Raw genomic sequence first — 70,785 nt, 5'->3', positions numbered from 1 at the left:
CTCAGCGTCCCGTATGGTCCCCCAAGCCAGGAGCATATTCTGAGCACATAGCCAGGAGTAACCCCTGAGTGTCACCCAGTGTGGCCCCAAAACAAAAACAAAAACAAAAAAAGAAAGAAAGAAATAGTACAGCATGTAAGGTTCTGGCCTGGATTCAATCTCCAGCAACCCCGAAACTCAGTAGGAGTGACGCATGAGTGCAAAGCCAGGAGTAAACCCTGAGCATGATTGGTATGGCCCAAAACCAGAAAAAGAAAATGATGTCAACATGGAGTCACCAAAACCTATGTTTATTTAATAATTTGTCATTGTCATTGTCAGAAGTTTTGTTTGGGTTTTTATTTGTTTTTGTACTATTACTTCAGCCCCAATAGCTACTTAATTTTGATGTTCAAATGGTCTCAGATGTGGCCAGGGTCTGCTGTGCTTTCTGACACATCTCCCTTTAGCACTTTTTGAACACTGCTACTTGATGGTACAAAAGGTTCCAGACCTACTAGATACTTTCCCTACCCCAGCCCTCAAGTCAACCATTATCCCAGAGGCTCTCTCTAGAGAAACTGGGTGCTGACACACTCTGTGCTACATAGGTACTACTGCTCAGGGGCTCTTCCTGTGGACAGAGCTGTTAAGACCTATTCCCTGAAAGTATGGCACATTAAGATTCATGCCTATGCTTATCTCTGTTTGTCCAAAGCCCTGAGTTTACACTCAAGTCTTTAATGCCTGTCCAACTCCATAGTCTCCTCTAGCCTTTCCATGTCCATGCACTCATTCTTCTCTCTGCTTGTGCAGGACCTGGATCTCATTATCCCAAAGAGATGTATTTATTTGTTCTATCTTCTTTGCCACTATGTCATGACCTTTTCAGTTGCCATCCCTGCTTTGTCTCAGATTCCACACATTACCTCCAACAAAACTGGAAAAGAAAAGAGGGAGAGGGGGCTGGCGAGGTGGAGCTAAAGGTAAGGTGTCTGCCTTGCAAGCGCTAGCCAAGGAAGGACCGCGGTTCGATTCCCCGGCGTCCCATATGGTCCCCCCAAGCCAGGGGCGATTCCTGAGCACTTAGCCAGGAGTAACCCCTGAGCATCAACATAGTTGTGGCCCAAAAAACAAACAAACAAAAAAAAAAACCAAAAAAAAAAAAAAAAGAGGGAGAGGTAAATTGTGTTTCTATTGTCTTCTGAGCCATGAATACATTCACTGAGTACAAAAACTAAAACCAAGGAAAGGGCCGGAGCAGTGGCACAAGCAGTAGGGCATTTGCCTTGCATACAATAACCTAGAATGGACCATGGTTCAACCCCCCACCCCAGCATCCCATATGGTCCCCCAAGCCAGGAGCTATTTCTGAATGCATAGCCAGGAGTAACTCCTGATTGTCACCGAGTGTGCCCACCCCCCAAAAAAGATATGTTCACATACACAAGCTTCTATGCAAATATTTTGTGGATGCAGAGGTGGGCTTAGAGTCAAAAATCATCTGTCTAATAAGCATGCTGCTATAAGTATGATCCCCAGGGCCATGCTGCATGTACAGGTACAATTCTGGCAGTTCTTCCCAGTCTGGGATCCCTGGATAATGAGGAATATCTGATGTAGCCCAGCTCAGTGTGCAGTAGCATCACCACAGCTAAAGGGTCCCTGACAACCACCCCCCAGTGTGCATGCAGGCACAGACCACAAACACAATGAAAGGAAGAGGGCATCAGCCAAGCATGACTGAAGCATTCTTCACATACCTTCCTTACCTGCCACTAGACATTGCAGATTTTTCTGTCATCACACAAGTAAAAGTGACTTGTCCTTTTTACTGACTACATATTATTCCTGGGCATGTTTTCTTCTTCCATCAGTTCATGGAAAACAGACAGATTGTGTCTACAGTCCTATTGGGCTAAACAAGGCTACAATAAATAACCCCGACTGCTTTCACTTTCCAGGGGGTCCAGACATCCTCAGAGCACATTGGCTTTGGTGTGAACGTCTGTGTATGTGTCTAATGAGTGAGTGCCAGGCACTCCCCTGGCACTTTCTAAGATGGTAGTTTCTAGAGGAGCTGGAGCTGTCCTGCTTTGTTATGGCCTGGCCCATGCTGGGGCCCACTGGACCATAGCTGGCTCTCACTGGCTATTTGCACAGTAAATGATGAAGTGCTATCTGCGAGCAGCTCAAGCTCCATCTTTGGGATTCAGTCCCTTCCAGTCAATCCTCCTGTCCTCCCCAAGAAGAAGAAGAGATAGCCCAAGGTCCAGAGAGGGAGCACAGTAGATCCGCTGTCACACAGCTCACCCTTCTGTCTTCAGGGTCACTTCTCCCTATATGAGGCTCCATCTTCCAGCCCCAGGAAGACCCCTCACCTGGCCTTTCCTGGTCCTGTCTGATTTCTTTCCTGGTCACCTCACCTTTCCTGGTCCTGTCTGATTCATCCCAGCCTCACCCCCAGCCACAGGCGCCTACTCCCCACCTTCAGCCACCACCAGAGGACAGGACCCAGGAGAGGCGCTGTCATTTCCATACAGCTGTCCCTGGGAGCCAGGCCCTGCCTGAGCCCCCCCCATTTTTCCTAAAAAGGCTGAATTGTATTGGCCATTTGGGGGGCAACTCTGAGCCCAGATCGGGCTGCCTAGGCAGGGCCTGGCTATGCTATTATCCTACATTATCTCACTCCCCTGCTCCTGAAAAGAACCAGTGACTGCTCAGGGGCCCCTCAGCCCTCCCCTGCCTGCTCCTGTCTTTTACACTTAATTACCTCACTCATTACCCCAAAGCCTGCAGAGGCTGGACCACAACTGGGGCGTGAGTAATCCCCGCATCACACACCCAGCCAGCAGGCTCGGCAAGGAGCAAATTGCTCACACAGCCCATAAATAAAGGAAGAGGGCCGGCTCCGGCCTGCTCAGCCCAAGGGCCTCCATGGCGTCTGCTAGCAAAGCTTGGCTCTTGCCCAGGTTTCCCACTTGGCCTTGGTGAGATGGTCTCCACCTCCCCCAGCCCACATGGTGACCTTGAACTTCCCCAGGCCACGGACCTCACAGTTGAGTGCCACCAACAGATGGGTGGCAGGGCGATGGCCCTCCCTCTCCTCACAGCCAGGGGGACTTTCCAGTCTGTCTTCCAAGCTTCCTGTGTGACCCCTCTGGTCATCTCCCACCACCAAAGTCCCTCTGAGTGCTCTGCCTATCCCCTGTGCCCTCTTTCTCCACAGCATCTGGACATGCTCTTCCTGCTTCCAGTACTGTACGTTCTTCCTTAGCACCAGAGATCTTAATATTTCCTATTCCTTTGAGAGATTACCTCTTTAGAGGAGGCTTCGGTGACTCTTCCATGCTAAGGGAACTGCATCCTTGGACTTGTGTCTTTTTTGTTTGTTTGTTTTGGGGGCCATACTCAGCAGTGCTCAGGGGTTACTCCTGGCTCTGCGCTCAGGGCAGAGAGATCAGGGGACTATGCCGAGAATCAAATGTTGGTAGGCCATGTGCAAAGCAAACGTGATACCTGCTGTGCTCACTCCAGCCCAGGGCTTGTGTCTTTTGAAGGAAGGACTGGATCTTATCTATCTTCCCATGCCAGATGCCCAGCCCAGTTCCTAGCACATTGTAAGTGAGTGAATGAATGAATACACAGAGGAAAGAGGCACGCATGGCATGCTGGAGATGCAGGACAAAGGAACTGAAACCTCATGTCCCCTCTTCCCTCTTATGTTCCAGGCTCCTAGAGCCAAGGTGTGTAAGCTCTTTAGGAGAAATGAGAACTGTGTCCTCTATGATTAAAACTTATGAGAGGCCAGAGAGATAGTACAGTGTGTAGGAGCATTACCTCCTATGTGGCCAACCAAAGTTTGAAACCTGGCACCACATATGGTCTCCTGACCCCCACAAGCAGTGATCCCTGACTATAGAGCCAGGGATAAGCTCTGAGCAGTACCAAGTGTGCCCCCCCCAAAAAAACAACAGTGACAACAATCTTTCTTCCAACCTCAAGCTTCTTCCTTTGCCTCATATTAGGAAATACCAACTTCTCGCCACACTTGAGAGATAGTCCAGAAATGAATTTGCCAGCACAACTTTTCCTCCAGCAACTGAAAGTTTTCATCTATCTCCATCTCTTGCTAAGCTGGTGATGCAGTGGGCTTCTCCTGATGGTGCAGTGAACTCCATCCAACACTCCTGCTCCCCTTCCAGATCCATGACACAGAGAGACTTTAAGAAGATATTAAGTGAGTCTCTGAAAATGGCAGGGCCAATTCCTGCAACCTCAGAGTCTTTGTAGCTCCAGGGAGGTTATCTGCCAATGCCTGGGGTCCCTGGCTCAAATGATGCTTTTAAAATTTTAAATAAAATACAGCATGTCACAAAGAAAACTAATGACATTAGAAACAGCTATCAAAATATTAAAAACAAATTTGTATCACAGCATTGCACAGGCTTTAATGGTCACATGTTATAACAGAAGATTTAGTTAAAACACATGGCTGTTATGACTTGAAAATCAAGATCAGTATGAATAAAATTTCAAGATAACTGGGATATCTGTAAGGTGGTAAGAAAATATCTATGGTTGAAGCTGGAGTTTGAGAAAGTAGGTTGTTAGCCTTGTACATGACAAACCTAGCTTTGATCTCTAGTGGTCCTCCCAAGTACCACCACGAGTGATACCTGAGTGCAGAGCCAGGAGTAACTTCTGAGCATTGCTGAGTGTAGCTGAAAACAACAAGAAAAAAACTGTGGTTAATTTTAGTGGAAAATTAATAATCCTGCAGATTCTACTATCTTCTGTGGTCGATACTGGAGATGTGTGTGTGTGTGTGTGTGTGTGTGTGTGTGTGTGTGTGTGTGTGTGTGTGTTGGGAGAGGTGTCTTGGAGTCACCTTGCAGTGATTGGGGCTACTCTAAGTTCTTTGGTTAGGACTTGCTCACACTAATGCTAAGGGAGTTGTGGATACTGGGGATAAAGCCGGAGCCTGCCATTTGCAAAGCATGTGGTCAGCCCTTTAGAAGATTTAGCTCTGGTTGCCTGCATTTGTCATTGAAGGAATGACACACTTCAGATAGAGGGGAGTAAAGATAAAGCTGTAATACTTTGGGGGGGTCAGAGAGATGCACAATAGGTAGGGTAGTGCTTGCCTTGCACACGGCCAACCCAGATTCATACCCCAGCATCCCACCCCATCCCCAAGCACTGCCAGGGGTAATTCCTGAATCAGAGCTATGAGTGACCCATAAGCATTGCCAGATGTGCCCCCCCCCAAAAAAAAGTGAAACAAATAAAAACTATAATATTTTCCCTAGATGAGTTAATACTGGACCTCCTGCATCTGTCCATGGATCATAGGTTAGGAACACCTGTGGGAGGAAATGACAAGTGCATTAGGAATATACCAGCATTTCTCTAGCTGTATCTTGGCAGACATCATTAATCAATCACAGCTGTCTTTCCTGCGGCCCAAGCACAGTTCCAGAATCTATCTCAACACTCTGCTCCAGGCGACTGCTACCAGCCAAAGTGGGCTCTTGGATTATAATCAACTTGCTATTCCTGGAGGCCGGGAAGTGGGGGTGGGGGAGCCAGAACATTTGGACCATGAGTTTGAGGAGGGAGAAGGAGTTGTAAAATGAGGGTTAGCAGCAATAAAAGAGCCCCAGAAGCAAAGCAAACACTCATGGATGGTAAACATGTCACCAAGAAGTTTCAAAAATGTCTGGTTGTCTTAGTATAAGTCCAATTTCTAGAACAAATAAGGAGATTGTTCCTCTCTGCTGAGTTTGGCTCATATATTTCTGGGTGCTCCTTTTCTGTTTGGGACCGTTACTATCAAAAGAACAGGAGAAAGCTTGTGCAGGCTTTGAGGAGATCACTAGGCTAGGTTGATGGGTGAAAACCACCTCTGTTGCCACCTTTTTATCTGAATCATGGATACATATCAGGGTTTTGAATCACACTGTGCTGAAAGCTGGGGACACAAATGTGCACAGCCCCAGAACCCTCTCATCCTTGGGGGATAAGGACAATAAAAACTCCTAAACATTTGCAAACCCTCCAAAGGGTCTGAGTAGCCAGAAGAAAGGGATCAAAGAGGTCCCACCCAATGTGAGAGGATGTGGAGTTCTCATATCAGGACAGAAGTTTGCTCTGCCAGAGAAGATGCTGGGCCACAGACATGTTCAATCTCCAAGAGGGACCAAAACTGGGACTGGAGGCTTCATATAGAGCTAATAAAAGCCCCCTATTGTGCCAAAGTTCTGGCTTTGAGGACACTTCACTACTAACATTGATGCTGCTAACCAACTCAGATGGATACTGCCATCTTGATCACTGTGGCCTTTGGACATTGAATGTAAAGGTGGCCACTGTGTAACCAAATAAGTCATGTCACATGACCACCCGCAGCTACAGAGGAAGCAGAGAAGCAGTATGGAGCCAGCTACTAACTAGAGAGGGAGATTCAGATGGCAGAAGAAAGAGAGAAAAGAGATGAAAAGGAAGGAAGGGAAAGGGAGGGGAGGGGAGGAGAGGGAAAGAAAGGAAAAGGGAAAAAAGAAAAGAAAAGGAGACAGAGCACTAACACAGCACATAGGGCTGTTTTGCATGCAGCCAATTGGGCTGGATCCCTGGCATCCCATATGGTACCCTGAGTCTTTCAGGAGTGATTTATGAGTACAAAGCCAGGAATAACCCCTAAGTGCTGCTGGGTATGACCAAGAAAAAATCTTAAAGAAATGAAAAAGGAAGAAAAGAGAAGAAGAAAGAAAGAACAAAAAGAAAGGAAAGAAAGAAAGAAGAAAGAAAGAAAGAAAGAAAGAAGAAAGAAAGAAAGAAAGGAAAGAAAGAAAGAAAGAAAGAAAGAAAGAAGAAAGAAAGAAAGAAAGAAAGAAAGAAAGAAAGAAGAAAGAAAGAAAGAAGAAGGAAAGAAAGAAGAAAGAAAAGAAAGAAAAAAGAAAGAAAGAAAGAAAGAAGAAAAGAAAGAAAAGAAAGAAAGAAAGAAGAAAAAGAAGAAAGAAAGAAAGAAAGAAAGAGAAAGAAAGAAGAAAGAAAGAAAGAAGAAGAAAGAAAGAAAGAAAGAAAGAAAGAAGAAAGAAGAAAGAAGAAAGAAGAAAGAAAGAAAAAGAAAGAAAAGAAAGAAGAAAGAAAGAAAGAAAAAGAAAGAAAGAAAAGAAAGAAAGAAAGAAAGAGAAGAAGAAGAAAGAAAGAAAAGAGAAGAAAGAGAGACAAAGGGAGGGAGGGAGGGAGGGAGGAAGGAAGCATAGTGGTAGGGTGCTTGCCTTGCATGCGGCTGGCCCAGAACAAACCTGGGTTCGATCCCCAGTCGTCCCATATGGTCCCCCAAGCCAGGTGTGATTTCTGAGCACATAGCCAGGAGTAAACCCTGAGCCAGGTTCAATTTCACCGGGTGTGGCCAAAAAAAAAAAAAAAAAAGATGCAACTGAAATGAATTTGAACCCAGATCATAGACCATGCGGGCCTTTAAGCCCTCTGATACCCTGCCCCTCTGCTGCCAGGCACAGCCAGATGATAGTTGGGAAGGAGGACACTGGAACTTGTGGGTACTCTCTCTTGACTCTCTCCTTCCCCCCAGTTCAGGGTCAGGTCCAGGGCACTATCGCCAGCTCCTGTCTCCATACACCCGGGCACCTCCCAGATTTCTCCAGAATCTGATGGGTCCCAGCTGGCACAGGAGCTGGGTCGGGGAACAGGAGACAAGGTTGGGTGTGCTGAGAGGGGCTGATTCCTCTGTGCCAGGAGCCCTGGGAGCCTGGGAATGCCAACTCTGCATCTCTCACAGCTGCCCCAGCATCTGCCAAGATGGTTTTGGGCTCTGCAGGAGGGAAGAGAAGGAGGCAGAAGAGTCCACGATGGGGTAAAGAAATCACCCTTATCTGGAAGTGCACAAAGGGATCAGTACCATAGTACAGTGTTTGCTTTGTACACAGCCCACCTGGATTTGATCCCTGGCACTTCATAGGAGGCCCTTCCAGTGAGTATCTTTCCAGGAGTGATTCCTGATCCAACACTCTGGGTGTTGCTCCAGAGCAAGCAAACAAACAAACAAACAGAAGATCAGAGAGGTAGTGACTTGCTCAAAGTAACACAGTTAGAAGAGGTGGATCTGGGATTGGAAGTGATATGGACCCAAAGTTGGAATTCTCTGTCGCTGGTCTCTTACAAATGGGGTCTTCTCCCTACTCTACCCCTCCCCATGCTAGGAAGGGGCCTGGTGCAAGTTTGGGGACCAGCCCAGAGCCTGGTGACATGCTCTCTGCCAGTCCTTTCTAGAAGTTTCTGAGAATTGCTCAAGGTGGTAACTTAGGGCAGGTGTAGCTTGTGAGAAACATCTCAGCTTTGAAGGAAAGAGATACCGTAATAGGGGTGGCATTGCCTGTCACTACCCCCCCCCTGTACAGGCCAGTCTAGGAGGGTTGTTACATGGCAGTGACTAGAGCAAACTCCCCAATACCTCCTTGAGAAGTTTTCAGCACTGGGGAAGCAGGGCCAGGGGCCCCATAAGGAGTCCCGCTTCCCACTGTTGGTGCCTTTGGAGCTTCAAAGAGAGGAGTTTGCAGCTCTGGAGCAGGACTTTGACCCTGGAGAGTCTAGTTTGAATCCTGATGCCTCATGGATCTCCTTGTCCCTACACCTCACTGAGCCTCAGTTTCCTTGTCAGTAAAAGGGGTGGCAGTGTGCTCCATCTTACAGGTAACAATGGCAACTAGGAAAGATCACCCACATAAGAGGGTGTGCTGGGCTGCTGGCACTAGCAAGTGCCCAGTCATGTCAGACAGTGGGGCCGTGAAACATGCTCCTTCCCCGCACCCTGGGTTGCAGCTGGCGAGCCAGGAAGAGGCAGCTGGCGAGCCAGGATGAGGTGTCGGCCAGGCAAAGAGGAGGCATATTGCTGGGGCTGGGGAACAGCATATGCATAGGCCTGGAGGCTGCTACAGGTTTTGCAGGAACAGGATAGACCTTATGGAGGATCTGAGACCCTGCCTCAAAAAAAATCCTAAATTCTGCTGGGCCTAAAGGTCCTAGACTGAAAAAGGAAAGAGGGAAGTGGGCGTTTTGGGCGCGGGGTTGTAGCAAATCCTAGCCCACACCCACACTCCCTTGTAGCCAGCAATTGTCCGAGGCAGAACTGAATCTCCCTACTCAGATGCCTGAGGAGCCTGGAACCAATTCTTTGGCCTCTCTGGGCTCAGTCTCCTTCTCTGTAAAATGGGACTGGCACCCTGTGCAAGGGACAGGAGAGGGAGCAGAGGAAATGTCTGCAAAGTGCATCCATCAGGCCTTGGCGTGCAGCCCAGAGCTGAAAGTATTCATTAAATGGAGAGAGAAAAACGGGCAGCCGCGGAGGAGGTGGCTGCCACGGAGCTCTCCATGGCTGTGGGTACTGAGGCCAGAGCACCTTCTCAGCCTGTACCCATGTTTGAGCCTCACCTCCCTGCATCCCAAAAGCCTGGCCAATGCTAGAACCTAGGAGAACTTTGCCCTGTAGTTTCTCTCTCTCTCTCTCTCTCTCTCTCCTCTCTCTCTCTCTCTCTCTCTCTCTCTCTCTCTCTCTCTCTCTCTCTCTCTCTCTCACACACACACACACACACACACACACACACACACACACACACACTGGGTTATCCTGATGTGCTTAAAAAAGTGATTTACTCTGTCTTCCTTCCCCTGCCCTGCACCCAGTTCCTTGGACCTCTTGTCCTTTGCAGAGACCTTACCCCAGGAGAGAGCATACACTTCTGCTTCCCTTTGCAGGTCAACTTCCTAAAGAATTCAAATGACAGGAAACAACATGGATGAGAGCCCCAAGGCCACACTGCGTGTCCTTGGGTGAGTGGGTGCTGTGAGTCACTCCCCCAAGCACACAGCCTGTCCTTTCACCTTCCTGTGGCTCTGGGAGGAGGCCTGGCAAAAAAGATGCCAGCAGAGAACCAGCAGAGAAGAGGGAGAAGGCTGCCTGGGAACACTCCCCAACAGCCTTGCACCGGTGCATTTGTGGCCATGCACTTTTCTCTTTGGAATGCGTACAGGATTCCATTTCGAGCTCTGTGCGGCAGTTTGGGATGGCAGGGCACAGGCCCATTGGACAGATGAGAATGCAGGAGGCCAGAAGCAGGAACAGAGGGAGCAGAGGCGGTGCTGAAATAGGGCTCCTGGCTCCTCTCTCACACTCTGGAGAGAAGCCTGCAAGTGAGACCCATGCCCTACCCTCTGTTTATAGGTGTCAGAGTGAAGCTCAGAGCAGCCCCGTCAGTCCCCCAGGGTCACAAGCAGACACTGGAAATGAGCCATATGGGTAGGACAGGTCAAAATACAGAGAAGAGCAGAAGAAATGGGGGAGGACTGGCCCATAACCCACATGAGTGAGGGGAGCTTTCTGGATAGGACCAACCCCACCCCACCTCCAGGGTTCTCTGCACAGACAGAGACTACCTAACCTCAAGCCTGTTTTTCACTCGAGTTATAGGCCTTTCTCCCCTGCCATTATGTTGAAGCTTAGAAGAGAGATGAGTAAGTAAAAATAGTCAATAAAAATATTTTATAAAGTAAGTAAAAATAGTCAATATTGGGGACTAGAGAGAGTGTACAGGCATCGAAGCTCATGCCTTGCATACCACCAATCCCAGTTCAATCCCCAACACCACATAAATTCCCCCAAGCACCACCATGGATCATTCCTGACACAGTCAGGAATAGCACCTGAGCATGACATCACAATATGCAGCACAAAAAAGAACAAATATAGTCAACATTTATCAAGTCAAGTTACTGTGAACCAGGCAGGCCCTGCTCTAAGCTCTTTAGAGTTCTATCACCATTCAATCCTCACAGTGACCTTGTGAAACAGACCCTATTAATATCCCCATTTAACAGATAAGGAAACCAAAGCACAGAGGATCATTCACCTGGGAAATAGCAGGGCATGAATTCATCTGAAAACAGACTGACTTCAAATCATGTTGATCTAAAGCCTCTGACTAAGGCCTGCTTATTTCTGTGAAAGGTAAGTCTAAGTAACAGGGCCAAGCCCCCAGAAATGGTGCTGATACAATAGTTATTATCATTGATGAGGAACTTTGCTACCCTCAGCGTGATCAGAAGAATGAATATCCTGGATTGGAAAGATAGCACAGCAAGTAGGATGCTTGCCTTGCACATGGCCAACCTAGGTTTGATCCCCAGCATTCCATATGGTTCTCCAAGCACTACTAGGAGGAATTCCTGAGTGCAGAGTCAGGAGTAACCCCTGAACATCACTGGATGTGATCCAAAGAACAAAAAGAAAAAGAACGAATATCCTGACACAGTTTGCAAAGCTTTATCGTGTCTTTTTTTTTTTTTTTTTTGGTTTTTGGGCCACACCCAGCGGTGCTCAGGGGTTACTCCTGGCTGTCTGCTCAGAAATAGCTCCTGGCAGGCACGGGGGACCATATGGGACACCGGGATTCGAACCAACCACCTTTGCTTCTGGATCGGCTGCTTGCAAGGCAAACGCCGCTGTGCTATCTCTCCGGGTCCTATAATTTCTTCTTTTTAGAAGTAGAGAATAGTTAGCAAGTACTCAAGATATATATTGAATAAAAATAATTTATGGAATAATTATTTTATAAATAATGAATGAAAAAATCAATTGAAAATTAATAGGGGCAGACAACATTAACGAGAAGAGAGGAAGGAAGGAAGGAAGGAAGGAAGGAAGGAAGGAAGGAAGGAAGGAAGGAAGGAAGGAAGGAAGGAAGGAAGGAAGGAAGGAAGGAAGGAAGGAAGGAAGGAAGGAAGGCATAAAGCAAAGTGGGGAGACTAATAGTCTTACCATCCTCCTGTACTACTTTTCTGTGTTTGTTTTATTTTTGTTCCTAGTTGTGAACATGCTGTGAGAGACTTTTGGATTCTGTCATCTTCACAACAAAATTCTCTAAGCTTTCCTCCATCTGATTTTTTTCAATGGCTACGAAATATGGCATCAAGCAGATGGCTTCCTCACAGCCCCATGTCCATTTTCTCCAGAGGCCTGATTTCAGTCTCTGATGTTGCGCCCAACATCCCTGAGAACCAAGATCTCATGTGACTAGACTCAGAGACGTGAGTTCCCAAGAGTAAATGTCTGGAGCCAGAAAGTGAGTTCTGGGGAGACTTGGGGAAGAAAAGCCCATTCTGGCGGTGCTCACTATGAAACCATACCAGCCACCATAACCTTCACCTCTATAGGTATTTTTTTAACTTCATCATCTAGACTGAAGCTTTCTTCTCTGGTTAAGGTGCCCACACTGCATCTAGACAGTTGAAGCTACTTGGCCTCTTCTGAGGGGTCTCCACCTGTCTGCACAGAGCACAATTATTCTTCATCCTGCCTGGTGAGAAGACCTGAGGTGGCAGTGTCCAGTCCCAGTTCTGCCCTCAAAGCATTATGATGTCTGTGAGGCCTCTATATCTGTGATGCTCTAGACTGTGTTACTGCCATTAGGCAGGCAGTGAGTTTATGGGCAGCCATCTATCTATGTCAGCTCACTTCACAATACCTAGGGCCCAGCCCAAATTCAAAAACTAGGATGACAAATTTTTACTATCAACTCTTTTTCTACATGAGCAGCAAAACAAATGGTTTCCCAAACCTGTCTTGCTCTTGCCTTGCATGCAGTCTATCCAGGATCAATTCCCAATATCCTATTTAGTCCCCAAAACACCACCAGGAGTAATTCTGAGTGCAGAGTCAGGAGTAAGCCCTGGTTTTGCCAGATGTGGCTACAAAACAAAATAAAAACATAAATAGATTCATCTTTTAAGACTTGAATTACTCCCCCGCAGTCATTGATTTCTCCACCATTTCCTAGTGTTCTAGCCTACCAAAGGCCCCAAAGCATCTTCTTCCCTTTCTTGCTCTTCCCTACAGAAAGAATCTTTAGACCTAAAAAGTCTCTGTATGAAAGTTCTACCCAAGTTCATTCTCAGGCTAATGCCTCCACCCAGATGTCACCTCTTCAAGAGACCCAGATGGCCACACCATCTAGAGACTGGACCATACCTCTACATCACCTCACCCTGATACCTGTCCCTCGCAACACCAACCATCTAAAAGCGTCCTGTGAGCATCTAAGGGTTCCTTGGTCTGTGTCTGTTCACTGTCCCTAAAATGTCAGCTCAAGAAAGCAAGAGCTATATGGGCTACTGTGAATCCTCAGAAACTTAAACATGTAGTAAGTGGGTCCTGGGTTGCTCCCTCATAATTGCACATGAGAACCTACATAGAGTGGGCCCCAACTATCCATTGGATACCATGTCATGCCAAACCCTTTCCAAGCACTCTGAAGGTCCCCTGCATATCCTTCACTTAAAACAATCTTGCCCATTTCATATATGGGAAAAGTGAGGCATGGAGCAGTTGAAGAACCTTCCCAAGATGCAGCCATGCATCCTACTACATACTGGAGCATAGCATAAAGTCCTGTCCTCATGGAGTTCTGGGGCTAATGCGCCAGCTGGCCTGGGCCATAGTGCAGGAAGCCAGGGGCACTTCCCATGGGAGAGCAGGATCCTGAGGACTAGAAGCAAGCGCATGTGGCTAGAATAGCAACTAGCAAGCTGGGCCATGTGTATGTGTGTGTGTGTGTGTGAGGGGTCACCTCAAATCTTGGTGACAGTGGTGGAAAAAAAGTGCCAGGGTACACAAATGTAAGGTCATACAAGTAGACAGGTGTGGGCCTTTCTAGATCATGCCTTAGCAAAATAAAAATGCTGCCTTAGCAAAATTCACAGTTCAGTTTTTATTCGGAAGTCTTCCAGACACACCTCAAAGACGGGAGCCCTTGATCCCCAACAATGGCCAACCAGGGTCGCAGAAAATTTCTGCTGAGTCATCACGAGCCCTTGGACTCCTTCTGTCCTTTCTGGGTCTCAGCCTCCTAAGCAGTACTGAGTGACCCCATCCCTAAGCCCACCCGGCCCCCCGCAGCCCATGAGCAGAACACACGGTGGGGACCAATGAGATCCCGGCATTCCTGGAGTCTGCTCCGGGACTCTCCAGCAGCCACCGCACTCTGCTGAGGCCAGCCCCCCTCCGTGGCACTGGGCCAAGTGGCCGGTGGGCAGGGAGCTGATCTCCTGCTCCCGGAGGTTTGGCTGGGAGGGGGCGGGATGCGCAGATATCCTCCTGGAAACAAAGGGGCTGACCTGCAGAGTTCCAGCGGGAGCCCCGCTCCCCCGCCCTCCCCCTTCTCCCGGCTCGGTCCACGTGTCTCTATTGTCTGCTCCCCGCTTCAGGGAAAGACAGCCTCGGAAGTGTCAAAAGCACCCCCCCACCCCAGCAGCAGGGAAATTAATTACCGGACCATTTTCACTTCCTCTTGCAGCTCCCGCCTGAGCCAGGCACCGGAACAGTGACGGAGTGGGCCGGGCATGGGGACCTGCACCCCACTGGCCAGCTCTGGGAGAAGAAAGTTGAACCCCAGACCCAATAGGTGGCTTCCACGGTGGGCAGCCAAAGAGAGAGGGAGAGGGGAGAGAGGGGGAAGATTCCCTCTAGTTAAAGCGAGTGTCCACACCCGCTACCCAGACATGGGGTACAGAGGCAGGACTGCAGGCTGAAGAGGTGGGGAGGGTCTCAGCTGTGGAGCTCACACTCTTTTTTCCTCGCACCCCCTTCCCTGATCCCATGTGCGTGAGCCCCCGCTTCTTCCTCCACCTCACACTTTTCTTTGCCTGTCTTTGCACCCCTGGGGGTCTTTGTGTGTGTGTGTGTGTGTGTGTGTGTGTGTGTGTGTGTGTGTGTGTGTGTGTGTGGTTACTTCTCTCCATCTCTGTCTTCTTTCTCTGCTTCTCTCTAGTGTCTTTTTGTGCTGATCTCGGGCTCTCTGCTTCTATTTCTACCTCTCTCTCTCTCTCTCTCTCTCTCTCTCTCTCTCTCTCTCTCTCTCTCTCTCTCTCTCTCTCTCTGTCTCTCTCTCTCTCTCCTCCCTCTTCCGTCCTCCTCCTCCTCCTCCTCCTCCTCTTTTCTCCATCTCTCTCTCTGAGCCATTCTCGCCCTCACTTTCTCCCCTCCTGCCCGCCCCGCTCGCTCTCTCCTAGCTCTCTCCTCGCTCTCTCCTCGCTCGCTCGCTCCCTGCGCCGGGCCTGCCCCCACCTCCTCCGCCGGTGCTGGGGGGCCGTGTGCGGAGCGGAGCGATTGTCCTGGGGGACGTTTGATGGATTAGAGCGCCGAACAGTTCCATTGCTCGGGGACCACCTGATCTCCTCCAGCCTGCGTCCCATATAAAGCCGGCAGCCCGAGTGCCGAGCACAGCGCCCGCCTGCAAGCCCGCAAGCCCGCAAGCCCGTCCGAGCGCCGGAGCCCGAGGCCGAGCCGAGCCGAGCCGAGCCGGGCCGGGCCGGGCCGGGCCGGGCCGCCCAAGCAAGCAAGCAGCCACCGGGGCCGCCGCCGCCCGCGCCCGCCGCCCGCCGGGAGCTGTCCAGTGCTGAAAGCCGCGCTTCGCCCCCCGCGCCCGCACCGGGGCCCCCGCCCAGCCCCGAGCCATGCCGCGCTCCTTCCTGGTCAAGAAGATCAAAGGCGACGGCTTCCAGTGCAGCGGGGTGCCGGCCCCCACCTACCACCCCTTGGAGACCGCCTACGTGCTGCCCGGCACCCGGGGGCCCCCCGGGGACGATGGTGAGTGAGCGAGCGAGTGCCTGAGTGGGAGCCGGCCGGGGGCCCCGGTGGAAGCGGTGGAGGTGGAAGACGGGGCCGAGGGCGAGGACGAGCCGAGTGGGGAGGCACCCACGGGGGCCCTGCGGGGGGTTGGGGTGGTGGCTGCGACTGGGGCTCGGAGTGGAGTGGGGGGTCGCTACAAAGGGAAAGTGGCCGCGTCTCCTCCTCCCTGTGCCAAGCCCCCAGACTTTGAAAGTTGTGGCCCCGAAAAGGGGGCAGGAACTAGAAGCGCCCGTGAAGGGAGACTCAGGGGGTGCACAGACAGTGGGGAGAGAAGGGGTCGCCTCCCAGATGGAGATGGGGACCACCCTGCTGGGGAAGGGGAGTGTAGTGGGCAGGGGGACTCTGATTCCCCCCAAGCTGCACGTCCTGACGGTGCCAGACAAGTGTTCTTGGTCCGCTATCTCTCCGCAACTCTTTTGTTACCCTCATCCACATGACTGACTCAAGGCTGGGCCTGTCCGGGGACCGGGAGGGAAGGGGGCTTTTTAGGTCTAGGAGGGTTTTACCCCAAACTGGTGCCTGGTCGTTTCGTTTTCCACCACCTTGCCCCAACGTCTCAGCCACCTCTTGGGCCAGCCCACCCCATCCCCTGCCTCTCTGTCAGTTCCTTGCCCCCCCCCAGTACCCCATCTCTTATCTCTTCTCAGAGCAAGTTTCTGCAGACAGCAGGGTTTGGAAGGGAGTGGGCTCTGGCGGGCTCCCAAGGGAATCCTCTGCGGAGGTGGTGGGGAAAACATCCCTGACCCCTTGGGTGGGTCCCACCTTCGTGAGTGGGGTCACAGAAAGGGTCTTATCTTATGGCCCCCGGCAGAGCCCATGCCCGGAGAAGAGGCGTCCCCTTGGCAGGAGGAAATGTGACATAGCATGTGGCATCAGCATTGAGGGGGGTGTGTGTGTGTGTGTGTGTGTGTGTGTGTGTGTGTGTGTGTGTGTGTGTGTGTGTGTGTAAATGAGACGATGGGAAGAAAAGAGGAGAGAAGAAAGGGCTAAGGAGGCCTGGGGAGCAGGGATACCTGGCGCCCCGGAGGGCAGCTGCTCCTCCCTCTTGGCTTCTAAGCACTTCACCCACATTCCGTCACTCTTCCAAAGGTAGCAAGAGGGAGCCCGGTAAAGGGCTTTCTGACCTCATCAAGGTCAAAGAAGTAGGGGAGAGTTACAGCCCCTTGGATCCTTGGTCCCTCCAGATCCCCAGCAGGACCCAAGCTCCTTCTTCTATGCCCAAGTGTCCCCTATCCAACTGTCCTCTTGTACTGACCTCAAGGGCTTTGGGGGTTGAAGATTGAAAGAAGCCCAGAAACATGACTGGGCTTGGCTGAGAGCTGGCAGGGCTGGGAGTGGACTGAGAAGGTGCCAGGCTGGGGAGTGGGAGCTGGGGCAGAAACAGCTTCTAGCTTGGAGTGTGGAGCCACTGGGGAACCCTACCCCTAGGAACCCCCCAGGCCTATCCTAGGGCCAGGCGGAGGAGTCCAGCCAGGGAGGGCGTCCTCTTGAGCAGCCTGAACTGCAGGCAGTTCCATAGACAGGCAGGACTTTCTTGCCTTGAATTCAGCCCAAAAATGCTGAGTGAAGCAAAGTCAGAGCAAAGCCATCAATGGAGACTTGCCTGTGGATATTCCACTGGGTCTGACCACCCAGGATCCACCACCTCACTTTGGCTCTTGCCCCCAGAGTTCCATCCTAGCTGCCCAACCTTGGGGGAATCCTGCACACCTGAGAACCTGCTCTCTGTCCTTCAGTTTCATGAGGTCTGGGCCATATACTTCTGGCTCACTGTGTGACCTTGAGCTAAAGGGCTGCTCTTCTCCAATCTCCCGCCTCCCCAGAGGCAAAAAAAAAAAAAAAAAAAAAAAAAAGTTGAGATGGAAGGAGCTAAGAATCCTTCCAACTTTGACAAGCTCAGCTTCTATGAAGGCCAAGTATGGCTTAGGCGACACTGGAGACTGCCTGGGGGTGGGGAGAGGGAGTGTCAAGCAGAATGCAGGAGACCACTAGCAGGTTTCTGTAGCTGGCTGGTCACCCCCAGCACTGACTAAGGGGGGAGGCACCTGTCCTGGCTTCCAGCTCTGCAGTCTATGCCTTGCTAAGAGCTGGCGGGCCTGCCCCGGCTGTCTGCAGGAGTTCATTAGTGCTGGAGATCAGGCCCAGAAATACCTGGTGTACCCGTCCAGATTTCAGGGGCCCCTTCCATTCCCTGAGTGTGGTCAGGCTAGGAGGTGAGGACGCCCCTCACCCCGCTGTTGAGTAGGGGGATTGGGGGTCCTTGGAGAGCCTTAGCTCCTAGTGGCCCGTTGTCTCCACTCTGCTGGAAATAACCTTGCTGAGCATTTGAGGGAAGTGTGAAAAATTGCTGAGCCGACGTTTTTTTTTTTTTCCTCTCCCAGCGTGTGTAAGTGTGCTGGGTAAACAAGGAGAAAGAGAGGAGGGGGGAGGTGAGGGGAGGGAGGGAAGCTGGGAGAGAGGCTGGGAGGAAGGGGGGGAGGGCCTGGAACTGCAGATAGTTCCAGTTATTAGAAAGATCCTCTTACAAGCGAGTCCTGTGGGCAGTGGCTGCTGGGTCAGGGGAGGCTGGAGTGGGGGACCTCTGGGGGCTCAGAGTCAAATGTGGAGGTTAGGGCGATCACGGGCTCCTGACTGAGGAAGGTGCAGGACCCCAAGTTGACACAGCTCAGGAAATGCCTGGAGAGGCAGAATTCCTGGAGGACTCCTTCTACACACATTCACACACAATAATATGCTCATATACATGTGCTTATTGTAGCTGAGCTTATCTTATTGTACATGAGCTTATCTTAGCTCATGCACTAAGACAAGCATGCTCACACATATGTACTTATACCCATGGACTATATGTACAATCTCACACATACATGCTCTCACACAGGCTCACACGCTTGCATACTCGCTCACGCTCTCACACTTTCACATATATGCTCTCACATGTTTACACATACATGCACTCACACTCTTTCACACATATACTCACGCACTCACCCACACATATGAGTACTCACACAGACTTTTACCATGCACACATTTACATGTAACACACACACACACTTTCCTTTCAGCCTGTTCAGCCTCTGTGGGGAGGCTGTAGCAGGTCCTGGGCTCCATCTCCGTGCACCCCAAAGACCCCCTTCACAGGGAAGGAAGCCCTCTGTTGGGAAGCCCTGGGTCTCCTTGCAGAAGGGCCCGCAGTTCTCCTGAAGCCTCCTCTGTGCCTGAGGCCTCTTCTCTGCATTCTCTCCCTGCTCCTCTATGGTTTGTGGCCTATGCGCAGCTTCCCCTTCCTCTGGTCTCCCATGGGTGACCCTGAGTGCAGACTCAGCCCTGCTCAGGCGCCTGCTCTCGGCCTCCTACCTCCTCTACCACCAAGCCCTGGCCTTGCTATAGGGTACTGGGACTTTTCCAGTCCTGGGGAGAGTCTGCTGCTAAGACCTCTTGACCTCCAGGACAATGCTCCCTCACCCTCTAGCTCTGAGCTGTAGTTGGGGGCCCCATTTCATTCCATCTGCCCCCACTTTGTCCTGCCCCATACCTCAGAGCGCCTTCTGTGAATCGACAGAGAAGGGATCGATGCAGCTCCAGTAACACAGCCGCTGGCCCTGGTTGCTACATTAATCCCTTGGCAGAACCAGCTCTTGTGCCCACCCGTGGGTTCCTTGACCACATAATGTCCTAGTGCCTTCCCCTCTCTCTGCTGATGTCAAAGAGTCACTCGGGGCCATGTGGTAAGACTGACCGACAGTCTCCAACTGTCCCACATCCAGAAAGCACCCAGGCCCAGGAATGTGGGAAGGCTGCCCACATTGACTGATGGAGCTCAGAAAAGGCTGGGGACAAGTCCACAAGCACACAGCCCACCTTGGTCTCCTCTAATCACCCCTTCCCATGGCATCTTGGTCTTGGTCCAGGTCAAAGTCAGAGGTCTAGGTTCCTGGGCTGCGTGTTTCCTTTAAGTCTAGAACCAGATCAAAGGTCGAAGTCCAAGGTCAATGACCACGGTTCTTGTGTGGAGCAAGATTTAGGGCAAATCCACATCTAAGTCCAGATTTTAATGTTCAGGCTTGGGTTTCAATCAATGCATAAGATTCAGAATCAAGACCCAAGCCCAATCTTTATTGAAGGTAATGTCTATGTCCACCCAACATCAGCCTTTTCTGTGACCTCTGATCAGTCTTTCCCAGGCTGGGCCTTGCTTTTCCCTCTCTTAAAGTTGAACAGTGGAGCTTCATAGTTGGGCTCAGACCTTAGAATTTCCAAGAAATGTCAGATTCCCTGAGAATGACTCCACAGAAGTGAGAACAAATAGGACCCATGTAGAAGAGAGAACTTGGGACCCCAGGAGCAAACCCCCTCCCAGCCAGGAGTCACAAGGGACTTAGTGGCCCTGTAGTAACAGGGAGAGTTGGAGAGAGGACCAAGTTCCTGCACCAGTGCCATCACCCAGTGCCCCAGAGGTATCCCTAACTTCCTGTTGCAGAGCACAGTGGAGCAGAAGAGATGAGAGTCAGAAAGGGCCTAGAATGTCCCCAAGGTGACACAAGCATAAATGATGGACCCCGTTAGGCCTCCCTAACAGAGAGGTGTTTCATCCACATATTCCAGCTTTGAAGTCCCAGGCTAGGGAGACAGGGGGAGAAATGGATGAAAAAGTCGAGGCTGCACCCACCCCCCCCCAGGGCTCTTGGCCATCTGCCCAGCCCTGGTCTTCCTTTCAGAGGCGAGTCTGGCCACTCACTTCCCACCCATGGATCCGCAGGAATTGGAAAAAGACTCTTTAGGGGGAAAATTGGGAAGCAGAGAAAGCAGGAGCCTTGAAGAAAAGGGGGGAATTGGGTGATACCCCCAGAGGAGACCCCCAATTCTACTCTTCCCCATTCTAATTTTCACCCCCCACAGAAAGCGCTTTCCTGTTGATTCCTACAAAACCATGGACCTCCCTGTAGGCCTCCAGAAACTGGGTCACCGGCAGGAAAAGCCAGAATATGGCGAATTGTGGGGTGCATGGTGGGGACCTCATCTCAGAGACACTCCCCTGGTTCAGCCACTGGATGTCAGACCCCTGTCCTACAGTCAGACCTCATTCTGCTCCCCAGCTTATCTTCCCCCGGGGAACCCCTGGGGGGCAGGTGCACAGCTGCCAGGCCCTCAGAGGAGGTGGGTGTCGTTTCTGGTCCAGCGCCCAGGGAACCACTCACAAAGATGCTGTAATGAGAGGAGGGGGAGGCACCAGCCCCTCTGCCCGGGCGCTGCGAGCAGACAGGAGAAACTATTTTTATCCTGCTTTGCTGCTGACAGACCTGGCTTTCTGCTCAGCTGGCTGGAGCTGCTTCTCGAGGCCCGAGGCCCTGGCACAGCAAGCAGCAGCTCTAAATAGACCAGGCAGCAGCCTCTGCACCCCCTGCCCACCCCCCAGGCAGGGCTGACCCCCGCTGGGAATCGGGTCCACCATGGCCCCTCTCCTGTCCAACCCCAGACAGGGTGGGAGGACTGGGAAGACAGGGAAGGAGGACTGAGGCTGAATTCCCATGAGGAGTTGGGAGCAGGGGAACTCTTCAATTCTGGGAGGGGAGAAGGAAAGGAGCAAGGAGGCAGGAGTCTGTATATGAACCTGCCTTGGGACCAGAGTGGCTAGCTGGGGAGGCCTGTGGGGCCTCTGCTCCTATAGAGTGAGGGCATAGAAAGAAAAGCCTGTCACCCGGCCTGAGTCAATGCACACACTGCACCCATAGGAGCCCCACTCACGCACTCCTCCCCCAGAAGCTGCCTGAGACATGGTACAGGCATTGCCTTTACTTATTACTGTGACTTGCCAAAGTTTACAAAGAGTCGAAGCACTCTCCTGATCAGCTTTTTTCCACATCCATCACCTCAGCAGTGCCTCAGACAGACCACCTGGGGTGGGGGGATCTGAAAAAAGTACCAACCTTGCCTCCAGCAATGGCAAATCTTCCTGCTCTGAGTTGCTTCCTGGCTTACTGTATGTCTGGAGGCAAAAACCAGGCTTTGGAGGGTTACCAGCCTAACGGTTCCTGCAGTGACCTTGGGCAAATCCTTGGGCCTCTGGGCTTGGTGCAGTGCCTAGCGTGGCAGGGAAGGGCAGTGAGGGTTTGGAGGGAACCAGAAACCTGTGTAGCAGCAGTAACAGTCTTCTGAAGAATCCCCACCACACCTCAGGAACTGGGGAGTGGGACAGATGGGACCATGTTTGCAGAGGACTTGGCACCTTGATTCCCCTCAAATTCCCTTCCCAACATTCCTTTGGGTATAGGATTTTTTATTTTTAAATTCAATCTCAGCATTTCAGTCTAGACTTTAGAGCAGGGTACGTGCAAAGTCCTTAGCTGACAGAACCATATCTGCCATCCCCCAAGATTTCTAGGCCTTCCCTGCTGCCTGTGTGGCAAGGGAGCTTTTGGTTATTAGCCTTCATGTGGCCTAAAGGGGCTGCTTAATTCTCCCAAGGTCACAGAGCCAGGACCAGGGCACAAAAGCCAGAATGAGCTCCAAATCTCTTCTGAGTCCCTTTCTTTCCTACCTCTATCGGGACCCAAACATAAAAGCAGAGGCTGGAAAAATAGTACAGTGGGTAGGACATTTGTTTTACATGTGGTTGACCCCTGATTCAATCCCCAGCACTCCAAGAATAATTTCTGAGTGTAGAGCCAGGAGTAAGCCAAGCTTACCTGGTGTGGCAAAAACAAACCAACCAACCATAAAACAAAGCTTTGTCTCACCTGTCACCCAGCGAGCTCAGCCTTCCATAGTCCCCTGTCGGGTAGGGATGGAGACCACAGTCATGAGGCCACCACAGTTTCAACTGGGTTGACAGTGATCTAAGGCAGCGTTTCTTAACCTATTTCCCACTATAACCTCCTTCTGACCTCTTTCCTTCCTGTGTTCACATGTACATTCTCCCCTCCTACTACTCTGTCCCTTAGTCTCATGCCATGCCCCTCCCCATCCTTTACACAATTTTCATCTGTGGTTCCTTGGAATATCTGAATGTGGGGGGGGGGGGTGTCCCAGGATATGGCACTGATTGAGAGCTACTAACCTAGAATATTCCCAAGATTGAGGTCCAGAGAGGTGAGGTAACTCGCCCAAAGGAACACCACAGCCTGGGAGACCTGTATGTGTGTCCCACCCCGCTTTCAAGCAGATTAGAAGGGCAGCACTGGGAAACGCAGGGATGATAATAAGGACAATGACAATAACAGCTCAAGAGGGTCCTGTGGCCTAGCATTGTGTGGAGCACTTCACATACATTAACTCATTCAGTGCTATTAAGTGCTGCCTTCCACAGCTGTGGCACAAAAAGGCTAAGTCACTGGCCCAAGGTCACATAGCTTTGAAGAGATTTGCAGATCCGAGGAGGATGGGGCAACAGGCCTAAGGACTACAGGACAGAAGGGACAGGACAATGGCCCTTACTGAAGAGTCTCTTCAGCCACAAACTCAAAAGGGTCTTTAGAGCATTCTAGCCAAGCTTCTTCCAGTACAGACCAAGGTTCAAGAGCCTGAGCACAATCATAAAGCAGAACACAACTGCCTTTCCTGGTGGGCTGGAGAGACGGTACAGTGGGTAGAGCACTTGCCTTGCATGCAACTGACCCAGGCCTGAACCATATGGTCCCGCCAAGCCTGCCAGGAGTAACCACTGAGCACAGAGCCAGAAGTAAGCCCTGAATACTATCAATGTGCTCCCCACCAAATACACAGCAATCCAACAACCACCTCCTCTTAACAAGTCCAGGCAAACTTGAATGGGACCTTACCCTTCTTCCCACTCCCCCTTTAATCCATGCCAAAATATCACAGCTAGTGGTCATCGGTCTGACCTCACAATTCCTGTCCTGAAGATGCTTCTGCATTGGTCCTAGGCCTTTGAGCAGTATTTATCTAAGATGCCTTAATAGGAAGCATGTTCCCCACCTGGCCGGGCAACAGGGGTATGATACTGCCAGTCTGCACATTGCCACCAGAGGGCACGCTGGACAGATAGCTTGCTTTGGGCAAGGAGTGCCTGAGTTGTGATGATGCTCCAAAATTTCCTCTCCAGAACATGAGAAACATACATAGAAATTACATATTATGGGTGCTGGAGCAATAGTACAGCAGATAGATTGGTTCCCTTGCATACAGCCAACCTGGATCCCTCAAACGTGCCAGGAGTGATCCCTGAATGCACCAAGAAAAACTTTGGTGCTAAACTTTTGGTGCTAAAAATCTTTAGCACCAAAATCCTTTCAAGCAGATTGTTGTTATCATTACTAATAATAAGAGCCAATATGTTTTGTAGTTTTATCATAGGCCAGGCCTGGGCTCTAATCCTGGCTCTAATTTACAAGCTGTTGCAACCCTGGGCATATGGCATAACCACCCTCTCATCTCAATGATGGCACAATTCTGAGAATGAGAAGGGCTCTACAAGGCATTCATGCTTTTAGAGCCCTTAGGATATATAATGCTGCTCTAGGAGGGCTGGCGATAATTTGCTCACATTTACTGTTTGTCTACTCAGAGACTCCTTACTGTAATTCTAAGGTTTAGGCTTCTATTACCCTTCACTTTACAGCTGGGGAAAACGAGGTACTGAGTGGTCAAGTAGATTTTTCAAGGCCACACAGTTTTGGTTTGATTTGGTTTGATTTGAGGCCATACCGAGCATGCTAATAGTTACTCCTGGTTCTACACTCAGGAAATACACCAGGTGGTGCTCAAGGAATCATATGTGATGTCTGGGATTGAACCTACATTAGCCACATGCAAGGCAAGCACCTTACCCACTATGCCACTGCTTTGACCCCAGATCACAGAGCTGGGGAAGGTGAAGTTGAGGACTCAGTGCAGTCAACTTGACCCCAAAGCTGATCTTTTAACCTGCAGCTCAATTTGCTTAATAACACAAGGCCCTCCATTTGAAGGTCATCCTGACCCCTATCCTAAGAAATGACCAGAAAAGGCTATGACTTGCTCACGGCTTCACAACTAGAATCTGTGTCTGGAAAGCACATGGTCTCAGAATGAAACACACAGAACACAGTTGGGTGGCAGAGGGTTGGCCAGCACTGATTGCTCATTTCACAAATATTTATTGAGTGACTGCTAGTGGGACACTAGGACTTGGAGCTGGACCTCCATAGGGAATGCCCAGTGTGTGGAAAACAGAGGTGTTCTGTAGTCGGTTCCTATCTTTGCTTCATCTCTAAGCAAACATCACCCCACCCCACATCCCAGGCCTCCCTTGCTTTGTCTGTGAAAGGGCATCTTTGGGATGAAACCATGCATTCAGCATAGAACCTAGCACTCTGTAAGTGCTCCATAAATATGAACTGTTCTTCCCATTGGTATGGGTAATTACAGGGGGGAAGAAATACGAGGGAAAGGGAGACTGGGAGAACCTAGGGGGTACTTAGCTCAGTCTTAAGCAATATTCCCTGTTGACTGGGCTGGGAGCCTGGTTCTCAGGTCTAAAGGAATAGAGAAACTTCCAAAGAGAGAGGGGGAAAGGAGTGCTGAGAGGTTGGGAAAGCCCCCTGTTTTTAACTGCCCTCTGTGGGGCTGGGGCAATAGTACAGTAGGTACATTTACCTTGCATTGGCCAACCTGTGTTCAAGTTTCAAGAATTCCATATTCTTGCAGCCCTCCCAGTAGTGATCCCCGAGTGCAGAGCTCTGACCTGAGCTTTGCTGGGTGTCCACATCTGGGACACTCGGGGGTTACTCCTGGCTCTATGCTCAGAAATCACCCCTGGCAGGCACAGGGGACCATATGGGATGGCTGGATTAGAACTACTGTCCTTCTGCATGAAAGGCAAACACCTTACCTCCATACTATCTCTCCAGCCCCCCCAAATTTTAATTAATTTTAAAACTTCCCCTAGCTTGTTCTCTCTGCAACTGACCACAGACCCCTTTGCCCTGAGTCCTCCATTTCCTCAATCCCTAATCAGCTTTATGCAGAGGGTCGGTGTGCAGCTGGAGGGACAGGAAAAAATGCAGGCACACCTGCCCCCTCAGACCTTGGCCTATAGCCACCCCACCTGCAGGGCAAGGCAGAGAGGCTGAATCAGCAGAAACACTCTCCAGAGAGAAGGTCAGGGATGGTGGAAGTGGTAATATTGGCTCCCGCTCATTGGTGTAGGGGAAATGTGTGGTGGGGTGGACACAGTTGTCAGGGTATGCGAGGTCTAACTCTCAAGCTTTGCCACTCCACAGCTGTGCTACTTCACACGGTCTCTCTGATGAGGCTGGAGAGATAGTACAGCAAATAGAGTACTTGCTTTGCACACAGCCAACCTGTGTTTGATCTATGGCACCCCATATGACCTTCAAGCCCCACCAGGAGTGGGGCTCTGAGCACAGGGTCAGGAGTAAGTTCTGAACACCACTGGTGCAATGATGGTCTTTCTCCATTTCCCCCTACCCCCAAGAAAGGAAAAAGGAAGGCAGAAATGAAGGAAAGAGAGAGAGGGGGAGAGAGTAATAAAAAGAAGAGAGAAAGAATGAGAAAGGAAAGAGAAAAGAGAAAAAGGAAAGGAAGGAAGGAAGGAAGGAAGGAAGGAAGGAAGGAAGGAAGGAAGGAAGGAAGGAAGGAAGGAAGGAAGGAGGAAAAAAGGAAAGGAGGAAGGGAGGGAGGAAGGAAGGAAAAAGGAAAGGAGGAAGGGAGGAAGGAAGGAAGGAAGGAAGGAAGGAAGGAAGGAAGGAAGGAAGGAAGGAAGGAAGGAAGGAAGGAAGGAAGGAAGGAAGGAAGGAAGGAAGGAAGGAAGGAAGGAAGGAAGGAAGAGTCTTTGATGATCATTTAGTGGCAGACTGACACTGGTGCATATTCACAGGAACTCCTGAGCACTTGGGTCTCAGGACCTCAGGACCTGCCAGGACCCTGTTGATTTGGGGGACAAAGACAAATCTGAAGGTGGCCCCTACCCTCTCAGGAAGCCCATAAGGAATCCCTTGGAAAAGTCTCAACCCACCCATTCGACCAATCACTGTGACCCCAAATGGACAGAATTCAGGGGACATTCGGAGGCAGGGGTTGGGGATTCCTCACAGGACTAGAGGGCTCTATGGAGTAGAGAGCAAAGTGCGAGAACATTCTGTGGCTGCACACCCCTGGACTAAAAGGACTATGATTGGGTTCATGCAGGATCTCCTCATCACACAGCTCCTCCAAGGGGCCATGCTGGGCACACATGGGTTATGAAGCCCCAGGAAAGGCAGAGGCTGCTGGGGGAGGCAGACAATTAAATAATCTTCAGAGAAGTCACTTTCTCCAGCAAGTAAAAAGCATAATTATAACAGCTAACATTTATATAGCAATTACCATGTGTTCCCTCTCAATTTCCTTACATCGAAAATGGGGATTATAATAGTAGCTACTTCGTGGGGTCTGTGACGATTAACTAAATGAGTTTAATGCAGAAAGCACCTAGGCAGAGCCAGGAGCACAGCAAAGGCTTACAACGGCTCTTTTCATCACTGTACTGGGCCCAGTCCACAGACCTTCAGAAGGAGAGACCACTTTCAAAGCTCCCTTTGGTGGCAGCAGCTCCTGAAATTCAAATCCACTATAATCCTGAGCAGGCTAGGTCTTGTTTGAACAAAAAGAGGTGGAACTTGGGCGTCAGATTGCCAGGCTTAAATCCAGTAATACCTCTCTACACACACCCTTGCAGCCACGAATTTAGCTGCCACGAGCCTCAGCTTCTCTATCCACAGAGTGGGCACACCACCACTTGCACTGTAAGAGTGAGCCTGTAAGATAATAAGCACCAATTCAGGAGCATCCTGGAGAGGGTTAGTGTGGGCCCTGGAGGAAGGGATGGAACCCTGCAGACTGGCACCAGACACAGGGGTGCCTGCTAGGGACCCCTTGTTCTTCCATATGTGGCCAGTTGTCCACTTTGGGGAGAGGGGCTGAGAGGTGGGCACACCAATGATGCATATCCAGGTGGGCACACCCAGTGATGCTTGAGGCTTTCTCCTAGTCTTTGTTCAGCAGCGATCACTCCTGGTGGGCCCAGGAGTCTGTCTAGGGTGCTGGTGATGAAACCTGGCTCCAGGCCTGCCACGTGCAAGGCCAGAGGCCTACAGACCCCATGGCTTCTGAGTCCTTTCTTTTTCTTTTTTCTTTTTTTGTTTTTGGTTTTTGGGCCATACCCCGTGAGGCTCAGGGGGTACCTCCCGAATCGCTTCTGGCTTGGGGGACCATATGGGACACTGGGGGACCAAACCCAGGTCCATCCTGGGTCAGCCGTAAGCAAGGACGGCGCCCTACCTACCCTGTGTCTCCGAGTCCTTTCTTTTTTTGTTTTTGGTCTTTGGGCCACACCCGGTGATGCTCAGGAGTTCCTCCTGGCTATAAGCTCAGAAATCGCTCCTGGCTTGGGGAACCATATGAGACACCGGGGAATAGAACCAAGGTCCGTCCTGGGTCGGCCGCGTGCCAGGCCAGCGCCCTAGTGACCCCGTGTCTTCGAGTCCCTCTTTTGTTTTTGTTTTTGGCCTTTGAACCACACCGGGTGACGTTCAGGGGTTCTTCCTGGCTACGTGCTCAGCAATCTCTCTTGTCAAACTCGGGGGACCATATGGGACGCCAGGGATCAAACCTAGGTGCGTCCTGGAGCGACCCCGAGTCTTGGAGTCCTTTCGAAGAGCGGCTGGGGTGGGTGGGTGCCGGGGCTGAGGAGCGTCCCTTGGGGGTGGCCCCTAGGGTCCCCGCCTCACCTTATCCCCGTCCCCCATGTGCCTCTGTCTCCCCTGCAGGCTACGCCCCGCACTGCCTGCCGGCCAGCAGCTACGATGCGGACCAGAAGCCGGGCCTGGAGCTGGCGCCCGCCGAGCCCGCCTACCCGCCAGCGGCGGCCGAGGAGTACAGCGACCCCGAGAGCCCGCAGTCCAGCCTGTCGGCGCGCTTCTTCCGCGGGGAGGCGGCCGTGACCGACAGCTACTCCATGGACGCCTTCTTCATCTCCGACGGGCGCTCGCGGCGGCGGCGGGGCGGCGGGGCCGGCGGCGGCGGCGGGGACGCGGCGGGCGGCGCGGGGGACGCGGCGGGCGGCGCGGGGGCGCGTGCGGGGCGCGCGGGGGCCCCGGGGACGGGCGGCGGGCACCGGCACGCGTGCGCCGAGTGCGGCAAGACCTACGCCACGTCGTCCAACCTGAGCCGCCACAAGCAGACGCACCGCAGCCTGGACAGCCAGCTGGCGCGCAAGTGCCCGACGTGCGGCAAGGCCTACGTGTCCATGCCCGCGCTGGCCATGCATGTGCTCACGCACAACCTGCGCCACAAGTGCGGCGTGTGCGGCAAGGCCTTCTCGCGGCCCTGGCTGCTGCAGGGCCACATGCGCTCGCACACGGGCGAGAAGCCCTTCGGCTGCGCGCACTGCGGCAAGGCCTTCGCCGACCGCTCCAACCTGCGCGCCCACATGCAGACGCACTCGGCCTTCAAGCACTACCGCTGCCGCCAGTGCGACAAGAGCTTCGCGCTCAAGTCCTACCTCCACAAGCACTGCGAGGCGGCCTGCGTCAAGGGCGCCGAGCCGCCCCCGCCGCCCCCCGCCGGGCCCGCCAGCTGAGCCTGCCCGGCGGCCACCTCCGCGCCTCCCCGGGGAGGCCCGTCTCCTCGGCCGGCCGCCTCTCCTCTCCTCTCCTCTCCTCTCCCCGCGCGCCGCCTTCTTCCTCGGGGTGGGGATGGGGATCCGACCCCCGGCCCCGGAGCTTCGCCCGCCACTCGTCTCTTCCATCGCCATCGTCGTCTTCCCCCGGCACCCCTGGATCCGCCTCGACCTTCCTTTCCAGCTGCTGAGACGGGACCGTGTCCTCCTCACCCCCCAACCCCCCAGGCCTTCGAGAGCCCTCAAGGCGCCCAACTCAGGCACCAGGCCCGCCTCTTCTCTTCTCTAGGGTCCCAGAGCGGGAATCTTAACACCCAAACCCAGCAGCCCTTTCTTACCGTCGTCCCAGTCTCACGCCTGCCTCAGTTTCCCCCCGTGCACAAGAAGACAGAGGCCTTGCAGCCCTCCCCAAAGGCCTCGTCCCAAGCCTAAACCAGACATCACCTTCACAGGGCTCTCCACTCCCTTGTGTGTCTTGCATCAAAGGTTCGCTCTCTAGGGTTCCCCGCAGACAGTCCCCGCCACAACCCCATGGTACCCTGGCCAGGTACAGCCACACACACACACACACACACACACACACACACACACACACACACACACATTCTCACACTCACGCCTCCCCCCAGAGTCCTCCAGAAACTTCACTGAGATTCCCTGGTCAGTTCAGGGCCCTGCCCGCCAACTAAGCGACTGTCCTTTCCCCGCATTCTCTGAGCACTTTTCCACATGCATACACCCCCAAGACTACAGGTATCCCCCACTTTGGTGGGGGGGAGGTCTGAGGCACCTCGCACATGCCCTTCTCCCTTTCCTGTCCGGCTAGACCTCTCCTGTTATCGGCTTATTTATTGATCTATTTATTGTTAGTTAATCTCTTGGCCTCACCCAGGGAAGGTCTGGCTTTCCCAGCTGGCCTGGGAGGTCCGGCAGCCAGGCAAAGGCAAAGGGAGGGACAGCAAAGGCCTTAGAGGCCCTCTCCCCTCTCCCCTCCCCTCCCGCTGCCATCCACCCCTTCTGGGGAGGTGAGGGGGCAGGCCCGCCCTCCTCTGGGGCTGGGTGGGCCGGGGGCTGGCAGGTGCGTCAGGAGGCGCAGCTCGGGGCAGGTCCCCAACCTTCTGAGCCTTGCACTCCCACTCCCACTCCGGACTCGAGCGAGACTCTCGCCTGCTTGCTCCGTTTGTTTCCACTTATAGTCCTCTTCGGAGGGACCCCAGGTTCCAGGGACCGACTGAGCCCCGGACCCCGCTGGGGCCCCCGGCCTGCTCCGCCCCCCGGGAGGCGCGCTTCCCTCCCGGCCACGTCTATGCAACTCTTCCGGGCAGAGGGGCTCCCGCGGGCCGCCACTACCTCCCCCGCCGCTAGTGCATGCCCGGGCAGGACCGAAGCACACGGGGCCCGGCCCCCCTGCTTTAAGCACACGCCTCTGTGCCACGCTCCGCGCCCCGCATCGGGCCCGCGAGCCCCCCCGGGCTCTCTCTCCGCCTTCTCCCCTCTGCGCTTAGCCACAATGCAGGGTGGAGCCCGGGCACGTCGTCACAGCGCACCTCGCCCAGGCTCTGGCTCGGCTCAAGGGGCTCCCCAAGGGGAGGGAGGCCCAGGGACAGGGGGAGGGAGAGAGGGGCCGCAGAAGCAATGACGGAGGGTGTTGACCCTGTAGATAGGAACTTCCGACAGCAATAATTTTCCATGCATGCTACGCCTTTTGGCCATATTTTGTATGAGCGCTAGGCGCTCCCCCTCTCTTCCCCGTCCCCCACCCTCAACGCCCACCCCTGATCCCCACCTCTTCCTCACCTCCAGCAGTATTACTTGTAACGCAATTCAGGGATATTAAAGGGACTTTGGCCACTCAACCTGTGCCTCTAGACCTGGTGATCCAAGGAACGAACGGGAAGGGAGGGAGGGAAGCGGTGAACATGTGAGGGACTCTGGAATTTACCTTGTTTTTCTCCTGGTAGCTTGACCTATATAGGTCACACAGCTTCAGGGAAGGAATCCCCAAACATCAACAAGGGTCCTTTGGATGTCAGGCTAACACACACACACACACACACACACACACACACACACACACACACACACACACCTTGAAGTCAACGATTCAATAGTCAGACTAGGCCTGGTTAACTAACAGGTAAGAATGCCTTGCCTTAGATTCTTGCGACTCAAACTTAACCACACCTGCCAAACAGGTACAACCTGGCTGGATCTGCCCCCTAGTAGCCATTTTAACTACCTGTGTGTTCTTCCACTTCTCTTTGTCCTTCCCCTACTTCATTCCCTGAGTCTGGGGTGGGGAGAAGCAGCACACTGGCCCTGTACACAGGCAACCAGTGCAAATGTGCAATAAGATGGCTCCTCTGGCAAGGTTGTTCCTGTGATAACAGGATCTTGGACCATCAACCTTTCCTCCCTTCCACTGGCCTTAGTGACCTTTTAACATGCAAATCTGTCCCTGCCTCACTGAAGGATCACTAAGGTCATGAAATTTAACTCTACTTCCCATCTCAGATTCACCAAGAGGTGAGGCCCTCAATGTCTGCAGACCTGCAGGCTGAATGTCCTCTAGGCAGGAATGTGAGGGCTGTGGGATTACACCCTATTTTCCTAGACAAACCTTCTGGTTTCTTCCTTTTTGTAGGTCCTGCAGTCAGCTTTTACTTTTTCCTCACCTTGCCTTTTGCTCTTTTTTCTTCACACATCTCTGGACAACATCTCAGCTGAGCACATCTGATCTCGGCTAGCAGTCTCTGGCTGGCCTTGAAAGCAGAACAGAACAAGGTCTTCAATCTGGCCTTGTAGTGACATGCAGTCCTGACTGGCTTGTGTTTTCATTCTATTTGTTTTGTTTCAGAACCCATTCTAGCAGCATTTTATAGACATCTAATTCCTGGTATTGGATCCCTCTGGAGCAGAAAGTATTTTATAGAAAATTAACTGTTGACAAAATTGTTACAAGTGTTAACAATTGAGGGGGCTAACAATTGAGGGGTAGAGCCTCAGCTAGACAACCTTCGTCTCTTTCCTCCTCTCCCCCCCCCAAAAAAAAAACCTCTACAGAACTGACACTTCCACAATCAAACAAGGAGGTCAAGACCCTCACTGAAATGACTACCAAGTTAATGATCCATTGCACAGGAAGCTCCTACCATTCCTTTTATTTTATTTTTGTTTGTTTGTTTGTTTTAGGGCCACATCCAACAGTGTGCAGGGCTTACTTCTGGTTCTGTGTTCATGGATCACTGGTGATGCTCTGGCCATGTGCAAGGCAAGTGCCTTAGCCCATGTATTGTCTCTCTGGCTTCACTACCTTTCAGCTGACTCCTGCTATGCTGATAGTTCAACACAGAAAATTTAGTACCTACATGACCATCTTGCCAGTAGTGAAGAAAAAGACAAGGCATCTTAGTTTCACCATCCAACTTCCAAGAAAGTACATTTCTTGGATATAGTGTTATTGAGTCTCCAACATACAATTAAAAGTCATTATTAAGGGGTGATGTAAATGGATGCTGGTGTCCTTTGATATGCCCCTCCAGTTGCAGTGGTCTGCCATCCATCCCAGTCCACCCTCCCAGACTGACAGCCTTGCAATTGTGGATCTGAATACTGGCTTAAAGAATGGTCTTCTTAACTAATCTAAGAATAATCCCATCCCCCACAAATTGAGATGTAGGGATATGTCTAGTTCAGAACAGTGAGACTTAAGGAAAGATTTGGCTGGAAAGAAGTGAGAAACTTTACTTCTCCCTCTCTTAAGGGTAGAGAATCTTCATCTTTGTCCCCTGGATGATGACGAACAAGGAAGCTTGTCATCTTAGGATGGAGAAGAGAACCAGCCTTACTTAGTTGAGTCCATACCCTGGAGGGCAGAGCAGAGATATGGGAAAAGTCTATAATTCTGGTGACATCAGGGAGCCTCAAGTGATCACCCTGAAGTCCACTCAGCAAATGCCTTTGGAATTCATGCAGGGTGTCTGATGAATGTCTTTATTGTGAATCAGCTAATTATGTCTCAGAGTGCCTCAATTGGCAAAGCAATTCAGTTTTGCACCATTCCCTCAATACAGAGCCACCAAGACGTGACTTTGAGGTCTTCCACTTGCCTCTCTGGCTATTCCATCTAGCAATGTCACTGTTTCAGACTCCGAGAAGGAACAGAATCTACCCCCTTTTTCTTCTTTCATGCTTTATGAGCTTCTCTCCTTGACACTCTCCTCACTGCACCGTTCATGAAACAATCTCAGTCTCTGCTGACTTCAATTTCCACCCACACGCAGATGACTCAGACTGACACAGAAAATTCCAACCTTGTCTCTCAGCAGCACCTCCATTATGTACCTCCACTTGGTATCCCTAAAGCACCATGGACCAGCCCAGGGGCTAAAGTCAGAATTTGGTTTTCCATCTCCATGAATAGCTGAGCACCAACTCAGTTTTGTACCCACAAAACCCAGGAAGCATGTCTTCCAGTTGTGTCACTCCCATCCTCCTGTCCAATCTATCAGTTGCTTCTCTTGATTTTTCCTCTCCTTCTTGGTCCCCACCCAGGTCCACAGCAACTATTAGCTGTAACCTGGGCAACTGGGCCAGTCTTCTCTGCATCCATTCTGTAGGCTTCCCTCCTCTCACCACGCAGCAAGAGAAATGCAGATCTGATCTAATCACTCCCATTCCCCCTTCCTTCCACGCAGAAAACATTTCTATGATTTCCAATGGTGTCTGGGGAAAAGTGGAAACATTTTTTGGAGGGGCAAGGGCCATACCCAGCTGTGCTTAGAACTTATTCCTAGCTCTATGCTTCAGGTCACTCTTGCAGTGCATGAGTGAGTGCCAAGCCCTGCCAAGAATGATTAGTAGGGATTAAACCCAGGCAGATCGAATGCAAGGCAAACTGCCTTACTCACTGTACTGTCTCTCTGGCCCCAAGGGGTGACTTTTGAAGCACTTCCTGGTCTGAACTTTTACATTACCTCAGCTTCAACCATGTGCTGCTTCACTCCAGCTGCTTCTTTTAGCTTTTTCCCTGACTCCTGCTGCAGGTTCTTTGCCCCCCAGTAACATACCCCATCTGCACCCTATGCCTTTACATACTTTTCATACTTCACCTACTTGTGGGTGGTCCCTTTCTCAAGGGCCATATGCTGTTCATTCCTTTCTCCTGTCATCATCCAACTCTTTACCATCCATCTATGTGATAATTTGGCCATTATAGGGCTCCCCCACTAAACTATACACAACCTGAGACATAGACCAAAGTGTCTTTTTACTCATCATTAAATCTCCTGGTCTAGCACAGTGCCCAGTAGATGGCAGATAACCAATAATTATTTTTTAATGAATATACACCTTTAAGTCATAATCAATAATGATGACATATGCTTTTTAGAAAGACTGTCCCTGTGGCCAGAGTTGATTGGTTCTAGTCAGATGCGGCATTTGACTAGAACTTGGAAACTTCCTCTCCCGCAGGCTCCCAAAGGCCCTATAATATGAGAGATATGTCTCAGACTTAGAGAACTCACTGTTTACTTCATTTGTTTGTTTTCTTTTTTTTTGTTTTGTTTTTTTGGTTTTTTGGGTCACACCCGGCGTGCTCAGGGGTTACTCCTGGCTGTCTGTTCAGAAATAGCTCCCAGCAGGCACGGGGGACCATATGGGACACGGGGATTCGAACCAACCACCTTTGGTCCTGGATCGGCTGCTTGCAAGGCAAATGCCTACCTTCATGCTATCTCTCCAGCCTCAAGAAATGCTTTTCACACACATACCCAGCTAATTTAAACAAGAGTAAAGGAGGATGCAGATTTAGCATGCATTGACAGCCATCCTGTGATAATGAGCAAAGGAAATTTAAGCAAAAAGCTTTGGAAGCTCAAGGAGATGCTCAGTAAGCCCCAAGGCTGCAAGAAAGAGAAACCTTTTGCCTAGAACAAGGACAGGAACATAGGAATATGTAGATGGGACACAGAATTGATAGAGGAAAATAGAAAAAAATGAAACCAGCAACAAGACAGAATCTATAACTCCAGCCCCCAAGCTACAGAAATGGACAAGAACGTTTTAGGACAGGGGGACTACAAGATCTTTGCTGTTTGGTGACATAGCAATTCTTTTGTCTTCTCAAATATTTAAGAAAGTCCTTTGCTCTCTAGAGTAGAAGAGATTCTCCACCAAAAAAGACAAAGGGCAATCCTGCCTCCTGGACCAGTCAGGTGGGGGAGCCTGACAGGTGGCCGGGGAGCAGGAAGCAAGACCCTTTTGTTACAGACCAGAAACATGGACTCCAGCTGGTTTGGATCAAAAAGGAATTTATTGATGTTCTTCCTCTAATTCCCTTGTGCCACCCACCCCCAGCAGATGGCTTTATCCTCTGAAACTTGCACAGTTCAAGTCCAGAGCAGCCCAGAAGTGGCAGCGATTTAACCCTCTGGGGTTCCCTCCAACCGGGACAAACACAACTCTGTGAATAAATTACACAGCACCCCACTTTCCCTTCCATCAGAGGTTAATTCACACAGAGGAAGATTGGTTTGTCCCTAGCAAGAATGATCCTTAGGGGGCCGGAGAGATAGCATGGAGGTAAGGCGTTTGCCTTTCATGCAGAAGGTCATCCGTTCGAATCCCGGCGTCCCATATGGTCCCCCGTGCCTGCCAGGAGCAATTTCTGAGCATGGAGCCAGGAATAACCCTTGAGCACTGCCGGGTGTGACCCAAAAACCACAAAAAAAAAAAAAAAAAGAATGATCCTTAGAGGCCCGCCCAGCAGACCTGATTAGCAGGCCTGGCATTGGCATTTCTCCCTCTCCTTGTCCTTCTTGGCATCAGCACCTTTGTGCCTCCCATGGTGGCCACAGAACCTCCCACTTTCCAACTTTCAATGGACACTTTCAGACTCTTACTTCTCCCTGAGTCTCCATCATGTCCCTCAGGCCTAGAGGCCTTGTGGCAGCTTCTGCAAAGAGAGTGCCATGTACAGAATTGGTGCCATGTTTTCTAAGACTGGATTGAAAAAGACCAGAAAGTTTCTGCCAGGTTCTCTTGGGATACTCACTCTTAGAAGCATGTTGTCGTTGATTCAAGGCCAGGTAGGCCAATGTAATAGTCTTGTTTTGAATTTTATTTTTGGGCCACACCCAGCAGTGCTCAGAACTTACTCCTGGCTCTAAGCTGAGAAATCATCCTGTCAGTGAATGGGGACCTTTTGAAGTGCCAGGGATCAAACACAGGCAAGTTTAAGATGTAACAAAAGCACTTATACACTATCATATCTCTCAGGCTCCTTATGATGGAACTTTCCATTCCACCACCACCTTGCTACCCCTATCCCTATCAACCACAGTCCTGAGAGTCAGCTGATAAAGGTTCTTCCACCCCCAGGAAAACTAGACACCAAGCATCAGAACTTGCCACTCTGTCCAAGGATCAGTGTTTCCTGGGAGGCCAAGCCCTCGAATCCAGAGTGAGTGCCAATGTAGCTAAGCCAAAAGGGGAGAATTCCCCTCCCCTTGCCAAGGACTGGTTAGGCATGATCATGTGACCTAACAACTGCAAATGAGATGTGAGGAAACAGTAGGGAGGGTAGAGCTGGGGGGAGTAGAGGTAGTTCTTTCATTCATTCATAATTTTTTTTTTGGTTTTTGGGTCACACCCAGCAACACTTAGGGGTTACCCCTGGCTCTGTGCTTAGAAATCGCTCCTGGCAGGCTCGGGACCATATGGGATGCCGGGAATCAAACTGGAGTTCATCCTGGGTTGGCTGCATGCAAGACAAAATGCCCTGTCACTGTGCTATCTCTCCAGTCCCTAGTCTCTTCACTCTTGAAAAGAAGCACAAAGCCGGGCGGGGAAGGGGGTGGTTTGCTGGAGAAATAGTATAGGGGGTAGGCTACCTGCTCTGCATCTGCACAAGGCCAACCCAGAATTGATCCCCAGCATCTCGTATGTTCCCCCAAGTCCATTAGGAGTGATTCTTGAGTGCAGAGCCAGAACTAAGCCCTGAGCACAGCTGGGTATAGCCTAATCCTCCTCCCCCAAAAGCAAGCACAAAACGAGGCCTGGTACATGGCTCAAGTGGTACAGTACAAACTTTGGGGCATGAGGCTTTGAGTTTGATCCCCCAAATCTGGGTCTCTCCAATCCCCCTAGCACTCTGAGCACTACTGCATGTGGTTCTCACAAGAGAGGAAGAAAACAAAAGGATGTTGATATCCTAATATCGAACTTTGAAGTCTGCAGTATGGTGATGTGAAACTTGGAGCTATAGCAGCCATCCAAGGATCATGACCATGAAGGGGTCAAGCCTGGAGGTAAAACCAGAACATGAAGGAGATATGGGAAAACCTGGCTGTTCGATGGCATTGTTCAACTATCGATCACCAACCTCAGATACACGTATCTCCAAGCATCATATTATATGAAACACAAATCTTACTGCTTAAGTTGAACCACAGCTCTGTACCTGGAACAGGTTCCAAGAGTTGGGCCTCACTGGACCCACCATGATGATTTTATTGCCATCCAAATTTTGTTTTTCCATCCCAGTGGCTGTTCTTCTGCCTCTTCTTACTTTCTGTAATGAGGAAGTGGTTGAGATGGGCCAGCTTCCTTCTTGATGCAATTCCCTCATCCTCTAACTCTGGAGCTGAGGCGAGGAGGCCAGTTTTCCATCTTGAGACAATGCTATAGATGCTCCTGGGGGCTCCTGACTGGTACTGCAGAAAGGAAATGACTCGGGTCCAGTTCATAATGGACTCCGCATTGTGTGGCTGGCAAGGCACTCAGAACCCATGAATGGCCATCCATGGTAACGCAGGGTATTACCTGATATTTGCCGATCTCTTATGTGCTTTTTCCTCAGAACTGCAGAGTGGTGTGCACACCCCCTTTGGTAGGTGTTGGCTTTTCTTCAGGGTCTCTCTCCTCTAGCTTTCTCCAATGAGAGTACAGCTAATGTTTCTCATGCCAGTGCCAGCTGGATGAGGAGAAGCAGCAGGCGCGCCTGTCTTCAGCAGAGTGTAGAGCTGCCCCCATCTTTGCATCTACTCAGCTGTTGCTGTGGCTGGAATGTCCTTCATATCTACCTTTGACTCAGCTCTTTCTACATACCGGGAGCTTGTGTGGTGCTCTCATGCATTCTCACTGGCAAACCACAGAAGAAACCAAGGCCAAGAAAAGTTGAGAACTATCACGCCCACTGTGTCACAGAGCTAGTGGGCAGGGGGAGGGGGACCCAGCATTCAAATTCCTGTTTTCAGATGATCCCAGATTCAATACCCAAACCACTATCTGCTTCTTTCCCTGTCCTTTCCAAGCCTGAAAAGGGCCAGTTTTCCAGTTTTTCCCGTTGAAAGGGCCCCTCCTCCAGGAAGTCTTTCCTGATGCCATCAGTGGAACATGGCTTCCATTCAGTAGCACTCCCATAGTTTATCATAAAGACAACCATCTTCCTTGATTAAGTTTTTTTTTTTTTTTTTTTTTTTTTTTTTTTTTTTGGTTTTGGGGCCACACCTGGCGGTGCTCAGGGGTTACTCCTGGCTATCTGCTCAGAAATAGCCCCTGGCAGGCACGGAGGACCATATGGGACGCCAGGATTAGAACCAACCACCTTAGGTCCTGGGTTGGCTGCTTGCAAGGCAAAGGCCGCTGTGCTATCTCTCCGGCCCCCCTAAACACCGCTGTGCTATCTCTCCAGCCTTCTTTGATTATCTTTTAAGGAAACGCTGGTCTCTCTCTCTCTCTCTCTCTCTCTCTCTCTCTCTCTCTCTCTCTCTCTCTCTCTCTCTCTCTCGTTTTTCTCCTCTCCTCTGTTTTTACAGAAGAGGCTGGTCTCTCTCTCTCTCTCTCTCTCTCTCTCTCTCTCTCTCTCTCTCTCTCTCTCTCTCTCTCTCTCTCTCTCTCTCTCTCTCTCTCGTTTTTCTCCTCTCCTCTGTTTTTACAGAAGAGGAGGTTGAAGCTGAGAAATGTAAGCTTAAGACCCGAGAGCCAGAAAGTAGCCAGATGGCTTCTCAACCGAGGCACAACTGCGTCAGTGCTTTGGAATGGCCCAAATGCTAGTGACTCTCTGGAATTTCAACCCGGAGCCTGGGCCCCCTTTCTCTGGGCCCCGAAAGACAGTGGAAGAGCAGAGAGGCAAGCTGGGTGGCCAGCTGTTTTGGGGGTAGAAAGTCGGGCAGCCAGCAGCCCTGAGACCTGAAACTACAGACTGGATTCCATTTCTCGGGGCCAAGAGGATCCCAATTCCCAAGGCTTCCTAATGAAAATGCAGAGACAGTGCGTGTGGCCTTGCGGGCGGAGTCCAGAAGATTCCTAAAGACTTTCTCGAGCCAGAGAGGCAGAAAAGCGCACTAAGGTGGAAGGCGGACGTGGGGTCGGGGTGGGGGGTGGGGGGGAAGACCCTGAGTGCGGTCCAGCTCCTTACAAGCTCCGTGACCCTGAGCAGATGCCCAAGCCTCCTCGGAGGTGCCTGTGACGTCTCCAACCCTGCAAGGCAGCGTGCCCAAGGGGGTGGCATTCAGGCACCACTGCAGCGCGCAGCTCTCCTCTCGTATCCCCGCGATCGGGGGCGGGCAGGACCGGGCCCCCAAGAGTTGTGCCGACTCATCCTGTCGCTGCAGGTCCGGCCGCCCCCGCCCGCCTCCCCGCGCCGGGCCTCCCGCGGGCCTGAGTCACCCCGATTGTGCGTCACAGCCACTGGCCCGGCGACCTGCAAACTCACCCTGAGTCAGCCAGGCCCGCCCGCCCGGGCGCGTCCACTGGCCGGACGCCCCAAGTGGTGGCCGCTCCCCCCCAGCGGAGATTCGGGGATCGCGCGGGTCTCCGGGCACCCCCAAGGGGAACAGGGCCGCAGGGCGGGTGGGGATCGCCGGGATGCCAAGGGTCGGGGTCGGTGCCCAAGCGCGCGCGGCCCGGGCCCGGCCTCTCCCCGCCCGCGCGCGCGTAATGGTCCCGCCCGGGCCGGGTTAAAGCTCGGGTGGCCCAGGCGTGTCCCCAACAGTCGCAGCCGCAGCCGCCATGGGTTTGCGTGCAGGAGGAGCGCTGGGCAGGTCCGGGGCGCGCCGGGGAGCCCCCGAGGGACCCGGGCCCAGCGAGGGCGCGCCGGGCGGCAGCATCCACTCGGGCTGCATCGCCGCCGTGCACAACGTGCCCCTGCGGGTGCTCATCCGGCCGCTGCCGTCCGTCCTGGACCCCGCCAAGGTGCAGAGCCTCGTGGACACGATCCGGGTGAGGACCCCGGGAGGGAGGAGATGGAAGAAGGGAGGGAGGTCGCGCCCGACGCCTGACACCGGGGTTCAGGGTCCCCCGGGAGCTCAGCAGTCGCGGGATGACCTTGAGCAAGCGTCCGTGGGTCTACCCGGGCCTCCGTTCCCACCGTTGAACCTGGCCTGCTCCTTCTTGGCAGCCTTTGGGATCCAATATTAGACTGAACCCCATCCACCGGCAGAGGAGGAAACTGAGGCACCGGAGGCTCCAAGTGCCTTGCTCAAGGTCAAGCTTTAAAAAGTGGTACAACATGGGCCTGATAGATAGCATGAAGGTAGGGCGTTTGCCTTACATGCAGAAGGACGGTGGTTCGAATCCTGGCATCCCATATGGTCCCCTGAGCCTGCCAGAAGCGATTTCTGAGCGGAGAGCCAGGAGGAACCCCTGAACGCTGCCGGGAGTGACCCCCCAAAAATGTAGTACAACATGGGGAAAAAAACAACAACTAGAATTATTGGGTCTGGAGAGGTAGTACAGCAGGTAGGGCATTTGCCTTGCACACAGCCGACCGGATCAATTCCAGGCATCCCATTTGGCCCTCCAAGCAACGTCAGGAGTAATTCTTGAGTGTAGAGCCCGGAGTAACCCTGAATTTGCAGGGTGTGGCCCCAAAACAAAATAAAACAGACAGATAAAAAATGGTAGAGCTGACCCATGCTTATGCGTGTGTCGCATCTTCTGGGCGAGGACTGGTCAGCCACAACGTTCAGGTTCTACGAAGTGCTGTCTTCTGCTCCAGGCGTTTTTGTTTGGTCTGGTGGGGATTTTGTTTTTTGTTTTTATTTTTGTATTTTTGCAGAAGATCTCTTCCTGTCTCTGTGTCTGGCCGCCTCTACTGGCATAGGGACCTCCTGTCTGGCCAGCCCACAGTCCAGAACGCATTTCTCTGCCTTTCCCTTTGGTTATTTGGCTTTGGGTCATATCTAACATATCTAAGCTCAGGGCTTAGTCTAGGCTCTGCACTCAGAGATCACTCGTGGCGAGGCTCAGGAAACCATATGTGATGCCAGGGATTGAACCCGGTCAACTACGAATAAGGCAAGCTTTCTACCTACTGTCCTATCTCTCATTGAGCACTTTCTACGCATTCACTCATTTCACTGCACAGCTCTAAGAGGCCAGTCTGGATATTCACACTTAGCAGATGGATGTGAACTGTCGTGGGTCTAAACTCTGCCAATGGCTCATCTATAGATGAGAGACTATCTGGGCTGGAGAGATAGCACATCGGTAGGGCATTTGCCTTGCACTCTAATGACCCGGGACAGACCGGATTCGAGTCCCGGCATCCCTTATGGTTCCCCAAGCCTGCCACGGGCAATTTCTGTGCACAGATCTAGGAGTAACCCCTAAGCACTGCCATGTGTGATGCAAAAACCAAAAAAGAAAAAAAAAGAGAGAGACTATACACTCATCTTCCCAGCTGACTCCATCCCAGGAGGATCCCCTCTGCATTCTCTCTGCTCCACTTTCCTTCAGGAAGAACTTCTGGGCCTCGTCCCTGTAGTACCACCTGTACTGTCAACTGTATAGCACACAGTATCATTAGCTCCTTCCTTCTGCTCTGTGAGGCTGATGCCACATGGACACAGGAGCTGTGTCCTAGGCTCTGACCTAGGACAGAGCCAAACTGCTAGAAGCACTGGCTGTGTTGATCAATGTTCTGTGTCACACCAGGTAGGAGAAATCTGGATTTATAACAGCTGCCCATTTCCCTGGGCTCTTATGATGCTCAGGGGATTACTCCTGGTGGTGCTCAGGGGACCATATGGGATGCCGGGGACTGAACCTGAGTTCAGTTGCTTGCAAGGGAAACAATCTACCTGCTGTACTATGGATCTGGGCCCACATCCTCAGATTTTCTTTTTTCTGGGGAATGGGGGAATTGGTCATACCCAGTAGTGCTCAGGAGATACTACTGGTTCTGCATTCAGGGGTCATATAGTGGGTTTGAAGGACCATATGAGATGCTGTGGATCAAACCCAGGTTAGCTATGTCAAGACAAGTGCCCTACTTGCTATCCTATCCTTGGATTCCTCATAGGCTAACCCTACCACCCAGTTGATGGAGAACCATCATGGCTCCCCCTGAGCACCACTTCAGAGGCCAAAAAACAAAAGTTCAGGGACTGGGGAGATAGCACAATGGTAGGGTGTTTGTCTTGCCTGAGGCTGACCCAGGGTGAATGGTGGTTCGATTCCTAGCATCCCATAAGGTCTCCAGAGCTTGCCAGGAGTGATTTCTGAGCAAAGAGCCAGGAGTACCCCCTGAGCAGTGCCGGATGTGACCCCCAAACAACAACAACAACAAAAAGTTCTAACTGTTGAGTGTGGTACCATACATTCTCACCCTGTGCTTTTTCTCTTCAGGAGGACCCAGACAGTGTACCCCCCATCGATGTCCTTTGGATCAAAGGGGCCCAAGGGGGGGACTACTTCTATTCCTTTGGTGGCTGCCACCGCTATGCAGCATACCAGCAACTGCAGCGAGAGACAATCCCTGCCAAGCTTGTCCAGTCCACCATCTCGGACCTAAGGGTGTACCTGGGTGCCTCCACACCAGACTTACAGTAGCAGCACCTGGTCACCTGCCACCACACTCAAGGGCCCAGAAGACATATGGCATCCAAGAGCTAGAACTGAAGGAGGTGGAGCAAGAGGACAGCCTTTCCATGGGGGACCCACACCTCACTTCTCTAACAGTGGGGCTTAGCCTGGCTGTGGAGGACTACTTCAGAGATGGCTGCAGGCTCCAGATTCCCAAGGACAAGGATCCCTCTTCATTTCAGTCCTAAATACCCCCTGTGTCGAATACCCTGGCTGTCCGTAAAGGAAGGCTAGCTTACTACACGGGAACCAGTTGCAGTCTGTTTTACTGTTAGCGTGAATACTGTCCACAGTGTCTAATGATGTTGGTTGAACAACTCAGAGGAGGTGGGGCTCCAAGTTCTGTGGTCCTTTTAACCTTTCCCTCATTTCCTGGCTCCAAGACAGCTGCTCTCCATCCATAAATGTCTGTATCCCAGGAAGAAAAGAGTGATGAAAAAGGAGAAAAGGCCAAACCAGCTGGACCTGCTATCAAACCTTTATCAGGAGTCTCTTTCCTATTTGCTATTCTTGTACATTCCCTTGGCACAAACCAGCTACCAATGCCAACCTGTGCTGCTAAGAATTGTCACACTAAGTACAATAATCATACCCTATTTCCTAGGGCTAGCCCATGCCTTCCTGAAATAAAATTGAAATCTCATGGCTGAGAAGAACAAGAAGGAATTGTGTCAGGTAGCCCTTGCTGTGTAACAAACCATCCCCAAACTTAACAGTTCAGAGCAAGGTACTTGGGCTGGGAAGAGAACTGAAGATCTAATACTGCATGTGTGTGGCCCTAGGTTTTATCCCCAGTATCACATGAACTTCTAAGCACTGCCAAAGCTCAAGCAATGAGCCATTGGGAAGGGAGGGGGGAATATTGCCAGGGCTGGCCCCTATGTAAATAATTTAAGTTTTCTTAATTAAAAAATGGTTTTTAGCTCATAATTTTGTGAAGTGGTAGTTGGGCTGGCCTCTTTCCAACAATTCTGCTGACCTCACCCAGGGTCTCTTATGGGACTACATACCATCAGTAACTAATGTCTGATGAGACTGGATATAGGCTAGCCTTAGTCACTGGTGCAGTCGAATAACTCATTTCTAGTCCAAGTATTCTCCAGCAGAAAAACTACCAGCATGAACTCTCAGGATTCCAAGAGGAAGGAAGAGCAGATGCTGGATGGCTTTTATTTTGTTTTGGGCCATACCTGGCCTTCTCAGAACTTACTCCTGGCTTTGTGCTTAGGAAATATTCAGGCGGGGTACAGGAGACCATATGGGATGCCAGGGGTTGGTCACATACAAGGCAAGCACCCCTACCTGCTGTATTCTCTCTCCAGCCCACTCAAAGCCTTTTTACTTATTGTTTTATTTTGTTTTAGGTTTGGAGCCATACCTGGAAGTGCTGGGGGCATACTTACTCCTGACTCTGTGCTAAGGAATCACTCCTGGCAGGGCCTGGGGAACCATCTGGGGTGGTAGAGATCAAACCTACACTGCCACATGCAAGGAAGCTCCTTCTGCACTGTACAATCTCTCTCTCTCTTTCTCTCTCTCTCTCTCTTAGTTTTTGGTCCATACCCAGTGATGATCAGTGGTTAATCCTGACTATGTGCTCAGAAATCGCTCCTGCCTTGGGGGACCATATGGGATGCTAGGGGATCAAACCGCGGTCAGTCCTAGACTAGCACCGGCACGGCAGACACCTTATCACTCCACACCACTGCTCCAGCCCCTGTACAATCTCTTTTTAAGACTTTAAATCCCAACCCCCAAAGCCATACAGATCACTTTGAGAAATTCTGGCCAGAACAAATAATAGGACTGGCCCAGATTCCAGGAGGGAGGAAATACTCCTCAGGATGTACCTCCTGGATAAACTGCATGAACTTGGTGTCATTTTCCATCTCATAAATGATTTAAATATGCAAACAGTCTTGCTCACTGTTTCTCAGCACAGAGCCTTGCTCTGCCTAGACTCAAGTTATGAGGACATTGTCCTGGTGACTCTAGAGGTGTAGAGAAGGTGGCCATGGAACTTGTTCTCCAGAGCTGGGCCTACTGTAGAGAGAGAATCAATGCCTGCATGGTTAAGCCAATAAGGATGTTCTGAGGGAGTTTCTGAACCTGTCATGGAGGAGAGGAAGTGAAGGGAAGCAGGTCACACACCCATTGCCTTGCCCAGGAAACTTGGTCACTTGGCACTTGGGAGCCTCATTATTGCCAGCTCAGTATTCCTCAATCCTGTGTGGTACCCCGAGTAGATCAGAGATAGGGTCAGGGGAATTTGTGAGAAAACCAGAAACCTGATTAGGGTCTGAATATGCCAGTGTTGACATTGGGATTCTCTCTATTCACTTTGTACCTCTGCTGAAACTTAAAAATCATTCCAATACTTACCTGGCAGGGGCAATACCATGATCACAAAGGTGGTTTCCCCAGGGTGAGGCTTACCCATTGTACTCCGGGTGTGCTGACCTCTGCGATTTCCCCAAATGTGGGAAACTCGACTGCGTAATTTATGGTAGTGGGGGACTGCATTCGCGCTCTCCCCTGAAAAAAAATCATTCCAAAATAAAAATTTAAGAGAGAGGTATAATTGCTTTAGACCAATGAGTCTGGTTCTCAAATGTGTTTGCTTCAAGCACAGGGGAATACACCTCACCCCTCAATGGGTCTGGGGTGAAGCCCAAGCTTTGCGAACTTCTAACAAGCTCCTCAACCTCTCAGATGCTTCTGTTCTAGAACAACCCCAGGCAGAGACCATTGACTAGATGGTATGGGTTGTTTTAAAATAGGGTCACATCTCTCTGAGGAGAAGGTGCCTTGGTCTGAGCTGCTGGAGATCCATGTTCTAGACCAGCTTTTTGCTCATTCACCACAGGGACATGGGACAGGTCCTTGTCCATGGGCTTCTGGCAAGCTGACGAATTGGCTCTGTATTCCCAAAGTTTGTCGCAAGTGCCAGGAAGTGAACATACTTTGATATCCTTGTCGTGTGGCATTTTCTTATCATGAGAAATCAATCACTTCTTGAACCCACTGGGAAAGAGGAATATGGAGGTTGCCCTTTCATTAAAGGACTTTTATTTCTTGCAGATAAAGACCGGCGCTGATGGTGCAAGGATTATTACCAGGCACTGGGGCGGGGAGATTTGGAAAAAAGTTGTAGTCAGTGTTGGTTGTGAAGGGAAAAAAAGGAGCTGGCTGACTTGTTCTGAGGCTGAGCTGCGTTTCCTACTTACACCTGAAGGTGGCGCTACTCTCCAGCCTGTGGGAAGGTGGATCAGCGCTAACGGGAAGGGTGCAGAGAGGTCTGCCAGACTTGGTAGGAAATTTAGATATGAATCTGGCCCTTCAGCTTCTACTTGTCCTGTCTGCTCACCTTTGGGGTACACAGAGTCTCCCAACCTGTCTCCTTCCTGTGCTCTACACTAAAAGTTCTGGTCTTAAGCTCTACAAAGGTGGTTCCTCCTCCAGAAAGCGTCCAGATCCTTCCGTCAGGCCTCTTGTGATTTCCTGATCAAAATCTGGGCAGATTCTATTCCAGTGAACTAGAGTCCAGCAAAAGGCAATATGTAGGAACCCCTTAATCTTCATGGGAAACTTTTTAACATATATTTTTCAATCTCACAAATATATCGGGCTGGAGAGATAGTATGGTTGGCAGTTCAATGCCCTGCACTACATTTTGGTCCCTGCCAGGAGCGATCCCTGAGTACAGAGCCAGAGGAGTAAGGTCTGAACATAGCCAAAAAAAAAACATGACCAAAAACTAACAAACAACAATCCAATCGTTAGCATACTAAAAATGCTAAGTATATACATTTATTTTAAAAACGTACTGATAGTTAGCCATATTCAGGAAACAGATATGGGGATTGGGAATTCTTAATATTGAGACTGTTATTTTTTGTACCTGTTATTTTATGCTTCTATAGAGGATTTTCTGAGTAGCCTGGATGTCCCTGGATAGGTGATATTCCCAAACACATGTTTTAGTGTGCTTCAATGTAAAAATATCTTGTAGCCATAAGCTATTGCTTTATATAAACTTTGCATTCCTATATGACCATGTAAAGCATTATTAGTGTAGCCAATGTATACATGTCAGTTTTTTAAGAGCTAAGTAACAATTGTCCCTCTGCAACCAAGGCTTCTATATCCATAGAGTCAATTAACTGCAGAGAAAAATTGGCAATGGTAGTGGGCCTATGCTAGTCATCTCTGTACGGGCATACACAAAGCTTCTCCTTGTTCTGGCACACCCACCCAATAGAGTGCAACACTTATTTGCATATAGTTTACATTCTACTAGTTTTTGTTTGTTTTTCATTTGTTTTGGGGTAACACCTGGCTGTACTCAGGACTTCATCCTGACACAGCACTCAGGAGTCATTCCTGGTGGTGCCCCAGGAGTCATATGGAATGCTGGGGGACTCAACTTCAGTCAGGCATCTGTAAGACACCCTATTTGCTGTACTATCCTTCCCATTCTTCCGCTAGGTTTTATACATCATCTAGAGGTGACTTATATAATATAAAGGGCTTGAGTATCTTCGGGTTTGGGTACCTGTGGGTGTTCTTGCACCTGTTCCCCTTCTGAGGGACAACTGTAACGATCAACGGTGTAAGAAATGTCACCGGCACACTGACACATAGTTTGTGGTGTCACCTCCCTTATGTATGCAATGGTTGCTCTTAACATGTCATGGGTTTGGGAATCTGAAGAAAGTCATAAACCCTTTCTCTGAACACACACACACACACACACACACACACACACACACACACACACACATCCCTTGGACAATTTCTGGATTCCTTGATGGTCTCAGAAGTGTCTGAAAACCAAACTGTCTCATCATCTTCTGGGCAGAACAGGCACATAAATGGGGTGTGGTGAGTGACTTTGTGGGGTGTAGTTTTATGGGGTTAGAAGAAAGTGTTCAAACTCTACCTGTCTCTACTCAGAAAAATGCTTCAGATGGGGTTTAGGGTGAGAGAAATTCCAGGGGACCCCAGACATGGGATTGGGCATGTCAGCCCAATTGTCATTCATGTCATGTCATGTCAGCCCTCCTTGTCAGCCCTGGCTAAAGACAGACCAAGTCTGGTAGACAGAGTCAAAGCAGAGAACCCCGAGACACCCTCTGTCTGTCTCCTTTGGACCAAAGGGCCCCGAAGGTTCGTCCCACCTGCAAATCCAGGCCTCCATGAGCCACAAAGCCTCTATCTACCCACCAGATATTGGGGTTCCCATTCCCATCCTCCCACTTCCATCCAGCAGACAGGGGGTAACCTGTCTGCAAGTCGCCCCTCCTCTATGCCCCATCGCTGCCGCTGCTGTAACTCTCAGACACCCTGCCGCCGGACAAATGGGGAAACTGAGGCCAGAGCCCCAAGAGGGCCTACCCAGAGTCCCCAGCCCAGGCCTGACCCCCGGCGCAGCCTGAAGGATGAGCTCAGCTGCGCCAATCCATTGGTTCCAGCTCGGGCGGCGGGAACAAAAGCGCCTTGTGCGGCCCCTCCCCCGCGTCCGCCGCGGGGACCCCTCCGGAACTCGCGGCGACGCCCCCCGGCCGGCCGACAGCCGTGTAATGTCTTCCAGGCCCGCCGCCGCCTCCCCCGGGGCTCCCGGCCCGGCCCGGCCCGCGCCCGCCCCCCGCCAGGCCTGTTGCGGGGCGCCCGGGGGCTGGTGTGCGGGGCCGAGGCACAGGTGCCGTCGGTGTGGGGGTGTCGGGGTTAGGGGGCTGCGGCATCTGGGGCTGGGGCTGGTTTGGGGCTGGGCAGGGCGCACTAGGGACCTGGTTTGCGGCTTTGCCACCTGCCCGCCCTGAGAAAGTCACTGGTTTGTCCTTGGTTGGACCTTCCTCGCTTCTTTCCTCCCTTCTTCCTTCCCTCTTCCTTCCTCTCTCCCTCCTTTCTTCCTCTCTTCCTCCCTGCTTCCTTCCTTCCCTCCTTCCCTCTTTCCTTCCTTCCCTTCTTCCTGCCTTCTTTCCTTCCTCTCTCCCTCCTTCCCTCCTTCCTTCCTTCCCTCTTCCTTCTTTCCCTCCTTCCTTCTTCCTTCCCTCCTTCCTTCTCTCCTTCCTTCCTTCCCTTCCTTCCTTCTCTCCTTCCTTCTCTCCTTCCTTCCTTCCCTCCTTCCTTCCTTTCTTCCCTTCTTACTTCTCTCCTCTCCTTCCCTTCTTCCTTCCTTCCCTTCTTTCTTCTCTCCTTCTCTCCTTCCCTTCTTCCTTCCTTCTTTTCCTCCTTCCTTCCTTCCTTCCTCCCTCCCGTCCTCCCCTCTTTCCTTTGTTCCCTCCTTCCCTCCTTCCTTCCTTCATTCCTTCCTTCTTTCTTCCCTCCTCCCTGCTTTTGTTTCTGGGCCACATTCCATGGGGCTAGGAGGCTACTCCCAGCTCCATGCTCTGATTGACTCCCTCAGTGCTCATGGAAACCATGCCATGCCAGGGATGGAATCTGCCTTCCTCAGGCAGCATGTGCCTCTAAGCCTCACTTTCTGATGTCACCATAACCAGACAGAAAGGAGTTACTCTCCTCAGTCTCTCCTCAGTCTCTGGGAGCTGTGAGGTGCTTCGTTTCCTTACCTGTACATGGACTCTCTATGGCTGATCACTCTTCTTTGTCTTACTGTTTTCATAGAGTAAGAACCGAGGCTGGGAGTGGGTCCCAAGCCAGGGGGGCTTCCCTAAAGGCCACCCTTTGGGGCTTGTTTTTGAGGGTCACAGGACAGCATGATTTCTGCTGTCTTGGAGTGTTGGGAAGGAGGGATCCTCTCCCCTAGAGGACCCGCTGCCCTGTCCTGCATAAGAGTTGAAGTGTGGCATTCGGGAAGAAGGGAAGCCATTCCCGAGAGGAGAAAGGAGCCCCAGAATAGGCTAGGCAGGAGCAGGCCACACCCCTCTTCCCACGCGTCCCTGCATGTTCTCTACCAAACTGTCCCCAGCACCTGTACTGTCACCCTACCACCTACCAGCAGGACTGGGTGGGAGGCTATAAGAGGGAGCAGAGAGAAGCTGTTGTCAAAAACTGTTGTTCCCCCCCAAAAAAGAAAAGGAACTATTGTCTTTGAGTTGTTGAATCTATTTTTTATTTGTTTGGGGGCCACAACTAGTGATGCTCAAGGCTTGCTACATGTGCTTAAAGATCAGACTTGGTGGGATTATATGTGGTGTCAGTGATCAAACTGGGATTAACCACATGCAAGGTGAGTTCCTTACCTGCTATACCAGGGGTCTTCAAACTACGGCCCGAGGGCCACATGCGGCCCGCAGAGAAGTCTGATCCGGCCCGCCAGCAGTGAGCGCTGTTTGGTTGCCAAGATACCTGCCAGCATATACACTCAGTGTATATCCAAATATCAGGAACCATGCACTCAAAATGGTAACCATCTTTGGTAGCACTTAAGCCTGTGAACAGACTTTTTCAAGAATGAAACATCTGAAATCTCCAACCAGATCAAGATTAACTGATGCCCATTTGCATCACTTGTTACGGCTGGCAGTGACAAATATGGAACCGGACATTGACCATCTCATTTGCCAAAAGCAGGCCCACAGTTTCCATTGAAATACTGGTGTGTGATCTGTTTATTTATAAGTGGTTTTCATTTCATTTATATAAGACGTGCAATGTGAGTAGGAATTAGTAGCTCATATAGTCCGGCCCTCCAGCTCTCAAATGGACCATAATCCGGCCCCCACTTAAAAAAGTTTGAAGACCCCTGTGCTATACTGTCTCTCGGGTCCCTGATTGTGTTATTCTGCTGCCTGTTCAGCAGGATATAAGCTTAATGCAAGCAGAACATGCTGGGCAGAACAGGGAGGTATCTGGAATGATGAGGCTAAGAACAGGGTGGGAAAAGGGTGCTAAGGATATCTCCAAGTAAGCATTCAGATGTGAAACTACAGAGGACAAATGGTCACAGAGGGGTCTGCTAATACAAGGAAAAGTTACACTGGCCTAGTGACCAGACAGTGGGAAGACTCTACATGAGACAGGAGCTATGCAGGTGGAGAAGGGGCCATCTTTGTTCAGGATGGCACAATGGAACTGTGTAGAATGGATTTGTCATTATGTTCCTTCACCCTTCATTCATGTATGTGTTCACTCACTCATTCATTAATCCTGCCTACCCATTTATTCATTGGCTCCTTAAGTCCTCAACTTTACTGTCTTCATAATTTTGACTACCCACATGTCACCTGTTTTTAATATCATTGGTTTGTTTGATTGTTTTGAGGCTACATGCTTGGAAGCTATTATTGGCTCTGTCAGGGGTCACTTATAGAGTGCTCAGAGGTCTATAGATGGAACCTGGAATTAAACTGGGATCAACCAAAATGTAAGAAAAATGTCCACCCCTATGCTATCACTCTTACCACTTGTTATTATCTTAACCACACACACATATATACATATGTGTGTATATATACATATAGTAAGTATGCACAGTCTATATTAAGTCATCCTGGAAAAAAATGGTTTCAATTTATGCACTTGAAATCAAGTTTTTTAAGTATGTTTTACTTATCCTAAAATGCCTCACAGAGGATGGACTGGACAGAAAGTATAGTGGGAAGGTCCCCTAATCACTGCCAGAAATGATCCTGGAGCTCAGAGTCTGTAATAAACCCTGAGCACAGCTGGGTGTGGTGCAGCCCTCCCCATCCAAATAATAAAATTAAGTGCATAGAATAAAAGAATATTTCCCTAAATTTTCTACAGTTACATAAAAGTGATCATTTGGAGGTCTAAAATAAACCAATTAACTTCACATTTCATACATCTTGGCGTGTAGCCACCACCACAGTCAAAATATAGAACATGCCTTCACCCCAAGTTCCCTTTACCTCTTTGTTACAGATCCCTGAGTGATTGTGGCCCTTAACAATCACTATCAGAAACATTCCTTCAGTTTGTGTGATTTGTACTACCACGACACACACTTAGATGAAAAATCAGAATCCCTTAGCGCAGATAACAGTTAGCTGGGCCCAAGAAATAATATAGCAGGTAGGGAGCTTACCTTACTCATGGCTGACCCTGGTTTTATCCCAGCATCCCATATGGCTCCCCAAGCCCTGCCAGGAGTAAGCCCTGAGCACCTCAAAAGAAAAAAAATCTACAAAATTTAAAAGCTAACTAAAATTGGGCCCGGAGAGACAGCACAGTGGCGTTTGCCTTGCAAGCAGCCGATCCAGGACCTAAGGTGGTTGGTTCAAATCCCGGTGTCCCATATGGTCCCCCGTGCCTGCCAGGAGCTATTTCTGAGCAGACAGCCAGGAGAAACCCCTGAGCACCGCCGGGTGTAGCCCAAAAACCAAAAAAAAAAAAAAGCTAACTAAAATGAAAATAAGACAATGTTTTTACTTTCTTTTTTTTTCTTTTTTGGTTTTTGGGCCACACCCGGTGACGCTCAGGGGTTACTCCTGGCTATGTGCTCAGAAGTCGCTCCTGGCTTGGGGGACCATATGGGAAACCGGGGGATTGAACCGTGGTCCATCCAAGGCTAGTGCAGGCAAGGCAGGCACCTTACCTCTAGCACCACCACCCGGCCCCCTGCTTTCACTTTCTATTTGCCTGCAGAAGTTTTGAACCCAAGACCAAGAAAGGAGGAGGGGAGAGAGAAAAAAGACAAAAAGAGAGACAGACAGAGAGATCCATAGGGTTAAAAAAAGGTATTATTGGGAGCCTGAGCAATAGTAGTGTGGTAGGATGTTTGCCATGCATGTGACCAACCCAGGACAGACCCTGGTTCGATTCCCTGCATCCCATATGGTCCTCTGAGCCTGCCAGGAGCGATTTCTGAGTGAGTGCAGAGCCAGGAGTAACCCCTGAGTGCTGCCAGGCGTGACCCAAAAACAAACAAACAAACAAATCAAAGGTATTGTTGACATCATTGAAGACTTTCTCCTTGGCCTGTAGGAAGGACAGGGAGATACTGGGGGAAAAATACCTTTTCGTGGTAGATTTCTTAATACCCTCTTGTTCTCCCACATTATTTTTTGTATACTCACCCTCCCCCAAGTGATGCTAGTTCCATGCCTGATAGATAAACACTGCAGCTTCTCATTTCCCCACTCCTCCAGCCAAACCCAAGAGTTCTTTCACATGACAAATGTTTACTAGTCGCTACTCTTAGCTGGCTGCTGGAAGTCAGAGAAAAACTATCCTCCATACACTGTCAGCCTGCAGACAGAATGCCTTGGTGCCCGAACACAGCAGACCAAGAGACTATCTGTTGTGAAATGAAAGACACAAATAGCTACATCCTCCTCAACATTCCAAGGTGTTTGAAAGCTAAATAAACTTTAGAACTAAAGAACCAAAGAAAGCTTCCCTGAGGAAGCGGCCCTTATACACAATTTATCCACTTGCCTCCACTCATGTGACAGTTGGAGAAATGGAGACACAGAGAGGTCAGGTGACTTGTGGAAGGTCACACAGGAAGAAGAGAGGAGAATAAAGAGTTGGCAGAATCTAGGACTAGGGGCCCCAGTCCACTGTTTCTCCCAAAGACTGGGCCCAGTCCCAGACCAGCAGACGGGAGCACAGGCAGGGGAGGGCCTCCTAGGTCCTGAGTCTGGAATCCATTTGCTCCAGACCAGTAGTGTTTTCCCAGGGAAGAGTGGGAGGCCCAGGCCTTGCCCTCACAGCACCTCCCACCACCACCACCGCCACCCCACCATCTGCTCCCTGTTTATTTATTTATACTTAAGTCTCACCTCCCAGCCCTGCTGGGGGCACCAAACATACCAGCATCCCTGTAAAGAGGGGAATGGAGGGAAGAACGGTACCCACAGTCCCTATCCTGTGGGCAGCAGAAACAAACCTGGGTTTGGGGGACTTCTTCATTCACTCCCCCTGCAGGAATAGCCAGCCTGACTGGGCTCCAGTGCCAGCTGCGGGTCTGCCTGGTGGGGACCCGAGCAACCCTCCCTCTTTATCTGTACAATGGGATTAATGATAGTCATAACCTCATGGGGTCCGTGGTGAGGAAAGGGGGCGTTTGTGCTTAGCACCGGGTCTGGCACACATGATGTTCCTGGTGTACTATTGACCCCCACTTTGACCTGGCTAAACCCACAATATAAAGGACTCCCAGCTGCAAGTCCTAGGGTTTGCAGGGACTTTCTCCTTCCAACCCCCCCTGCCCTGCTCTGCCCCAGGAAAGCTAATGTGTTTTTTTCCGCCCCCCAGGAGGGGTAATGGAGGCCAGCCCCCTGCCTCCAACAGCATCCCAAGCTGCAGCTCCCAGGGAGGGAACCTTTCCTGCCCTGTACCCCGGTAGCCCACCTCCCTGCCTTGCCACCCCCTGGCGCTCATCTCAGCGGTGCTGATGTGTTGATTAACACCCGTGACCACCAATCCCAGGAAATCAGCCCAGCTGCTCATTAATGATAATTAGCTCTCAGGGTCTGTCAGCTGGGAAGAAGCTGGGGGTCCCTGCAGAGCAGGCTGTTCCCCCGTCTTTGTTCTCCTGCTCCCCTCCTTGGGCACAGCTGCCTCTGCTTCTCTGAGCGGCACCCACCCCTCCCAAAAACTCTCTGTCCCCATCTCTGCATCTGAGTGGCCCCGACCTCCACCTTCATCCTTGAGAGCCCAATGTCCACCCCACCATTCTTCAGCACCCCGAGACTGTTCCCCAAAGCTCTATTTGGCAGAATCCTTGCTACCATCTGTGTGCTCACCCCTCCCAAAACCCCCCTCCCAGGCTTAGTGCTTCTCCCTCTACCATCCTTCTTCTCTACCACCCAAGTCCCTACCCACTTGCACCTACACAGTGCTTGGGTGCCCCCCCCCCCAGATGTAAGTGAGCTAATGGCCTTTAGGGGGTGTTACAGGGCATCCAAGCAGACTTTCCATTTAGGTGTCTCACCCTCTCCAACTTCACTGGAGGCAGATGGCTGTGGAGGAGAAGCAAGATCTCAGAAGGCCAAGTTCCAGGCTGTCACCCTTCCTGGAGCAGATATCAACTTCTATGTACCTATACCCCACTTCCTTGCAGCCTCGAAATCAGCACTCCAGGTGCCTCCTCCAAGGAAGCATGAACAGGCCCCACCCCAGTGGCTACAGCTGCAAATGTGGGCATTGGGAAGGCTTCTTGGCAGAGAGGAAGTGAGTAGTGAGAATTGGGGAGTGTGTGGTTGAGGGAGGGAAACAGAAGGAGTGGTCAAGTCATTGACCTTGACTGGCCACACCCATAGCCTGCATATGCATCTGAAGGAAACTGAGGCTCTGGAAGTGTCTCAGTCCCCCAGGGGGCCTGAGTTGCAGTCAGATCATGCAGAACACACTTCAGGACCCAGCTCATCTCTGCCACCCTGCAGAGCCAGGAGCAGAAAAAGGAGAGGATGTGGGCCAGTCCTGACCCCCGCCAGGAACTCTAGACCACCATGCAGGATGGAAGCTACAGAGAGGAGGAGGGCAGGAACTGGTGGGAGAGGAAGCAGGGAGGCAGGTGTCTGTGAGATGCTCAATCCTCCCCCTCCTCAGTCCTTCGCTCCCTACCACTGGGCCCCTAACCCCCCCCCCCAAACTCTGGACTCATCTGGTCTCCATGTGCTCTGCCTGCACCTGAGTATACACTCCCTGACCATCTGTCTTGGGCTGTCAGAGGATCAATGGGGCTCCCAAGGCCCAGCCCAGCAGGGAGCTGGAGGAAAGTCCCTGATGAGGTAAGGGCGAGGGACACAATGGAAGAAGTCAAGCAAGACACAGGGACACAGAAGCCTAAGTCTGGGCATCATGTTGGTCCAATTCCCTGGGCTAAGGTCCTCGTGGGTCTGGTCTCCACATATACTTGACATTTTTTAATTTGGGGAGGGGATAGGGGATGCTGTCATTCCCCATTCTGGGCCTCAGTTTCCTTAATTGTGAGCATTTCAGGTAAACAGATGGTTTGCAGGTCAGCAAGAGAGCTCTGTATACAAATAGGAAATGATCCCAAAGCACAGAATAGACTGAAACATGGTGCAGAGCAAGGTGGGAGATACTTGAAAAGAGGACTCTGGTCTGCTCTCACTTGTCTGGGTCCAGATTTCCAGAAGGAGCAGCAGGACCAGGATGGTTGGGACTAGGGTCATATAGAGACTGGCCAAGCCCTCTTTGGAATGGTTGGACTGTTCTGCACATGTGGTGACCCATGGTCCAATAGTAATCATATTTTTGACAAAACATGGCATCCTTCGAGGAAGAAGCATATGGTCAGGCTCAGCCACAAACAGTGTATTCACTGAGACTCGGGGGGATTTCCTTACAGCTCAAAATTAATTACAAGGGGGGGGAAACTACAGACACCTCAGTAGGTGAGCAAAGCAGAAATGGGACAAGACAAGCAGATATCACATGCTCCCCATAGAAGCACCCCAAATATGCATGTCCTCAGATAATATTATTTCCTTCCACATTGATGCACTTGTTGATTTTTGTTTGTTTGTTTTTTGGGGGCCACACAGGTGACACTCAGGGGTTACTCCTGGCTGTGCACTCAGGAATCGCTCCTGGCTCAGGGGACCATATGGAATGCTGGGGATCGAATCTTGGTCCATCCTAGGTCAGGCATGTGCAAGGCAAACCCCCACTGCTGCACCACTGCTCTGGCCCCTACTGATGCACTTTTGTGAGGTACTCATGGCAGTGCTCAGGAGCCATACTTAGCTGTGCATTTGGGGCCATATCTGATGGTACTTAGGGGAACATAGGCAATGCCAGGATTTGAACTAAGGTCACATTGGCTGCAAGGAAAGGGCCTTACATTTGTCCTTTTTTCCTTCTCTCTCTCTTTCTCTTTCTCTCTCCCCCGTCCCACTCCCTCACATCAGTAGGTGGAGAACAAAACTGTCTCTGCTGACATGACCCAGTGACCTACTTTCTTTGTATGTCTCTCAATAACATGTTACTATCAATAACATTTCTAAGAACACTTAAGTTTCCAAGAACATTTAAGTGAAAACTCTCCCTAAAAAGCATTACTCCTTGAGTAGCTATGCCAAAGCACCTGATATGAAGTGAAAATATTAGAGAAATGAAAACAGTAAGGGGTGTTTGGGTTTTGGGTTTGGGTTTTGGGTTGTTGTGTTACACCTAGTGGTGATCAGAATTTACTCCTGATCCTGCACTCAGGCATCACTCCTCGTAGTACTCTGGGGACCATATGGGATGCTGGGGATCAAACCCAGGACAGCCACATGTAAGGCAAGTGCCCTACTTGATATCCAATTTCTTAATCTGCAAACAGTAATAGTTTATAGAACTGGCCTAAATGCACAAAAAAAAAAAGCCATAAAAATCAAAGAAAGCCTACAGGCCTGTTCTGAAGAGCAAGAAATTAAGAAGACATAAAAAGTTGATACAAAGGGCAGAAGAGATTGTACAATGGGTAGAGCACGTTCCTAGGATATGTCTGGCCCAGATTCTATTCCTAGAACTCCCTCTGATCCTCAAACCCTGCTAGGAATGATCCCTGAGCACAGAGCCAGGAGTAAGCCCTGAGCACCGCATCGTCAAGTATGGCCAGGAAACAAAACAAACTGAAGAAAAGGTAATGTAACATGTGTCTATGATTGTATATAGGATCAGAAAAAACGTGTGTGTGTGTGTGTGTGTTTGTGTGTGTGTGTGTGTGTGTATGTTGTGGGGAGGGGAAAAGGTAGTCATTTCTTTGCTACAAAAGATACAAAGGAACAAGTGGCTTCCTTCAATGGATCTATATTAGAGAATAGTGCTATTATCAGTTGGTTAATGTCTTCATTTGAGTGGAGGGGGCATCCTTGGAAGGTGCTTAGAGTTACTCCTGGTAATGCTTAGAGAACACTTTTGGCAGGACTCAGGGGACCATATGCAATGTTGGGGGCCAAATCAGGGTTCGTTGCATGCAACGCAAGCACCTTGTCCCCTCACTATCTCTCTGATCCAATGTACTGTAGCTTTGCCAGGGAATGTCATTACTCCTAGAAATAATCAAGGAATAAATTAGAGATAAATAACTTTATGTCTGTAATTTGCTCCCAATCATTCAGCAATGGCTGAAAGCAGAATGATAAAGCCAGGACAGGAAAATAATAACCTTGAAGGAATTTGGGTGAAGGATATACAGAAATTCTCACACTATTTCTTTTTGTTTGTTTGTTTTTGTTTTTGTTTTTGGGCCACACCCGGCAGTGCTCAGGGGTTACTCCTGGCTGTGTGCTCAGAAATAGCTCCTGGCAGGCTGGGGGGACCATATGGGACACCGGGATTCGAACCAACCACCTTTGGTCCTGGATCGGCTGCTTGCAAGGCAAACGCCGCTGTGCTACCTCTCCGGGCCCTCTCACACTATTTCTAAGTTTTCTACTAGTCAGAAAGTATTGAAAACAAAAAGCCCAGCATAGATGTAGGCCATTTGCATTGCTAGCATTTGAGAGTGTGTTTGTATGTTTATGTTCTATGTTGAGTGCTTGGCACCCACAATCCAATTTCATCTACAACAAATGCCCAAGAAGGGGCCAGAACAGTAGTACAGTGGGTAAGGTGTTCGCTTTACATGCAGCCAACCTGGATTCAATCCCTGGCATCCGATATGATCCCCAGTGTACTACCAGTAGTGATTTTCTCTTTTTGGTTTTGGACCACACCCTGTGATGCTCAGGCACTGCTCTTGAGTAATTCTTGAGTGCAGAGCTAGGAGTTACCCCAAAGCATCACCAGGTATGATCTAAAAACTAAAAACAAAGGGCCAGAGTAGGGGTTCAAGCGGTAGGGTATTTATCTTGCATGCACTAACCTAGGACAGACTGTTGTTCAATCCCCTGGCTTCCCATATGTTCCCCTCCAAGCCAGGAGCAATTTCTGAGCTCATAGCCAGGAGTAATCCCTGAGCATCACTGGGTGTGGCCAAACAAACAAAAACTAAAAACAAAAACAAATATGTCTGAGGAAGTTGCAGATTGCTTGTTTTGTATAAGAAGACACAGAATCGGCTCCCTGTGTGTGACACCAGGCGGGGAAAATCCGCGAAAGTACACCGGCCCAGTGGGGCTCAGCTGTGAAAGACTGTGAGTGTGACCTGTCTATGTCTGTCTACTGTCCTCTTGCGTGAAACTCTTGCGAGTGGGGCAAAAAGAGGCTCAGAGGAGCATGGCCGCTCCGCTTCGCTACGCGGCCGTGCACTCTTTCTAAGGAAAGAACTCCATTGCAACAAGAAGGAAAAATCACACTAAGAACGGCGCTATATCACAGAAGCAAACATTTCTCTCTGGACTGTCTTCTCTGTTACATGCTCGGGCCTAAGATTTGACCCAGTGTGAGGCTTCATCCACGGAGGACTCCCCTCCCTTAGAGGCAAGTCAGCCCATCCAGAAAGGGAGGAGCCAGAGGAGTGTGCTGCCTACATCATATAGACAATGAATACCACTACAACACGTAGAAAAACCCACAATACAAATGTGACAATGGGGAAACAGCGCAGGCCAGCATCAGACATAGAGAATGAAGATGACAATTCTGAGGACCAGATAATGACTGAACAACTAATCAACCTCTCAGATAAGGACTTTAGACTAGCAATATGGAAGGTGCTCAACAGACTCCAAGAAACCATGGATCGAGTTGAACAGAACACTAATAAGAACCAAGAAAATATGAAGGCAGAAATGACAAAACTCCAAACTGAAATAACATGTCAACTAACAGGCCTGAAAAACTCAGTAAACGAAGTGAATGACAAAATGGATAAGCTCTGGGACAGGGTATCAGAAGCTGAGAATAGACTTGGTGCTGTGGAAGATGAGATACATAACAATTCCATACAGCAGGAGAGATTGGACAAAAAACTTAAAGCAAATGAGCAGACAATGGAAAAATTAGTCAAAGAATGGGAACAGACGAAAATAGAAGTCTATGATAAGATCAACAGAAACAACTTAAGAATCATTGGAGTCCCAGAGACCCAGGAAGAAAATTTCCAGGAAGAATCAATGGTCAAGAACATCATTAAAGAGAAACTTCCAGAGCTAAAGAATATATGTGATCAAATCCTGCATGCCCGAAGAGTACCAACCAAAAGAGACCCCAGAAAAACCACCCCAAGACACATCCTAGTCACAATGACAAATCCCACAGATAGAGACAGAATTCTGAAAACAGCAAGATCAAAAGGGGAAATCATGTTCAAGCAAGCTTCCCTGAGATTTACAGCAGACCTGTCACCAGAAACGCTCAATGCCAGAAAGCAGTGGTGGGATATTGTGACAAGACTGAATGAAATGAATGCTTCACCCAGAATACTATACCCAGCAAAACTCACTTTCCGGTTTGATGGAAGAATACATGGTTTCACAGACAAAAAACAGCTCAGAAACTTCACAGACACAAAACCAGTCTTAAGAGAAAAACTGAAAGACCTAATCTAAGACAAGACTACCCAAAAGACACACCAAATTTTGAAATAAAGATGGCGTTAAATCCCAGGACAATTCTTTCTCTCAACGTCAATGGACTAAATGCACCAGTTAAGAGACACAGAGTGGCTAAATGGATCAAAAAACTCAATCCAACCTTCTGCTGCCTACAAGAAACGCACCTGAATAGTCAGAACAAACATAGACTCAAAATAAAAGGCTGGAGAAAAGTTATCCAAGCAAACAACACCCATAAAAAAGCTGGAGTGGCCATACTAATATCAGATAATGCAAACTTTATACTCAGGAAGGTTGTAAGGGACAAAGACGGACATTTTATATTAATCAAGGGGTACGTAGAGCAGGAAGAATTCACTCTCCTAAACATATATGCACCGAATGAGGGGCCAGCAAAATATTTAATACAACTGCTGACAAATCTGAAAAATAATATCAACAACAACACAATAATTGTGGGGGACCTAAACATGGCTTTGTCAACACTGGACAGGTCAACCAGACTGAAACCCAACAAGAATATACTAGACCTGAGGAGAGAAATGGAAGAAAGAGGCCTAGTGGATATATATAGGACACTCCATCCCCAGAAACCTGGATACACATTCTTCTCCAATGTACATGGGACATTCTCCAGGATAGACTACATGCTGGCACATAAAACATACCTCCATAAGATCAAGAGGATAGAAATTTTGCAGATTACCTACGCTGACCACAAGGCTCTGAAATTATTTGTGAACTCCAAAGGGACTCAGAAGAAACACTTTAACACCTGGAAGTTAAACAGCCTCATGCTCAATAACCAGTGGGTCCGAGATGAAATCAAGGAGGAAATAAAAAGGTTCCTGGAAACAAATGACAATAAAGACACAAACTCTCAGAACTTATGGGACACAGCAAAAGCAGTACTGAGAGGAAAATTTATAGCTTTGCAAGCACACATCAGGAAGGAAGAAGGAGCTTACCTGAGTAGCTTAATGACACAGCTAATAGAACTAGAAAATGCTCAACAAAAGGACCCAAGAACAGGAAGACAGAAGGAAATAACAAAGCTGAGAGCAGAAATCAACGAAGTGGAAACTCAAAAAACAATCCGAAAGATCAACGAAAGCAGAAGTTGGTTCTTTGAAAAAATAAACAAGATTGATAGACCACTGGCAAACCTAACAAAGAAAGAGAGAGAGAGAAACTTGATAACTCGTATCAGGAATGAAAAAGGAGAGATCACTACTGATATGACAGAGATTCAAAGGGTAATCAGAAACTACTTTGAAAAACTCTACGCCACTAAAAATGAGAACCTGGAAGAAATGGATAAATTCTTGGACTCTTATAATCTTCCACGGTTGAAGGAAGAGGATGTAGCATATCTAAACACCCCCATCACCATTGATGAAATTAAAACAGTAATCAAATGTCTGCCGAAAAACAAAAGCCCAGGTCCAGATGGATTCACTAATGAATTCTATCAAACTTTCCAAGAGGAACTACTGCCAATCTTGGCAAGACTCTTTCATGAAATTGAACAAACAGAAACACTTCCAAATAGCTTTTATGAAGCCAACATCACCTTGATACCTAAACCAGACAGAGACGCTACCAAAAAAGAAAATTACAGACCAATATCACTGATGAATGCAGATGCAAAGATCCTCAACAAAATCCTGGCAAATAGGATTCAATGCCTCGTTAAGAAGATCATCCACTACGATCAAGTAGGTTTCATCCCAGGAATGCAAGGCTGGTTTAACATCCGTAAATCTATCAACATAATACACAACATCAATAACAAGAAAAATAAAAACCACATGATCATATCAATAGATGCAGAGAAAGCATTTGATAAGGTCCAACACCCATTCTTGATCAAAACTCTCAGCAAGATGGGAATGGAGGGAACCTTTCTCAATATAGTGAAGGCCATCTACCACAAGCCAGTGGCAAATATTATCCTCAATGGAGAAAAACTGAAAGCCTTCCCTCTAAATTCTGGCACAAGACAAGGCTGTCCTCTCTCACCACTCCTATTCAACATAGCACTGGAAGTACTTGCTATAGCGATTAGGCAAGAAAAGGATATCAAGGGAATCCAGATAGGAAAGGAAGAAGTCAAGCTCTCACTGTTTGCAGATGACATGATACTCTACTTAGAAAACCCTAAAGACTCTATCAAAAAGCTTCTAGAAACAATAGACTCATATAGCAAGGTGGCAGGCTACAAAATTAACACACAAAAATCAATGGCCTTTCTATACACCAACAGTAATAAAGAAGAAATGGACATTAAGAAAACAACCCCATTCACAATAGTACCACACAAACTCAAATATCTTGGAATCAACTTGACTAAATATGTGAAGGACCTATACAAAGAAAACTATAAAACTCTGCTCCAAGAAATAAGAGAGGACACACGGAAATGGAAACACATACCCTGCTCATGGATTGGCAGGATTAACATCATCAAAATGTCAATACTCCCCAAGGCATTATACAGATTTAATGCCATCCCTCTAAAGATACCCATGACATTCTTCAAAGAAGTGGATCAGACACTTTTGAAATTCATTTGGAACAATAAACACCCTCGAATAGCTAAAGCAATCATTGGGAAAAAGAATATGGGAGGAATTACTTTTCCCAACTTTAAACTGTACTGCAAAGCAACAGTTATCAAAACAGCATGGTATTGGAATAAGGATAGGTCCTCAGATCAGTGGAATAGGCTTGAATACTCAGAAAATGTTCCCCAGAGATACAACCATCTAATTTTTGATAAAGGAGCAGGAAATCCTAAATGGAGCAGGGAAAGCCTCTTCAACAAGTGGTGTTGGCACAATTGGATAGCCACTTGCAAAAAATTAAACTTAGACCCCCAGCTAACATCATGTACAAAGGTAAAATCCAAATGGATTAAAGACCTCGATATCAGCCCCAAAACCATAAGATATATAGAACAGCACATAGGCAAAACACTACAGGACATTACAGGCATCTTCAAGGAGGAAACTGCACTCTCCAAGCAAGTGAAAGCAGAGATTAACAGATGGGAATATATTAAGCTGAGAAGCTTCTGCACCTCAAAGGAAATAGTGCCCAGGATACAAGAGCCACCCACTGAGTGGGAGAAACTATTCACCCAATACCCATCAGATAAGGGGCTAATCTCCAAAATATACAAGGCACTGACAGAACTTTACAAGAAAAAAACATCTAACCCCATCAAAAAATGGGGAGAAGAAATGAACAGACACTTTGACAAAGAAGAAATACGCATGGCCAAAAGACACATGAAAAAATGTTCCACATCACTAATCATCAGGGAGATGCAAATCAAAACAACGATGAGATACCACCTCACACCCCAGAGAATGGCACACATCACAAAGAATGAGAATAAACAGTGTTGGCGGGGATGTGGAGAGAAAGGAACTCTTATCCACTGCTGGTGGGAATGCTGTCTAGTTCAACCTTTATGGAAAGCGATATGGAGATTCCTCCAAAAACTGGAAATCGAGCTCCCATACGATCCAGCTATACCACTCCTAGGAATATACCCTAGGAACACAAAAATACAATACAAAAACCCCTTCCTTACACCTATATTCATTGCAGCTCTATTTACCATAGCAAGACTCTGGAAACAACCAAGATGCCCTTCAACAGATGAATGGCTAAAGAAACTGTGGTACATATACACAATGGAATATTATGCAGCTGTCAGGAGAGATGAAGTCATGAAATTTTCCTATACATGGATGTACATGGAATCTATTATGCTGAGTGAAATAAGTCAGAGAGAGAGAGAAAAACGCAGAATGGTCTCACTCATCTATGGGTTTTAAGAAAAATGAAAGACACCCTTGTAATAATAATTTTCAGACACAAAAGAGAAAAGAGCTGGAAGTTCCAGCTCACCTCAGGAAGCTCACCACAAAGAGTGATGAGTTTAGTTAGAGAAATAACTACATTTTGAACTGTCCTAATATTGAGAATGTATGAGGGAAATGTAGAGCCTGTTTAGGGTACAGGTGGGGGTTGGGTGGGGAGGAGGGTGATTTGGGACTTGGGTGATGGGAATGTTGCACTGGTGATGGGTGGTGTTCCTTTTATGACTGAAACCCAAACACAATCATGTATGTAATCAAGGTGTTTAAATAAAAAAAAAATTTAAAAAAAAAAAAAAAAAAAGAAGACACAGAATCAGAGTGGTTTTGCAGAATTTTCCCAATGTTACATAGCCAAAGGAATGATGCCCAGGTATAAGCAGACATTAAAAATTCTACCTTGGAAAAAAAAATTCTACCTTGGGGGACCAGAGAGGTGGTGCTAGAAATAAGCTGTCAGCCTTGCAATAACTAGCATAGGATGGACTGCAGTTCGATCCCCTGGCATCCCATATGTTCACCCCAAGCCAAGGGTGATTTCTGAGCTCATATTCAGGAGTAACCCCTGAGCATCAAATGGGTGTGGTCCCAAAAAAATCTACCTTGGGCCCGGAGAGATAGCACAGCGGCATTTGCCTTGCAAGCAGCTGATCCAGGACCAAAGGTGGTTGGTTCAAATCCCAGTGTCCCATATGGTTCCCCCCCCTCCCCCCCCCCCCCCCCCCCCCCGTGCCTGCCAGGAGCTATTTCTGAGCAGACAGCCAGGAGGAACCCCTGAGCACTGCCGGGTGTGGCCCAAAAACCAAAAAAAAAAAAAAATCTACCTTGGGCTGAGAGATAGAGTAGCAGGTATGGTGCTTGCCTTGTACAAGGCCTATCTAGGTTTGATCTAGGTATTCCATATGGTCCTTGAGCACAACCAGGAATGATCCCTGAGTGTACAACAAGGAGTAGACCCTGAGCACAGCCAAGTGTGATACCATAGCAAACAAAAATCTCTACCTTATTATTGTCCATAGAATTTATAGATATTTTTGCTCAACTCTTCTATCTTTCCCCTACAGTTAAAAAATGTTTCTAGAGGGCCAGAGAGATAGCATGAAGGTAGTGTGTTTGCCTTACATGTAGAAAGACTGTGGTTCGAATCCCAGTATCCCATATGGTCCCCTGAGCCTGCCAGGAGTGATTTCTGAGTATAGAGCCAGGAGTAAACCCTGAGCACTGCTGGGTATGACCCAAAACAAACAAACAAAAAAATGTTTCTAGGGTTCTATGGTAGAGCACATTCCTTGAAGTGGGAAGTCCTATATTTAATCTTTGTTTTAAAGAGAGACTAGAGAGATAACAAACTAGAGAGCAAAGCTTTGTGTGCTGGAGACCCTGGTTCAGTCCACAGCACCACGTGGTCCCTTGAGTCCTGCTGGGTGTGTCCCCAAACAAAAACAAATGAGGTGATAAAAAATAGTATAGTGAGTAGAGTGCTGTGTAGAGCAAGCAGACAATCTAGGTTTGATCACTGGTTCTCCAGAGAGTCCCCCAAGTTCCACCAAGAGTGAATCCTGAATACAGAGCTAGGAAAAAAATAATCCCTGAACACTGCAGGATATAATCTAAAAACCAAAAAAAAAAAAAAAGAGAGAGAGAGAAAAAGAGACATGGAAATGGCCCTGTAAACTATGTTTAGTATTTAACTCAGAGCCAATACAATGAGAGAAAAAAGAACAAACAAAAAAAGAGGTAAGGATATAACTAAGCACATATGTAAGACCCTGGATTCAATTTCTGCCTCTACTAAATCAACAAATAAATAAATAAATACAAACCAAGTTGCAAATTCCTTAAGACTGATGATATCACATAGTCCACCAGCCCACCTTCACAGTGACCTTATGGTTAATTGAGATCACTTCTACATGCACCAGTGACTCCATCAAACTAATTCCTGGTCCTAGTAGAAGCTGAGACTAGACGACCCCCAAACCCCACTCGTTTTTTCCTTATTTCTCCACTAGCCCTTTAAAACCCCAAATTTCAGCCTTTATCCCTTCAGCACTCCAGTCACATGAACTAAGTCCTCACAGAAACTATAAAGGAGAGTGGCTAGACTGACACTTATCCCATATGTACCAGATTCTGGGATCAGCATGGGGACTAAAGAGATGAGCCAGTCCCACTATTCCTGCTCTATAGGCATTCACTGGCCAAGGGGGGAGGGAGAGGGAAGGGGGAGGAGATCCTTCAAGTGAGACCAACAGAAAAGGAAAGTGAAAGTCCAAAGGAGTGGAAGGTTAGAAAGATCTCACAGAGTCTTTTTGGTGGGCTTTGATGAATGTGCAGGAGTTTCTGAAATAGGGAAAAAATAGTGGGGTGCATCCTTGGTTAGGGACATAATACAAGCAAAGGTTTGAAGATCAAAAAAAGTAGAGTTTGGGCCTGAGGTGACAGGAACTTAGTTGGAAGACCTCTTCTCTTCTCCTCCTATCTTCCTCCACTTCCTCCTCCGTCTCTCTATCTTGTATTATATGCAGTGAACCTGGCTAATCTCATGTATCAAACAATAGCTCATTATACCATCTATTTTCTTTTCTTTTTTAAATTTTTGGGGTTTTCTTGGGGGGCTCACACACAGCAGTGCTCAGGGGTTTACTCCTGGCTCTGAGCTCAGAAATCACTCCTGGCAGGCACAGGGGACCATATGGAATGCAAGGATTCGAACCACCATCCATCCTGAGTCGCTACATGCAAGGCAAAAGCTCTACCGCTGTGCTACCACTCCAGCCCCTACTTTTTTGTTTTTCTGTTCAGTTTTTCTTCTCAGTGGCCATTTTTTTCCTACCCCCCTCAAAACCAGTCCTTGTCCTAGACTCAGCCAATGCTGAAGGCATCATTAGGTGGCAATAGTGGGCAAGGACTTTAGAGTTGCACTATTGCATTCAAAGTCTGAGGTGATCTCTATTGGGAGGGGGAGGGTGTTGAGACCATACCAGAAATACTCAGGGGCTATTTCTTGCATTGCTCAGAAGTGATGCTCAGTAGTACTGGGAAGATCTTATCTGGTGCCAGAGATCAAATGAGGGCTGGTAACATGCAAAGCAAGTTCCTTAACCCCTGTGCTATTTCAGGGCCCTGGACCCACCTCTGTGCCTCAGTTTCTTAATCTCAGCAGAATAGTGATGCTAACAACAGGATTTACATCCCAGGACAGTGAAAAAGACAAAAGTTATTAGTGAGAAATACCTGAACTAGTTATCAGTGTAAGAATTGAATCTCAAATAGAGAGAATACTTGATTTGTTTGTGCCTGCATAGATGCTTCTATCACAACCTCTTTACTTCTCTCCACTGCCTCCTTCAGATGCTGCATGAAGTCAGAACCCAGACAGACCTTGCCTCACCAGCCTCCCTTCAGTGTGGACTTTCTTCCCTTCCATCAGACCCAAAGCTGGAGGTTCCCTTTCAGCAAGGCCTCTGGGCTCCCAGAAAACTTTTCCATATCATTTCATTCTCTACTGGGACCACGGTAATGACTATTCAAAAGGTTAACAACTAGCCTACATCCTGGGTGCTAGGACTTCCTCCTGTGCTTTGAATCTCTTAAATAACCCTCAGAAGTCAGTGACCCACTTGACAGGCAGAAAGACTGAGTTCTTCAGCAGAGCTGGGGTTTGATGCCCGCACCTCTGCTTGCAAATGGAATCCCAGAGCCCAGCCATTATACCATTGTCACATTCTGCATCACAGTCACACCCTGAAATCCCAACTCCAGTGGTTTCCACTGTGTTGGCAAGAAAATCTTGGTGCTGGGCTCTGCTCAAGACCATACGTCATGCAGTGGAACATCATGGCCCCCTGCACCTCCCCCGGCAGCATCTGGGAGGTCATCGCTGGAAAAGCCCCAATTTACAGTGCAGGAAGGAGCCTCTGGGCAGCTGAACAGGGCTCTCTCAAGCAGTTGCCCAGAGATCCTGTTTACTGGCAGGCCGGAGGCACACCAGAGCAGGAAATAGGGGGTCCCGGGAGATGCCCCCATTCCTAGCTTCAAAGCCTGGCCCTGGGCTTTCCCATCCTCTGGGCTCCCAGTGGGGCAGCCAGCTCTCACTTCCCTGGGATGTCCTCTAGCTTTGGCCTCCTCTGCTCAACCTGGCCCCTTTCAGTGCTGCCCTTTCCTGACCCCCATCTGCTTCCCCTGTACTGACAGCCACACCCCCACCCTATGTGTGCGCACGCACACACAAAGTCACACACACATTGCATCTCCTCCATTCATTCAACCAGCCAGGATCATATGCCAAGTACTAGTTCAGGCACTAGGAAAAGCCTCCTGGGAGAGTGCTCCTGCCTGCCCCATAGTGTTGGTATTTTGGGTAGAAAATAAGCCAAACATAGTAAACATACTCATGAAATTGCACAATACAGGATGGGAGAGATAGTACAGCAGGTATGGTATCTGCCTTGTAAGTGTCTGACTCAGGTTTGATTCCAGGCATTCCCTATGGTTCCAAGAGCCTACTAGTAGTGATCCCTGAATGCAGAGCCAGGAATAAGTTCTGAGCACTTCCAAAAATGGCCCAAAAACTAAAAGAAGGAAGGGAGGGAGGGAGGAAGGAAGGAAAGAAGGGAGGGCAGGAGGGAAGAAGAGAGGAAGAAAGGGAGGAAGGGAGGGAGGAAGGAAAAAGGGAAGAAAGAAAGAAAGAAAGAAAGAAAGAAAGAAAGAAAGAAAGAAAGAAAGAAAGAAAGAAAGAAAGAAAGAAAGAAAGAAAGAAAGAAAGAAAGAAAGAAAGAAAGAAAGAAAGAAAGAAAGAAAGAAAGAAAGAAAGAAAGAAGAAAGAAAGAAAGAAAGAGAGAGAGAAAGAGAGAGAAAGAGAGAAAGAAAGAAAGAAAGAAAGAAAGAAAGAAAGAAAGAAAGAAAGAAAGAAAGAAAGAAAGAAAGAAAGAAAGAAAGAAAGAAAGAAAGAAAGAAAGAAAGAAAGAAAAAGAAAGAAAGAAAGAAAGAAAGAAAGAAAGAAAGAAAGAAAGAAAGAAAGAAAGAAAGAAAGAAAGAAAGAAAGAAAGAAAGAAAGAAAGAAAGAAAGAAAGAAAGAAGAAAGAAAGAAAGAAAGAAAGAAAGAAAGAAAGAAAGAAAGAAAGAAAGAAAGAAAGAAAGAAAGAAAGAAAGAAGAGAGTGCTGTCACATTTACTGAGCAGGTGACACCTAACCAGGTGAGAGTGGGAGCCAGGCAATGCCTGGAGGAAAAGTGTCACTGGCAGTGAGCATCGTCCACAGTGCAAAGGGCCCAAGGCAGAGGGTATATGTGGGGACAGGAGGCCAGGAAGACTGGAGAAGGACTGTATGGGGCAATGGGGTGGGCAAAGAGAAGGGGGGTCCCGAGGCAGATTGCAGGGAGGTTTGTTCTGAGTGGGGAGCCCAAGAGGGGATTCTGAGTCAATCTGACCAACTTGGGCATTGTAGGACCTTTCTGGTTTTGTCATCAAAAGCATGTGGCTAAAACTTGCTATAGTTCTGCCAAGAAGTGCAAGTGTGGACCAGCTCAAAAGCTGGATCACAAGCTCTGCATGTGGGAACACTGAAATATCATGGCATCCCTCCACCTCCCTCAGCATACAGGAGGTCACAGCTGGGTAGACTGCTTGCCTTACATGTCTAACACTTTGGGCTCAATCCCTGGCACCTGTTCATAAAAACATATGCATGAAATAAAAGGAAATGAAAGAGACTCATATCCTCCTCCCCCCGACTCAAGGAGGTCCTATTCAAAAATCACTGTAAGCACGTAGCATCTTCAACTCTAAGTGAAGTTTCTTGGACTGGCTGGCACAAGAGATATAGGGGCATTAGCGTCTGCTCACACAAGGCTCACAGTCCAGTGGGCAAAGTAATTTCCCTTCCAGTCAGGGAAGGGTTAGCCAGAGAAGAGCCTGAACCTAGCTGCGTTAGTCCTAGCAGACTTCGTGGAGGAGATGATGCGTGACGTATTTTGTTCAATGTAAAGAGAGATTTAATGTCCAGAATTTAAAGTTCAGGGCTTCTCCCAAGAAGAAACTCAGAGTTCTACTGAGTAGCTCCCCCTTCCACAACCTTCAACTCTCACCAACCAGGCAAACCTTTTTGAAAACATCATTTGAGGACCAGAGTGAGCAGACAGTGAGTTGACCCCAGGTTCAATCTCCAGCATTCCTGAGCACTCCCAGGAGTGACTCCTGAATATAGTCAGGAGGAACCCCTGAGCGCCGCTGGGTATGGGTTCCCCTGGCAAAAATTATGTTTTAAATTCTCAGTCGAAGAAATTTTTACATTTGACATAAGGCTCTGCAGGAGAAAAGGTATTTATCTTCT

At 49.4% G+C, this 70,785-nt stretch overlaps 2 protein-coding genes and 1 non-coding gene across 3 annotated transcripts; all 3 read left to right on the top strand.

The window, feature by feature from the left end:
* Nucleotides 1-15,456: 15,456 nt before the first annotated feature.
* On the top strand, nt 15,457-29,461 carry SCRT2 (scratch family transcriptional repressor 2). The gene is made up of 2 exons (XM_049779329.1): nt 15,457-15,640; nt 28,453-29,461. Exons 1-2 carry the CDS (start codon nt 15,508-15,510, stop codon nt 29,262-29,264), a joined length of 945 nt encoding a protein of 314 aa, XP_049635286.1. The 5' UTR covers nt 15,457-15,507; the 3' UTR covers nt 29,265-29,461.
* A 10,644-nt stretch (nt 29,462-40,105) lies between these two features.
* On the top strand, nt 40,106-43,246 carry SRXN1 (sulfiredoxin 1). The gene is made up of 2 exons (XM_049779414.1): nt 40,106-40,529; nt 42,939-43,246. The coding sequence occupies exons 1-2, from the start codon at nt 40,320-40,322 to the stop codon at nt 43,140-43,142; spliced, it is 414 nt and encodes a 137-aa protein (XP_049635371.1). The 5' UTR covers nt 40,106-40,319; the 3' UTR covers nt 43,143-43,246.
* A 2,303-nt stretch (nt 43,247-45,549) lies between these two features.
* Nucleotides 45,550-45,713, top strand: LOC126019790 (U1 spliceosomal RNA). Its single transcript, XR_007499412.1, has one exon. It is a non-coding gene; the product is annotated as a U1 spliceosomal RNA (small nuclear RNA).
* Nucleotides 45,714-70,785: the final 25,072 nt, after the last annotated feature.

This window comes from Suncus etruscus, chromosome 9, assembly GCF_024139225.1.
Source record: "Suncus etruscus isolate mSunEtr1 chromosome 9, mSunEtr1.pri.cur, whole genome shotgun sequence".
Lineage (NCBI taxonomy): Eukaryota > Metazoa > Chordata > Mammalia > Eulipotyphla > Soricidae > Suncus > Suncus etruscus.
Note: the sequence above shows the minus strand (reverse complement) of the source record. Positions and strands in the feature narration are given on the sequence as shown.

What these genes read in the sequence shown, in the direction of transcription:
- SCRT2 (XM_049779329.1), top strand. Translation starts at nt 15,508, where the DNA reads ATGCCGCGCTCCTTCCTGGTCAAGAAGATCAAAGGCGACGGCTTCCAG. An exon ending in GGGGCCCCCCGGGGACGATG is followed by an intron (nt 15,641 to 28,452) that starts GTGAGTGAGCGA and finishes TCTCCCCTGCAG; the next exon opens with GCTACGCCCCGCACTGCCTG.
- SRXN1 (XM_049779414.1), top strand. Translation starts at nt 40,320, where the DNA reads ATGGGTTTGCGTGCAGGAGGAGCGCTGGGCAGGTCCGGGGCGCGCCGG. An exon ending in GCCTCGTGGACACGATCCGG is followed by an intron (nt 40,530 to 42,938) that starts GTGAGGACCCCG and finishes TTTTCTCTTCAG; the next exon opens with GAGGACCCAGACAGTGTACC.